General features: G+C 41.8%; 5 protein-coding genes and 1 long non-coding RNA gene across 17 annotated transcripts in view; 5 read left to right on the top strand and 1 right to left on the bottom strand.

Moving 5' to 3' along the window:
- The window catches only part of LOC122879432 (P2Y purinoceptor 14), an 8,724-nt gene extending 1,491 nt beyond the window's left edge, over positions 1-7,233 (top strand). Inside the window, exons 2-3 of one of the 3 annotated variants that reach the window (XM_044203512.1) lie at positions 2,074-2,194; positions 6,075-7,233. In XM_044203512.1, the coding sequence (XP_044059447.1) occupies positions 2,164-2,194; positions 6,075-7,120 (1,077 nt within the window). In that variant the 5' untranslated portion in view covers positions 2,074-2,163 and the 3' untranslated portion in view covers positions 7,121-7,233. Of the gene's footprint in view, positions 1-1,989; positions 2,195-6,074 lie in introns of all 3 variants that reach the window. The other 2 variants (XM_044203511.1, XM_044203513.1) reach the window with 2 other exon arrangements.
- A 4,468-nt stretch (positions 7,234-11,701) lies between these two features.
- LOC122879298 (P2Y purinoceptor 14-like) lies at positions 11,702-19,100 on the top strand. Of its 2 annotated transcripts, none has more exons than XM_044203261.1 (4): positions 11,702-11,773; positions 13,198-13,365; positions 13,536-13,792; positions 15,677-19,100. In XM_044203261.1, the coding sequence occupies exons 2-4, from the start codon at positions 13,216-13,218 to the stop codon at positions 16,386-16,388; spliced, it is 1,119 nt and encodes a 372-aa protein (XP_044059196.1). In that variant the 5' UTR covers positions 11,702-11,773; positions 13,198-13,215; the 3' UTR covers positions 16,389-19,100. The 2 variants fall into 2 exon arrangements, with proteins under 2 accessions (XP_044059196.1, XP_044059195.1); XM_044203260.1 differs by having other exon boundaries at positions 11,710-11,760.
- A 1,885-nt stretch (positions 19,101-20,985) lies between these two features.
- LOC122879297 (P2Y purinoceptor 14-like) lies at positions 20,986-37,216 on the top strand. Of its 4 annotated transcripts, none has more exons than XM_044203259.1 (5): positions 20,986-21,133; positions 23,602-23,769; positions 23,940-24,154; positions 25,057-26,598; positions 35,989-37,216. In XM_044203259.1, the coding sequence occupies exons 2-4, from the start codon at positions 23,620-23,622 to the stop codon at positions 25,766-25,768; spliced, it is 1,077 nt and encodes a 358-aa protein (XP_044059194.1). In that variant the 5' UTR covers positions 20,986-21,133; positions 23,602-23,619; the 3' UTR covers positions 25,769-26,598; positions 35,989-37,216. The 4 variants fall into 4 exon arrangements, with proteins under 4 accessions (XP_044059194.1, XP_044059191.1, XP_044059193.1 ...); XM_044203256.1 differs by having other exon boundaries at positions 23,940-24,196; XM_044203258.1 differs by lacking the exon at positions 20,986-21,133 and adding an exon at positions 22,817-22,878 and having other exon boundaries at positions 23,940-24,196.
- Positions 29,099-37,216, top strand: LOC122879295 (P2Y purinoceptor 14-like). Of its 4 annotated transcripts, none has more exons than XM_044203254.1 (4): positions 29,099-29,160; positions 33,227-33,394; positions 33,565-33,821; positions 34,501-37,216. In XM_044203254.1, exons 2-4 carry the CDS (start codon positions 33,245-33,247, stop codon positions 35,210-35,212), a joined length of 1,119 nt encoding a protein of 372 aa, XP_044059189.1. In that variant the 5' UTR covers positions 29,099-29,160; positions 33,227-33,244; the 3' UTR covers positions 35,213-37,216. The 4 variants fall into 4 exon arrangements, with proteins under 4 accessions (XP_044059189.1, XP_044059190.1, XP_044059187.1 ...); XM_044203255.1 differs by lacking the exon at positions 29,099-29,160 and adding an exon at positions 30,369-30,516 and having other exon boundaries at positions 33,565-33,779; XM_044203252.1 differs by lacking the exon at positions 29,099-29,160 and adding an exon at positions 30,369-30,516.
- Positions 37,217-40,530: 3,314 nt separating this feature from the next.
- On the bottom strand, positions 40,531-41,439 carry LOC122879037. Its single transcript, XR_006378619.1, has 2 exons — positions 41,119-41,439; positions 40,531-40,645 (listed from the first exon to the last, which is right to left on the bottom strand). It is a non-coding gene; the product is annotated as an uncharacterized LOC122879037 (long non-coding RNA).
- Positions 41,440-42,115: 676 nt separating this feature from the next.
- gpr171 (G protein-coupled receptor 171) lies at positions 42,116-50,622 on the top strand. Of its 3 annotated transcripts, none has more exons than XM_044203300.1 (6): positions 42,116-42,299; positions 47,976-48,093; positions 48,227-48,422; positions 48,716-48,922; positions 49,063-49,191; positions 49,569-50,622. In XM_044203300.1, exons 3-6 carry the CDS (start codon positions 48,252-48,254, stop codon positions 50,172-50,174), a joined length of 1,113 nt encoding a protein of 370 aa, XP_044059235.1. In that variant the 5' UTR covers positions 42,116-42,299; positions 47,976-48,093; positions 48,227-48,251; the 3' UTR covers positions 50,175-50,622. The 3 variants fall into 3 exon arrangements, with proteins under 3 accessions (XP_044059235.1, XP_044059234.1, XP_044059233.1); XM_044203299.1 differs by having other exon boundaries at positions 48,713-48,922; XM_044203298.1 differs by having other exon boundaries at positions 42,117-42,299; positions 48,002-48,093; positions 48,713-48,922.
- Positions 50,623-70,402: the final 19,780 nt, after the last annotated feature.

Raw genomic sequence — 70,402 nt, 5'->3', positions numbered from 1 at the left:
TTTTATCTAACCCAAACTCCCGAACCCAAAGATGTTCAATCAACTATCATATAAAACAAAGGAAAGTTTCAAATCCTCACATCTGAGAAGCTGGAACCTGCAATGTTTACTGAAACGATTAATCGATTATCAAAATGCTGATTAATTACATGCATTTGGATGACATCTTTGTCAAAAGCAACTTACGGTGAGTGCATTCATAATTTAACGTTTAAATTAATACATAAAATGTAAAAAATAAAAAGAACATCTGACAGACTGCGAAGAAGCAAAAGAAGCGTCCGGCAGAGAAGAGCCGTAAGACGAAGGAAGAAGTGTTTCTGATGGTGACAGCCCATCAAACAGCCTGACATCCTGATGTGGGTTATTCATTTTTCCAAAGAAAATCATGTTTGTGTTTCAGCTTTCCATATATCCAGTAACGCAGGGATGGAAATGACTTGTGTTTTGACTACAACGTCATTTCCCCATGACGTGTACCCTTCGAGCTCTGATCTGTGATTCCTACTTATTTCACCTCCTATTCTCGTAACATTATGACGTGTTCTCCAACTATTACACATTTCTCCTGTGAAATGACGACATTATCCCATAATGTTATCATGTTTTTATACTCTGTCATACAAAATAGATGAAAAAACAAGGCAAGAGCCAAAATGATCTTATCAATGAGCTGTTCAGATTGAACCATTTAGATACACAACAAAGCAAGTTGAGGCACGTGCTGCTTATGTTAAAATGCTCACAGAAAGAAGTTACAGAAGATGTAAATGCGGCAAAGGACAAAAGAAGAAAAGAAATAGTAAGCACAAAGATGTGAAGAAACCACAGAATAAACGTAGATACACACAATCAAAGGTAAGATCAGAGAACTAACTCTGTCCAGGATGTGATATCATCACTACAGCCAGCCCAGCACCCCAGGTATTACATCCATAAAGGGGATTTCTGCACGTCTGAACTGAACTACGAACAGCGTTTAACGTGTTGGTCGAGAAGGAGCTAATTTTAACAACTTTATATACTTTTGGATGGTTTGATCTTTAACAACGTTTCATATAAACGGATCAAAGGTTTTGCGTGTAAAAACGTAATCTGTAAATAAAGCTGTCAAATAAAGTGCGGTAAAAAGTTCAACATTTCCCTCTGAGAGGTCGCGGAGCAGAAGTATAAAGCAGCATAAAATTGAAATACTCAAATAAAGTACAAGTAGCTCAAAACTGTAGTTCAGTACTTCAGTAAATGTACTTTTTAATTTGATAACTTTAGTTACTGATTCTTAGCAGATTCAGATTAATAATACAAAAATATAATCAACAAATCAATTATGATGTATTATTATTGGTTAAGACTTTATTGATCCCCGGGGGGAGAGTCACACCCAGTAGTAGCTATGTAAAGTAATTAAAAATAAAGTAATTAAAATAAGCCCCACCTTCACCTGCTGCAACATTAAAGTGATGAACACATTAATGCATCAATAATTATAATCCTATAATATAATATATATTACTCTGAAATGGACCATTCTGCATAATGAGTACTTTTACTTTACTAAGTGTATTTTGATGCTTTGTACTTTTACTTAAGTTTCCAGGCTTTATGCTAAGCTAACTAGCTGCTGGCTGTAGCTCTACATTTACCGTACAGATATGAGAGTGGTGTCAGATAATAATCAATACGAGTATTTCCCAAAAAATTCAAACTCTTGCTATAAAAATAATTACTGTCCCCAACCTTAACCATAGCGTCGTTACCATGCGTGCGTATTGTAGAAAGCAAACGTTGCATTGGACTTAGTTTGCAGAACCGTCCAATATGGACGTTCTTGTGCGTTGGCGTTAGGGTTGGAGAGAACTGTACCGCTGTGTGTCATCCACATATAAATGACAGGATTTACAGTATTATGTTTTGCTCATAATGTGTTTAAATCAAAAAGCAGTGGTTTGATCCTTATGGCGCCCCTGATGAAATCTTTGTCCCCAACAGGTTTAAAACTACTGAGAGAAACACCGAAGCTCCTGTTTTCCTACACATTTACACTTGCTGATGATTGCGTTTGTTTAACTGCAGTACCAACGCCCTGATCTCACTAATCCACAAAGCTGACTTCCAATAACTGAAGTGAATACTGAATACGTTTCCACTGAATTCCACCTCATCATGATTCAGGTTGATTGCTTCACAAACTCAGGTATGACATAACGAGCTGGACAGAGGAAGTTTTGGTTAACAAATGACTCTTAGAAATGTTCTAATCTTGCACACAATCTTTACGTTTCCTCAGAACATTAACTACCTCTGACTCATTGCATCACCGTATCTGCCAGGTCATCTGTAGAAAGCCGAAAGCAGAAGTTGTTGCTTTTCTGCTGATCAGCATCTCCTATATCTGTTTCTGCCAAAATGCCAACCAAAAACATAAGTCATCTTCAAAACATGCCAAAACACAAGTCTGTGCAGGAGAGACTCAGCAGAAAAATTACATTTAGTCTCTAGATGCATCAGCTGTAGGAGAAAATGAAATGCCCTGATGTCATTCCTGCTTCCCAGAGAATGAAACCTTTAGATTTGAATGACCCCCGTGACCTTTCCTCTACCTCTGTCCAACACTTTACCACTGTGGCTGTAATGAACACTGCAGCCTCTAGGGGACGCCAACAGGACTTTAGACTAAGCTTTAAAGGGACAGTGCACCCCAAAGTGAAAAATACATATTTTTCCTCTTATCTGTAGTGGTATTTATCCATCGACAGACCAGCAGTTTCATGTAGGAACTATCGGTAGAAAGAAAATAGTTCCTACATGAAACTGCTCTCAACAAATCTGTGGATTATCTTGAGTAACCGAGTTATGATTTCTGGAAAGAGACGCTGCTGTTGAGTTTTTCAAATGTATATTTTTGGTGCTTTGAGCTCCACAAGCCGAGTGCCATACAGTCCCATTATATAAAAAAATGCAGATATCTCCAAAACTCATCAGCTCACACCAAAACAATCTAGATGGATAAACAGCGCTACAGGTGAGAGGAGAGATATGTATTTTTGATTTTGGGGTGAACTGTCCCTTTAAGCCTCTGAGTGGACGCTTCCCATGGCAGCGTTGGGAGGAGATGTGCTACTGACTCACTGAACGTTTGTGGAAGCTAGTTAGCATAGCTTGCTAACATTAGCAGTGATTACCACCAGACCAGTGGTCCCCAAACTTTTTTAAACCAAGGCACCCCTTTATAGTATTTTCTTTTACATGGCAACCCCACCCCGCCCCACGGCTGAAATAATATAGGCCTATTCTCAATCACTCCAAAAACAGAAGTTAGCAGTTTTAGGCTATTTGCAATTAAATATTGAAGTTAAACTAAACAATGAATAAAAATGAAGTAGGTTAATTTGAACTTATTTGGCACCACGTGCTGGATTCAGGTGTGGGACAGTCAACATCCCCTGTCCACCAAAAGCTGTAAGCCAAGTAGTTTTAACTATACAGTCTGATTGTACTTATTATAGTCTCCACTCTAACAGTCATTGTTTTCGACTGCTGTGCATCGTGTTGCGTTACTATGACAACTGTGAGATACCCTTACTAGCTGACACATAAATGTATATTAAACAGGGTTTTTAGTACAGCGATTTAAATGTTTATTCCTCCGGTTTGATACATTTGAAAGCATAATATGAAAAATGTAGTTCATGTAAATGACGCCTTGTACAGTAAAATAACAACAAAGGCACTGCACTAGACTTTACGTTTGGTTCATGTTATCAAATAAATATGTTGATTTAAGAGTTGTTATTTATGTAAGTCAACCTGTACATCTGTGTCCAACTCCTCCGTGCTTGTTGAGATTTTTGTGGACATTTTACTGTCTTCTGTGTTTTTGTGGCTCTGGCACAGGAAGTTGATGTCCCTATTCTTAAGTTTTTGGGTATTTATAGATTTATAGATAGTCGACAGTAGAGAGATGACAGGGAATGAGGTGAGAGAGAGACGGAGAATCAAAGATCCCCAACCTGACTCATACCGTGGACGTTGCAGTTCATGGTGGGCGCCTTAACCCCTCGGCCACCAGGGAATCCAAAGAGGAGTCTGCTCTTTAGCTGCATGCGTGTGTGTTAGAAACTGGTTGTATACTGGTTTATATACTACAGCTGTAGCTTTCTATCCGCAGCTGTTTCATGTCAAATAATGTGGTCAACATAAACACAGGAAGTCAGAGTACTTTTTTTTTTTTATGAAGACCCTGAAGTCCTGAAACATGACATTATTATTTTAATTAGCTTAACTGTAGTTTGCATAAACTAGAGTCAGATCAGCACAGGTGAAGACCGTACAATACAGAAGCCTCAAGATCCCTTTAACGTTTAAAAGAGTTTCAGCTTGTTTGGGTTTTACTGCTGTAATGATCAACTGGTGACATAGCACTTGGGATTTGGAGTAATCGTGACAGGACTGGCAACAGCAGAAGTCACAAGTTCGAGACTGAGTCAGGTCGGGATGAGGACTAAAAATAAATGAATCAAGACAGGAAAACAAAAGGCAGCCTGGTGTCGTCCTGCTATGTCATCCCTGACCGACTGTTTTTATAAGCGTGGATGAAGGAGGGCCGTGAGTGGGTGTTGGACTGGGATGAATCAGTGGTAGGAGGGAAGTGTGTGTGAAGTTCAAGACACTTTGTATTTGTGCACGTGTCCCAGTGTAAACAGATCGCTGTGTGTTCAGTTCATGAACATAAAAGGCTTCTGTGGGAGTCAACAGGGAGTTTCAGCAGAGAAGCACAGACGGAAACTGCTGTAGTGACTCCTTTGTTGCTATTTAAATACAAGGGGAGTTATTGTGAGAACAAGACTAAGAATCTACAGCTCTGTGAGGCTGTAATGGTCATTATAAAGAAAACCAAACCTGTTAGATAGATAAGTGTTTGACAAATTGCATGGCTCTACATCCAGACTGATATAACTCTGCAACGACTGGATGGATTGTGATGAAATGTGGTTCAGACATTTGACATGTGTCCAAAACTTTAATTTATGACCAAATACCTGCAAAGCTAATGACATTCCCATCAGCGTATTTGTGTTTGGTGCTAATTAGCAAATGTTAGCATGCTAACACGCTTGTAACAAAGATGGTGAACGTGGTAAACATTATACCTGTTAGCATTGTCATTGTGAGCATGTTAGCATGCTGATGTTAGCATGACTGTAGACTCTTAGTCTGGTTCATTTTCAAACAGCTCTGGTTATCCTGAAAAAGAAACTGTGCAAGACATCTACTGTATAGATCTGAGACTTTCAGAGGAAGAAAGAAATAGTACAAAAAACAATTGATTGATAGAGTTAAAAAACACGTTAGTGGCTAATTGTTATTCCCAGAAAATAAAAGTTCAGCATCTTCTTCCATTACGCCGATGACACTTCTTTCTCTTTTAAAGAATAAACCAAAATAGATTAAGAAATTTCAGTGACCTTCATGGCATCAAATGTTGTAGGGGGAAGAAATCCTTAAGCAGTTCATAGATCTGACTTAAAGTCAACAGAATTTATTCCCAAAAAAATCTAAAATCACAATCCCAAAGTTTCATAAATGTGATCCAAACCCCTCCAGGGTTAAAAAGCTTCATGCTAACCTGATTGAAAGGTGTCTAGAAAGGTCAATAAATGACAAATTCATTCACTTAAACTAACATTTGATATTTTATAGTCTGAGTATTTAATATCTAATGGAGTTAATTGTGATAAATGATGTTGATTAATTTATTTCGCCTACAGGAGGCGCTGGTTGTCATTTGTAGAGCAGCTCTGATAATTACTGAACGGCTCCCGCTGGTGAGAATCTGCAGCTTATTGAACACATTTGTGAGTTTGTGAAGTCGTTGTAAGCTGGTTCTCTGAGGAGCTTCACATCACAAATTTGTATCGTCACAGAAAATAGGGCTGACACTTTTCATTGATATGTATTTTTTTATCGGATATGTGCGACATTGACTTAACAACCACGAGAAAAAACGGAACAAGGATATACAAAGTACTGTTCATTATCGTTGTGTTCAAACTGTGTCGTTTCTGTGTTTCCAGGGATGGATCCCCTCAACTCCACCCGCCTCACCACCAACCAATCAGACTTCAGCAGCAGCTTCACCCACCACATCCTCCCGCCGCTCTATTTAGTGATCTGCATTTTGGGGGTGTCCCTGAACGGTGTGGCCGCCTGTATCTTCTTCAGAGTGCCCAGTGACTCAGGGCTGGTCGTCTACCTGAAGAACATGGTGGTGGCCGACCTCCTCATGCTGGTCACCTTCCCCTTCAAGGTGGCGGCTGAGCTGGGCCTGGGCAGCTGGCACCTTCATGTGGTCGTCTGCCGCTACACCGCCGTGCTCTTTTACTCGTCCATGTACGTGGGGATCCTTTTCATGGGCCTCATCAGCCTCGAGCGCTACGTCAAGATCGTCCGACACACCTCTCCCTCCCCCTCCCCCTCCACCTGCAGGTCCAGGTTGGGCGGGGTGTCCTTGCTACACCTCCTGCAGAGCGTCAGCTTCGCCCAAGTGCTGGCGCTCCTCATCTGGAGCCTCTTCCTCCTCCTCTGCGTCCTGCCCAACGCCCTGCTGACCAGCCTGCCGCCTAATGAGGGGAACGCGCGGCACTGCATTCAGCTGAAGACGTCGCTGGGCGTGCAGTGGCACAAGGTGTCCACCTTCTTCAGTATTAGCCTGTTCTGGGTGACCCTGCTGGTCCTCGCTTTCTGCTATACCTCCATCGCCTGCCGGGTCTACCAGTCATACCGCCGCGTGCGTGGCAACAGCGGCAACGTCTGCCGCAAGTCGAACCGCAGCATCTTCAGCATCCTGGTGGTATTCGTCGTTTGCTTCGTGCCGTACCACGTCTGCCGTGTGCCGTACACTCTGTGCCAGACGCTGGACTTGGGCTTCAGCCAGGGTACACACTTCCTGCTGTTCCAGATGAAGGAGGGGACGCTCTTCCTGTCGGCGCTCAACGTCTGCCTCGACCCCATCATCTACTTCCTGATGTGCCGAACCTTCAGAGAGTCGCTGCTAAAGAAACTGTCAGGAAGAGACGGGAGGAGATCCCCGACCACCGGCCAGAGTCAGAGCAACATTTAGGAGAGGAGACAAGGACAGGAGACAAGGAGAGGAGACGAGGAGAGGAAACAAGGAGAGAAGACAAGGACAGGAGACAAGAGAGGAGATGAGGAAATGAGACGAGGAGAGGAATCAAGGAGAGGAGACAAGGACAGGAGACAAGGAGATGAGACGAGATGAGGAGAGGAGACAAGGAGAGGAGACAAGGAGAGGAGACGAGGAGAGGAAACAAGGAGAGGAGACAAGGACAGGAGACAAGAGAGGAGACGAGAAGAGGAAACAAGGAGAGGAGACAAGGACAGGAGACAAGGACAGGAGACAAGGAGACGAGAAGAGATGAGGAGCGGAGACAAGGAGAGGAGACGAGGAGAGGAAACAAGGAGAGGAGACAAGGACAGGAGACAAGGAGACGAGAAGAGATGAGGAGCGGAGACAAGGAGAGGAGACGAGGAGAGGAGACGAGGAGAGGAGACATGGGGGAGAAAACACCTGGCCTTAACCAGACTGTAGTGTCGTGAGAATATTGTAGGAATAATAAAAGAAAGAAAGAAATTTTGTCACCTTTATATATTTTTCTAGAAGTAAAACTCATTTAATGTATATTTTGACTTACAGATCCCAAAGTTAATTTAAGGAGGGCTGGTGCCTCAGTAATGCAGCAATTTACAGCTTTTCTAATTCTTTTGTGATCATGTCATCATCTTGTCATAGTGTGATATTCTCAAGACTGACAGAAATGTATATAAATGCAGAATTATGTATGTGTAATTGTGAATACGTAACAGTATATATGTTATTAAATATATATGTATATAATATGTAGGATTTACATAGTTTCAGTATTGTTAATTTATTGTTGAAGAACCAAAGGAAAAGAAAGACTGACATGGAAGTGAAACTGGACTCTGATGACTGGGCATCAAACCTGCGAGACCAGACTCTGCTGTTGTGTTCAGTTCTCCTCCAAAGTTATCACGTTACTGTTGTGACTGTCTAACTTTTCAGTAAATTCAGCGGGTTTGGTTTTGTGGCTCTGAAGTCACATGAGTGACTCTTCTCTCTGTGCCGTTGGACTCCGGAGCTTCAAATAATCTTAATATTTGCACATTTGAATTTTACAGTGGTGTAAAACCTGGAAGAATAATCTGAACTGAGGACAGATTTTGTGACTGTGTCGAGGGCACAGATCAGGTTGATCACAATGATCTTACAGCGTGACATCATGCAATATGTCTAAATAACGCAGCCTGTAAAGAACTGTCGAACGTTTTGCTTCTGCACAGGTCAGGATTCATCAAATGAAATGACACATTAACGTTTGTGCAGGGAGACCACAGAAGTGTTTTTTACAGCTGGTACACTTTATAGTAGGTGTTGATGTTAGGAGACAACACTGTGTGTTGTTTTGTGTTTCATTTCTATTTCTATTATTGGACATTTATTCACCTTTTGGTTTGGAATAAAATTATATGTGTACACTACCCTCTGGTGGTCAGAGTGTGTGACTGCACCAATGTCGGAGCCGGATACAGCGTCGGAGGCGGGGCTCCGTTCATTCCTATGAAAGCTGCTCAGTGGCGCATGAAGCCAGAAGGGTTCGACTTTTCCTACAGCTTCCTCATTGTGCGGCCCCACAGGAGCAAACGCACTAGCGTTTCCTTTAACCCCTCGTCCCTTGGCCAGCTCGGGGGCTAACTTCCGGTTTAGCCCTCCGCTAACTCGAAAGGGGATAGAATGATTTAATGGTGCGGCTCTTCTAGACTTTCCAAATGTTATTGGACCAAATAGATCAAATTCGGATAGTGAAACAAGTCATTTCGCGGGGGTTGTGACGCTCAAATAAAAAATGTATCCACCGTTTTACAGCTGCTTCTTTCAGAATGTAAGTCCATGGGAAAAAGTCTTGTGCATCAAAGTTGTAAGTTCCACGGTTTGGCTGCTATGTCAAATTAGCTTCAAAGCCTGGCGCACTTCCTGGGGGCTTACCACAGACTGTAAATAAAGATGGACGACGTGTCGGCTCCCCAAAAGTGAAGCCAGAACATCTGGATCGCCCCCTGGTGGCTGGCTGCAGTACAGGTCATAAACCCCGCCCCCACCATGTTAGCGAAATGAGCCAAACTAAAAACACAGTTGTTTGTCATGACAGCCTTTATAATAATGTGTCTGCAGTGCCCTCCGGTGGTCAGTGTGTAATTAGACCCCTGTCTATTTTGAAACTTTTATTTTGAAAGTGTTTACAGGAACTGTTGGTACAGATGATTACCATTAGAGCATTTATAATCATGTGTGTACACTGACATCTAGTGGCCACAGTGTGTAACTACAAAGAAACAGAGATGTAATTACTTACTGTGACCACCAGAGGGCAGCGAAACACCTTTAGCTGCTAAAAGCTCCACTATGTTTACCAGCTGTCTGTCTGCTGTGTGCTGGGTATTTGGAAGAGGTGCATACAAATTAAAACCCCTCCCCCCTACTGCTCCTCTACACATGCATACACAATCACACCTACACACACACACACAATAATTCTACACAACAGACAGCCTTGCACCTTCTCTCATACACACTTCCCACATCATAAGTCCTAACCTTTGTTTTGCCATATGGACTCAGTTCACCCAATGCCCTGTCTTGTCTTGTCTCACCTGTTACGTCTCGTCTCACAAAATTAACTCGTGCGTATCGACGCTCTCATCGCAATGAACTCTACTAAGTGTGAAGGCAGACACAACAGCACACTAGCAGCATACTAACTTTCAAAATAAAGAGTTTTAAACTGCAGCCTTCTCTACTGCAGCAGCGTAGTATAGGGGTTACACTACACAGCAGTGTAGTTGCGCACTGTGACCACTGGAGGACAGTGTAAACACAAGGTTATAACCGCTCTCATGGTAATCAGCTGTATCAGGTTTAAAGGCAGACACAACAGCGCACTAACAGTTCTTGTTCTCACAAACTTTTACAATAGACAGGAGTGTAGTTATGGCATGTGACCACTGGAAGGCAGTGTGCAGACATATAAGTATGACTTTTTATTACTGCAATTATTATTTTACTATCATTACTACAACTACTGCTACTGCTATAACTACTACTGATAGTACTAAATGCGCTACACCTCCATGCCTCTGTACTACTGCTGCTGCTCGCATCCTGCTCCTCACAGCTCAGCTGGGGGGAATCCCTCGAGCTAAACTTCCTCCGTCACATGCAAACAGGAATAATGTTCCTGAAACTCATGCTGACACAGAGATACGTCATCCTGCTGCAGCTTTAATAGCCTTCTTTTTGACAACTAACATTTACACAGAAAATTAAAACATGAACAGGATGTGGCATTCTGTGACCTTCTTATGATTTTCATGCACAGTTGCTTTGAGGAGCTGCAGTAGAAAAAATATTTCAAACATTTGTATTGTCTGCAATTGCAATAACCACAAAGATATAATGTTTGCATGATTATCACTATTTCCCTAACTTTAACCAGTTGTTTTAGTTGCCTAACCCGAACCTTAACCGCAGTTTATCTGTCATAACCATGATCTGAACTAATACTTTATTGCCAGATGAGAATGTTGGGCAACAGTTTACTTTAAGACCCCCTATTTAAACATTTGTAAGCAGAATACATAATTTAATAAATGGTTTATAACACACTATAATGTAGTTTTAAGTAGATATAAGGACAAGTGTTTATTAATGTGTATAACGTCTCCTATGAAGACATATTTTATGTTTTATTGTGTTTATGTTTTAACACTTAACTGCTTACAGCTACATTACAGTCAGTTAAATATATATATATATATATATATATATATATATATATATATATATATATATATATGTATGTTTTAAATGGTTATTTTACATGATATAAATGATAAAAGGGGGACTTAAAGTGTTGCCGAACGTTAATATTGGATGGTTCTGCAACACGTTTTTAATCATCTAATTTAAGCAAGTTTATTTAAGTTGCATCTTTGAAGAGCAGCCTTCTGCTGCTTCACAATAAACTAATCAACTAAAATAAATAGAACTTAATTAATACATTAAATTAAATCTAAACAAAGGCCCGTCTAAACATGTTAAAGGAATAGTTTGACATTTTGTCATATATGCTCATTTTGCTTTCTTGCAGAGAGTTAGATGTTCAGACTGATACCGCACTCATGTCTGTACGGTAAATATGAAGCTACAGCCAGCAGGTGGTTAGCTTAGCTTAGCATAAAGACTGGAAACAGAGGGAAACAGCTAGCCTGGCTCTGTCCAAAGGTAACAAAATCCACCTGCCAGCACTTATAAAGAGTTATTTGCAGTAACTTCTTGGAGTCTTTGCTGGTTGCCTGGCAACTGCAGCTTTTTAGCCTCTTTTAGCTCCTAGTTTTGGTTTTGCATCTTTTTAGACATTAAAGAAAAAGAGTGCAGACATCATCAACGTGGCCTGTTTATCACAACTAGTTTGTGTGTGTGTATCTGTTATTGACTTGTAAATTAACAGCAGCGTCACACACAAACACAGTTATACCACATCAGCGTTTCTCTGCAGCTCTTCTTCCTCCCCCTCCCTCTCTGTGTCTCTTCAGTCCTTCCTGATGTGAACGCTGTGTAGAAGGAAGTCAATAGATTCTCCCATCAGCGTTTCTCACAGACAGGTGAGTGCTACAGGTAACTCAGTTCTTTGTACTTCTACTGCACTAAAATGACATATTTGTTATATGTATGTACGCACATACATAAGAATTAATCTAGATGGAAAATTAGCATTTTTGTGTTTATTAGCTGATCTGAATTGAACGTCTGTTTACCTGCTGTGGTTACAAACATTAGCAGTGGTAGAAGAAGTATTTAGATCCTTTAGCCGTCCAATATAGTCATGTAAAATACAATGTAAAATACTCCATTACAAGTAAATGTCAAAGCATTCAAAATCCTACTTAAGTAAAAGTACAGAAGTATTTGCTATAAAATGTAGTTAAAAAAGTAGTAAAAATACAGAAAACTAGATGAGGCTGATAATACTTGTACTTGTATTGTACTTTAACTACTGATACTTTAACTACATGACATGTTGGGTTGCTTGTGCCTATGAGATATGATTTTTTTCCCTTTATTATTATTTTAAACAAGAATATAAATGTGATTTTATGTGTTGAGCTGTGTAATGATCATGTGACTGCTGCTGCAGAGTCTGACATTAAACATTTGTTGTAAAAACATAGTTTTTACAACAGATTTATAATTAGATTAATTAGGCTCCCTAATAATGTGAACCTAAAACCGCCCCTGGAGATGAGTAGGCCTATTACAAATTAGAAAATCAAATCATCAAGTCATCATCATGCACTGGTATTAATCCTAGCTCTTATTTATTGAACATTAATTGGTTTAAGGCTTAATTTAGCTGCCATGGTGTCAGACAATGAACTGCCTTTGTAGTCTAATCAGTAAGTATGCTGCTGCTGCTGTGGTGATCTTTCACTTCCCTTTCAGCTTTAGCCAGTTCCTGTATGCAGACTGATGATGTTTAAACGATGATGAAAAATGATGTTCATTTTATTCAATTCAGTTAAATTCAATTTTATTCATATAGTGCCAATTTATAACAGAAATGATCTCATTGCACTTTTCCTATAGAGCAGGTCTAGACCCAACAAATCCCACCATGAGCAAGCATTTGGCGACAGTGGCAAGAAAAAACTTCCTTTTAGAGGCAGAAACCTCGAGCAGAATCAGACTCAGGGAGGGCGGCCATCCGCCGCTGTGTTAGGTTTAGAGAGAGAGAGAGAGAGAGAGAGAGGGAGAGAGAGAGAGGTTTTAGGGGAGAGGGAAGCACAATGCAAATACCACGTAGAATTTTTAAAATAGTAATAATGGTAGTAGTAACATTAATATTAATAAATTAGTAATAATAGGAATGACAGCTATAGCAATAATAATGACAGTATTAGTAACAGATTAATAACAGGGTATCATCTGCATAACAATGAAAGTTTATGGAGTTTTTCTTAATAATATTGCCTAGAGGAAGCAAATATAAAGTGAATAGAATCAACATTACAACATCATTTGTTTGGGTTCAACTCTCTTAGAAACAGAAATCCAGAAACATGAGTGACTTTGGAGGAGTGGGAGTGACCACATCCTTCAACCAGTCTTCAGTGGTCAACCAGATGAATGTCAGTAATTCAACTCATTGCGATCAGGTTGACACCTCGGCCCACCTTTTCTTCATGCTGGTTTACAGTCTGGTGTTTCTGGTGAGTCTCAGATATTCTCATATGAATCTCAGATTCCCTGTTTCTCTGTCTGAGGAAACACTGTGAATTGTTGGCACAATTTCTTGAAGACTTGACCCCAACTGTCAACCCAAATCCTGACTGTAAATGTTATAAATCCAGTTCCTGTCTTCTCCCTGTTTCCTCTGCAGGTGGGTTTGCTCCTCAACGGCTTCACCCTGAAGGTTTACTTCTGCCGAGCTCAGCAGGCATCCAGCAGTGTGACCATCTACCTGAAGAACCTGGCGGCCGCCGACTTCCTGATGAGCCTCTGTCTCCCCATCAGAATCACCAACTACGCCAGCAGCTCCGTCTATGTCCGCCAGGTCTACTGCAACTTTGGTGCCTCCGCCTTCTATCTGAACATGTACGCCAGCATCCTGTTCATGGGTTACATCGCAGCTAACCGGTAGGACTGTGCTGGACAGCGGCGTGGCATTGTGTGCTTGTTATTGGCTGGTATCAGGAGGATCAGTGATCCACATGGAGCACCAAAAATTTTAAAATGAAAAGCTCAACGTTTGGCTTACTCTCTTTCTTGCTGAGACTTTAATTTATTGGTGACCAACATGAAGGAGATAACAGGATAAGATCAAAAGAGAAACTTTTGGAGACACTGAGAAACTAAACTCAGTACTACAGTTTTGAATTATGACTATAATATGTGGTCTCTGCTGCTGCTATTGTTATTTTGAGACTCTTACAGTCATGTATGCTTAAAAACCATAAGGATGTGGTTTGCTAACAGCTTCAACTAAGCAGCCTGTAGTTTTAGTTCTGTCAAAGATATTTTAGAGACGCTACGCTGCTCTGTAGGTAAAAATCTTTAATGTTTGAGTTCAGAGGACCACAGGGCCAGCAAATGCACAACTGAACTCATGCTGCAGTTTTTTAGAAAATAAATATTAAAATTTTTAAACATTTAAGCGTGACAAACATGCAAAAAAAAAAAGAAATCAGGAAGGGGGCAAACACTTTTGCACACCACTGTAACTGTTGCAGAGTCTTATTTGGTTGCTGGTCCATTATGAGCTTTACTGTCTAACAGAGTGGTTTCCTATATTAGTCAAAGATGTTAACAAGGCCAGAAGAGTTTTTGGCCTGATCCATAAAGTGGTCAACCCGAGTAATTAGACATACTGACACACAGATGCAGGAGGCTATACAACAAGACCTTATTCTGAATCTAATCAGCCCGACTTGAGTCCAAGATGGGGTTTTGTTACTACGAACTGAGTGGACCTGTAAAGCCTTCTACTCTGTCTAATGTACAGTATAGCTGCCAGATTGAGCTTTTGGTGTGAATTTGGGCTGATCTGGGCTGAGAAGCAGGTCCAGTTAGAATCATGATCAAGCCAGCATTGGGCCAGTGTCAGAATCAGACCAATGTACTTAATTCATCGTTCATCACAAGTCTGAAATGAACTCAATAGCTGTTCCAGGATGTGAAGCTGTAACCACTGCTGGTAAATCAGACAGTGTGCACTGCAGAGCTGCCGGCTTGTATGTCTGTAGGTCTAAGATTCCAACAGATAGTGGTAACTATTTCGAAACATGTCTGGTTTCAGAGCTGTGGACATCCTGACTTTGCTCTTCAGCTAGACTTTATGTTGCATAAAAAAGGCTTCTGTAATTAAGTAGAAACAGGATTCTCAGCTCATCTTCCAGCAAAATGCAGCTGAATCAGGTGCTTCTCAGCTCAAGGACAACAAATTTTCAGACGACAAAAGGGACACAACTGACAGTAGTTTCAAAACGTTAATCTGTTTCCTATATTAAAAGCTGTTAATATTTAATCAGTCTCATTTGTTAAAATGCAGAAAACACAAAACCATTCAGTGTTTCAAAGAGAGAGCCAGGCTGTTTCCATTTTTGTCCTTGGTTGCTGCGCAAAAGTGATCTCATGAGCACTTGAACGTCAACCAGATCATGTACTCAATGTCCCATGTCAAAAACACAAATAAAAAATTTGGATCTTACAACAACAGTAGGTGAACGCTAAACAGAAAAACATGTTGATTCTATCCATACGTTATCAGTAGCCCAGTATTGAATCTATTTTTGGATGATTTACGTCCAATGCCAACATTTAATGTCAGTACAGGAAGTGGTGTGGAGGTCTGGGTGGTCTTTCCCCAACTTTTGTAGCTGCAATGCACAGATATTGTAGAAGCAAGGATTTTTAAAGACGTTGGCACTGGAAAAAAATTGTCATTGAACATAATCCAGGGTTTTGTCTGGAGACATTGTTGGTTATGATTCATCTTTTGATGCCTGCCTCTGCTCTCTCCAGGTACCTGAAGATCGTCCATCCTTTAGGAACTCACATCCTGCAGACGGTGCGAGCTGCTCACATTATCTCCACGGTAACCTGGGCTTTCCTCTTGGCCACAACGAGCGCCTATGTCATCCTGTCGCTCGTCACCCAGAAACCATTAGACTGTGTCCCCAAAACAGTGAGCTGTGACGTCCTGCACAGTAAACAGCTCAGCCTGTTCTACAAACTCATCCACACCTGCTCTGCTGCCATTTTCCTGCTCATCCTTGTCTCCCTGGTCTTCTTCTACTACAGAGTTTCCCGCAGGCTGTCGCTGGCACAGCAGAGGCAGCCGGTATCCTCTAGCTCCAAGAAGCTTGCCAAGTCACGCAGGAACATGTTGGTGCTGGTCAGCGTCTTCTGTGTTTGCTTTGTCCCTTACCACCTGATTCGCTTACCCTACGCTTTCCTGAGGGGGAATTACTTACAGAACCAGGTGTTCTTCTACCTGAAGGAGCTGACCATCATGGTGTCGGTTCTCAACGTCTGCCTGGACCCGCTCATCTATTTCATCTTCTGCAAGGCTTTCCGGTCCCAGCTGAGATTGGGGAGGGTATTCAGCACCATCCAGGACGCAACGCATGGAGCTAATCTTGAGAGGAGGAGCAGCAGCGGGCGGATGAGCGGCATCAAAATCAACAGGAAGACGTCGCTCAGCACGTCGGCAAAGCAGACCACTGTGCTGTAGCTTAAAAATCACAGACATCAACACCTATGACTGTTGCTAAAACATGACAATTACAACACAACTGCAAATATGTTCCAAAACTGACATCTGCCGGTAAAAAGACCAGCCAATAGGAGATGGCCATTTCAGCACCCTGCTTTTTTAACAGAAGATGTCAGGCTTCAGGCTTGACCACAACAGACTTGTGGTTGGATTTGTTTTACTCGTGCACTTTCGCGGACCCATGTGGCAGCAGGTGATTCTGTTTAAGTGACTGAAAGTTTGAAGGACCTCATTACACAGAAATAATGTAAAGTGATATCAGTAATCTAAAGCTGTGTTTCAAGCCAGTGATGTGAGTACCATCCAATGATTGTATTTCAAGATGAGAAATAGAGAACTCGGCCTTTGTAAACAAGATTTGTGTTATCAGATATGTAAAGTTACCTAAAATTGAGTGAAAGGTTGAATGTTCACTCTTGACCTTGGAAAGTTTGATTTTGTCTTGACAATTTTTTTGTCAATCTAAAAATTCAGTAGTTGCATTTGAAGGGTATTAAATGAGTGCTGCAGATTTAAATGGCTGACTGTACTGAGCATGCAGTGCATTACAAAATTGCGCATCATTGTACAAATGTACAGTCATAAAACTGAACCCTGAGGAACATCCCTATCTACATTGCAGGAACTTAACATCAGACTGAAAAGAAGTGTTTCTCTGCTCTCTCTGGTTGAACGTTGAAAAGTCTGTTTCAGTCTGACGGTCAGACGTGTGCTCTGTTGCACTTGTAACCACACCCAACAGTGATGTCACAAGGTCCTGGAGTACATCTGCACATCACTGCAACAAGGTTAAACCAATGGAGTTCAGCAAAAACAAGATTTTCAGGGGGCATCCCAACCTGAACTTTTATGAACCTCTGAGGCACTGGTGCGAAGGTCTGCCTCGCGTTTTCAGTGCAAACCAGGACATTTTGGATGCACGTCATTAAAAAGGCAACAGACTACGGCAACGCTGTTACGTGCTGTTTGGTAGGCGAGTGCTGTCTTGAGACACACTGGCAGTGGATGAATATTGATAATGATTCATATGTAATGACTTTTAAACATCAGTACCATTAAATTAGAGTGTATGTGCATGATGTGATGTGGATCTTTTAGAATATGAGGAACTAGTCCCCAAAGCCAAGAACAGGGTAAAAAAGACAGAACCTGTGACAATCTAAACATGTTATGTTATGGGTAGTTGATATGTTGTTTTAGTGAAATAGTGTAGTTTGATCATCAGCTGTTTGTGTACATTGCATTATTCACTCTGACATGGTGTTTGTGTTAGTCAATTTCTGCTTGGAAGGTTGTTATTTCCATAACTTTACTTACAACAACCTGTACAGCTGCATCTATCGCATCCTAACTTGCCACCATTTTTATCGCAGTTTTTCTGTTAGTGTACAGCCTTCAGTGAGCAAAACACCAAACCTTTGATGTGGGCAGCGATTCAGAGGTCTGGAACTAGGCTAGAAATTATGCCATGTCTAGAGCTAAATCCAGACTGGTTGGGGCTGAGCACAGAGAACATTTAAAGGAGGGTCGACAGTTATTTGTGTCTAATTTGTTGTTACCCTTATGTAAAGGATAGGTTGTTTTGAAAGATATGGGCATTTTTCCTGTCGCTTTGATAAGTTATTAGTACCTGTAGATGTGCTGGATGAGAACATTATTAGGCCCATTATGTATGTGTGCAATATATACAATATACTCAATACTTAAAAGGCATATGGTACAATGCATTTAGGCTACATGTATTTTGTATATTACATCAGAATACTGTTTACTAACTGGTTCTTCTTCTTATTGTTGTTGTTATAATTAGTAGTAATATTAAAGTATTATAAATGTGGGGGAATCCCTCTCTGGGGGAGAGTTTGGTGCCTTTTCTCACTGATGGGAAGTGACTTAACATCAATTCATCTTGTCTACACTTCCATCAGACAGTTTTCTCACAGAGTCACATCAGGCTGAATGTTGCCGCAGCTGAAAACATTAATAATGGGGAAGTTTGGTTTAGTTGTGCCACTTAACTGACAATAACAGCGACTGTTATCCAAACTCATTCACTTCATTCATTAACTCCTAAGGCTGCCAGCAGAAATAATTGTGTTGTAACAGATACAAATGTACAGTTTAATCTTTGTTTTTAAGGATTTTCTTTTCACCACAGCCCTACCTAAGTCCAAGGAGATATGTTGTTTATGTGACATCATTATCATGTGGTGCTAAATAGATCGTTCTTCTGATGGACATGTATACCCCACCTGGTACTAACATGTATTAACATCTGTATCTGGATCAGAAAAACTCTTTCAACATGCATATGGCATGTGAGTATTATATTAAAATAAAGGGTCCTATTTTCCTGCCTGGGTCCGCCAGGAAATGGTTCATGTTTGTGTGTTGATTTAACAGTTCAGAAGAAATGTTACCTCTTAGTTTATATAATATATTTTCCATATGTTGAAATCAAATGATTATGAATAATTTCTATCCATTTTGACAGTTGTGGGCATGTTTTTGCAGCCACTTCTTAGCTATTTATTTCAAAGCAACCTCAGTCCTTATGCAATTTTTCCCAGACATTGTCTGTTTTTTTTCTTGTGCTAAGGTGGGAGAAGTGTTTAGTGTTGGTGCTCATTGGACTTGCATTTGTCCACTCCAAATAAATGCTAATCTTGCTTCATGTCTCCTTGATGAGTAAAATATGCAACTGTTTGCTGAGAATTCAATTCAATTCAATTACATTTTATTTATGTAGCGCCAATTCACAACAGAAGTTATGTCATTGCACTTTTCCTATAGAGCAGGCCTAGACTGTACTCTTTATAATATTATTTACAGAGACCCAACAAATCCCACCACGAGCAAGCATTTGGCGACAGTGGCAAGAAAAAACTTCTTTTAAGAGGCAGAAACCTCGAGCAGAACCAGACTCAATGGTGGGCGGCCACAGATCCAGACTCTGCAGCTCCGGAGGCAGAAAAACTTGCTGAAAACGACAGAAGGAGAGAGGAGAGAAACGAGAAAGCATAGAACTACAGGAGAGAGAAGATGTTGAAATTAGTAACATGCAGTAATGGGATAAAAATACATACAGATGGAGAGGGAGAGGAGGAAAGAGGTGCATCATGGGAAGTCTCCCGGCAGTCTAGGCAGCCCTAACTATAAGCTTTATCAAAGAGGAAAGTCTTAAGCCTACTCTTAAATGTGGAGATGGTGTCTGCCTCTCGAACCCAAACTGGGATCTGATTCCACAGGAAAGGAGCTTGATAGCTGAAGGCTTTGGTTCCCATTCTACTTTTGGAGACTCTAGGAACAACAAGTAACTTTAAATCCTGGGAGCGCAGTGTTCTAGTCTGGTAATAAGGCATTATGAGATCTTTAAGATATGATGGTACCTGACCATTAAAAGCTTTGTAGGTTAGGAGAAGGATTTTAAATTCTATTCTGGATTTTACAGGGAGTCAGCGCAGAGACGCTAATATTGGAGAAATATGATCTCTTTTCCTAGTTCTTGTCAGGACACGTGCCGTAACAGTCTGGATCAACTGGAGACTCTTAAGTGACATTTTCGGGCAGCCTGATAATAAGGAATTGTAATAGTCCAACCTAGAAGTAACAAATGCATGCACTAGTTTTTTGGCAAGTTCCCTACATCAACTTTATAAGTTGATAATGTGTCAGATTGTGTTTACAGCTTGTTACACTGCCCTCAAGTGGCAAAATCCATTAATGCAGATTTAAGGACTTTTAATTTCCCTGAAATAACCTGAACCTTAACTGCACATAGACTCATGAATGTTTATTGGACTTTAAAGATATAATTGAGGCTTTTCAGATATGCAGAGGAGAAGCAGAACCGCATAGTTTAAATGTATTAATTAGGCTATATCAGTAATTTGCACAACTATAACTGGCAGCCCTGGTATGCCAGCAGCTGCAGCACCAATATACATACATATGCCTGTTTATTGTACCATTGACAGCATATTTAGGGTGATGTATATTAATATTTGGAGCGTTGTTAGCCTGACTCCACCTGCTTATTCTGTATTACTATTAAGGTATTCTCTCTTCCAAATGCACTTTGTTTGCGCACCAGCCTGTGGTCACCAAAACTGCTAACAATATATTAAGAAGTTATAGTTTAGAAGACGTTATATTTATTTATATTGGCGTTATTATAATGTTATTTATATATTTTAATGAAAAACAACACATTAAACAGATTTTTTCTTGTGTAGTACAAAACCATGAAGATTATAAGTAATTTTCAGCTACCTGGACAGGAAACAGAAAGTTGTAACTTGGAAAAATAATTTAAAAAATGTATTTTTTAGTGTTGTACCTGCTGTCTGTAGCTTAAAATAAGTGAACTATAGTCATTTTGAAAGTAACCTTATTTATCACTCAATTGCTGGAATGCCCTTTAACAGCTGACTGTGTGTGTGTACGTGTTTGTGTGTTGCAGGGAGGCATGGCCTGTGGTCAGACTGACGACAGCAACGTGCTGCTAACTGGCAGGAAAACACCTTCCATCTTTCTGCAGCTTCCACAGCTCCGAGCACATGATCTGCACCAATACACAGAATCAAACATACCCCGAGGACCTGAGGAGAACCTGGAGGCCCGGCCAATCCTCAGGGATCCAACACGTGGACTGAGGACCTGTGAGAGGATTACATAAGTTCCCAGAGAGGGCGACACAAGAGGTAAGGGCTCATTCAGGTTTCTTTTTTAACTTTTACAGACTGATGATAAAACTATACTGTGTGTCAAATATCAGATATCATTCACCTCATGATGCAAGTTCCTCCTTCCTTCTGATGATGATTATCTTCACAGTAACTGAAATAACAAGTAATTTGAATCAAAAACAAATACAGGTCAGAGCTTGACTGACAGTTTGAAGGACTTTTTACACAAACTTGAACCTCCGATTTGTTATCAAAGTACCAGACATTTTCTAACACAGTCGTTCAATTTTCTACTGATGATTCAAGCAGGACAGTTTCATGCCGATGAAAGCTGTAGAAGAGCTCCAACTGTTTCCTCACATTGTTTTTGGGAAAAATGAATAGGACTTTTACTTCCCGAACCACAGGCTCCTGAAATAACTCACATTAGAGCAGAGTTAATTTTGTCAACGAAAACCATGATTAAAAATATTAGACTGAAACTAAATAAAATGTACCCTTTGAAACACACTGTAGCTCCTGATTAGTAAAACAGTTTCCTTCAGCAGCCAGTCGTTAATAATTACATTCATTAACATTATGTCTCTGTCAGTAATGTTATCAGATGTTTGTGGTTCTTTTCAAAGCCAAACACATTAACAAACAGCATATGACCAATAAATGACAGTACAAAGACAACAAACAAATCTAAATTAAAATCAAATAGACGCCGTCCGCACTGACAACAAAATAATGTAACTAAAAAACACATTGAGAGACCATCTCTGCACGTCTCCCCATCCAGATTTATTCCCAGGTCTACTATTTGAAAATCAAATCATCATCATGCACTGGTATTAATCCTAGTTCTTATTTAGTAAACATTAATTGGTTTAAGGCTTAATTTAGCTGCCAAGATGTCAGAGGATAAACTTCCTATGTAGTCTTATCAGTTAAGTATACTGCTGCTGCTGTGGTGATCTGTCACTTCCCTTTCAGCTTTAACCAGTTCCTGTATGCAGACTGATGATGTTTAAACCATTTACTGACACTTAATTTAATTCAGTTCAGTTCAATTCAATTTTATTTATATAGCGCCAATTCATAACAGAAGTTATCTTATTGCACTTTTCCTATAGAGCAGGTCTAGACCCAACAAATCCCACCATGAGCAAGCATTTGGCGACAGTGGCAAGAAAAAACTTCCATCTGCCGCTGCCATGTTAGGTTTTGAGAGAAAGAGAGAGAGAGAGAGAGAGAGAGAGAGAGAGGTTTAGAGAGAGAGAGATTTTGGGAAAGGGGATTAGGGTGGGAGAGAGGGAGGCACAATGCAAATACCACCTAAAATTATTAAAATAGTAATTGTAGTGTTAATATGAATATATTAATAATAATAATGATAGACAGCTTTAGGAAAAATAATGTCAGTATCAGTAACAGAGCCAATAACAACAACTGTAGTAGCAGTTGTCGAGCAGGAACACGGGGGCAGCAGGTGGCCCACAACCACAGATCCAGACTCTGCAGCTCTGGAGGCAGAAATACCTGCTGAAAGTGACAGAAGGAGAGAGGAGAGAGACGAGAAAGCACAGAACTACTTTATCAAAGAGGAAAGTCTTAAGCCTACTCTTAAATGTGGTGTCTTCCTCCCGAACCCAAACCGGGACCTGATTCCACAGGAGAGGAGCTTGATAACTGAAGGTTCTGGCTCCCATTCTACTTTTGGAGACTCTAGGAACCACAAGTAACCCTGCATCCTGGGAGCGCAGTGTTCTAGTCAGGTAATAAGGTATTATGAAATCTTTAAGATATGATTGTGCCTGACCATTAAGAGGTCTGTATGTGAGGAGAAGGATTTTAAATAATTCTATTTTGGATTTTACAGGGAACCAGTGCAGACAAGCTAATACTGGAGAAATATGATCTCTTTTCCTAGTTCTTGTCAGGACACGTGCTGCAACATTCAGGATCAAGTGGAGAGTCTTAAGGGACTTATTCGGGCAGCCGGATAATAAGGAATTGTAATAGTCCAACCCAGAAGTAACAAATGCATGCACTTGTTTTTCAGCATCATTTTGAGACAGGAAGTGCCTGATTTTTGCCATGTTGCGTAGGTGAAAAAAGGCATTCCTTGAAGTTTGTTTCATGTGGAAGTTAAAGTATAAATCCGAGGTTCCTTACGGTGGTGCTGGAGGCCAGGGCAATGCCATCTAGAGTAACTATATCTTTAGATAAATTGTCTCGGAGGTGTTTGGGGCCAAGTACAATAACTTCAGTTTTGTCTGAGTTTAACATCAGAAAGTTTCAGGTCATCCAGGTCTTTATGTCCTTAAGGCATGCTTGAAGTTTAGCTAACTGGTTAGTTTCATCTGGTTTGATCGATAGATATAATTGGGTATCATCCGCATAACAATGAAAGTTTATGGAGTGTTTCCAAATAATATTGCCTAGAGGTGAATAAAATCAACATTACAACATCATTTGTTTGGGTTCAACTCTCTTAGAAACAGAAATCCAGAAACATGAGTGACTTTGGAGGAGTGGGAGTGACCACGTCCTTCAACCAGTCTTCAGTGGTCAACCAGATGAACGTCAGTAATTCAACTCATTGCGATCAGGTTGACACCTTGGCCCACCTTTTCTTCATGCTGGTTTACAGTCTGGTGTTTCTGGTGAGTCTCAGATATTCTCATATGAATCTCAGATTCCCTGTTTCTCTGTCTGAGGAAACACTGTGAATTGTTGGTACAATTTCTTGAAGACTTGACCCCAACTGTCAACCCAAATCCTGACTGTAAATGTTATAAATCCAGTTCCTGTCTTCTCCCTGTTTCCTCTGCAGGTGGGTTTGCTCCTCAACGGCTTCACCCTGAAGGTTTACTTCTGCCGAGTTCAGCAGGCATCCAGTAGTATGACCATCTACCTGAAGAACCTGGCGGCCGCCGACTTCCTGATGAGCCTCTGTCTCCCCATCAGAATCACCAACTACGCCAGCAGCTCCGTCCCCGTCCTCCAGGTCTACTGCAACTTTGGTTCCTCCGCCTTCTATCTGAACATGTACGCCAGCATCCTGTTCATGGGTTACATCGCAGCTAACCGGTAGGACTGTGCTGAACAGCGGCGTGGCAAACTTACCCAAATCTACAAACCACCACCTCTAAAGCTCACTAATACCACTGCGTCAGTGTGTAAATTAGTCAGTAAATGGGACTTGGTTTCAGAACAAAAGTCTATTGGTGGCCAGTATGTATTTAACGCTTCATCCAAACAGATCACAGGAGAGACCGAAAACTGTGAGATTGTCTGAGAGAGTCTGTCAAGAACAACAGCAGAGTTGGATTTAGTTAATGACAGTGATGAATTATAACACCTCAGACGCTCAGTTCTGTTTGGTGACCAACATAAAGGAGTGAAACAGGATAAGATCAAAAGACAAAGTTTACTGAGAAACTGATCTCGACAGTTTTGAATTATGACTATAACATGTGGTATCAGCTGGTGCTATTTTTATCTTCATTATAAGGATTCATGAATCATGTATGCTTAAAAACCATTAGGATGTGGTTTGCAAACAACTTCAACTGAGGAGGCCAGCAAATGCACAAATCTGAACTCATGCTGCAGTTTTTAAAATTTTTCTTTATTTATTCTATGTATTTTTCCAATGCATGTTTAGAAAATAAATATTAAAATTAAACATAAATTAAATATTGTTACAACTATTTTCAAGAAGACCACTTCTGAAAAAATGAGGGGTGGAAATTAAATGATAAAATTGAATTAATACATTTGCTCTTAAAATGTAAAGGTGTATTATTGGATTTTATGGCCACTAGGGGGCAGAAGCATTTTTAAAGACGTTGGCACTGGAAAAATTGTCATTGAACATAATCCAGGGTTTTGTCTCGAGACATTGTTGGTCATGCTTATCTACTGACGCCTGCCTCTTCTCTCTCCAGGTACCTGAAGATCGTCCATCCTTTAGGAACTCACATCCTGCAGACGGTGCGAGCTGCTCACATTATCTCCACGGTAACCTGGGTTTTCCTCTTGGCCACGACGAGCACCTATGTCATCCTGTTGCTCCTCACCCAGGAACCATTAGACTGTGTCCCCAAAACAGTGAGCTGTGACGTCCTGCACAGTAAACAGCTCAACCTGTTCTACAAACTCATCCACACCTGCTCTGCTGCCATTTTCCTGCTTGTCCTTGTCTTCCTGGTCTTCTTCTACTACAGAGTTTCCCGCAGGCTGTCGCTGGCACAGCAGAGGCAGCCGGTATCCTCTAGCTGCAAGAAGCTTGCCAAGTCTCGCAGGAACATGTTGGTGCTGGTCAGCGTCTTCTGTGTTTGCTTTGTCCCTTACCACCTGATTCGCTTACCCTATGCTTTCCTGAAGGGACATTACTTACGGAACCAGGTGTTCTTTTACCTGAAGGAGCTGACTGTCATGGCGTCAGTTCTCAACGTCTGCCTGGACCCGCTCATCTATTTCATCTTCTGCAAGGCTTTCCGGTCCCAGCTGAGTCTGAGGAGGGTGTTCAGCACCACCCAGGACGCAACGCATGGAGCTAATCCTGAAAGGAGGCGCAACAGCGGGCAGATGAGCGGCATCAAAATCAACAGGAAGACGTCACTCAGCACGTCGACAAAGCAGACCACTGTGCTGTAGCTTAAAACTCACAGACATCAACACCTATGACTGTTGCTAAAACATGACAATTACAACACAACTGCAAATATGTTCCAAAACTGACATCTGCCAGTAAAAAGACCAGCTAATAGGAGATGGCCATTTCAGCACCCTGCTTTTTTAACAGAAGATGTCAGGCTTCAGGCTTGACCACAACAGACTTGTGGTTGGATTTGTTTTACTCGTGCACTTTCGCGGACCCATGTGGCAGCAGGTGATTCTGTTTAAGTGACTGAAAGTTTGAAGGACCTCATTACACAGAAATAATGTAAAGTGATATCAGTAATCTAAAGCTGTGTTTCAAGCCAGTGATGTGAGTACCATCCAATGATTATATTTCAAGATGAGAAATAGAGAACTCGGCCTTTGTAAACAAGATTTGTTTTATCAGATATGTAAAGTTACCTAAAATTGAGTGAAAGGTTGAATGTTCACTCTTGACCTTGGAAAGTTTGATTTTGTCTTGACAATTTTTTTGTCAATCTAAAAATTCAGTAGTTGCATTTGAAGGGTATTAAATGAGTGCTGCAGATTTAAATGGCTGACTGTACTGAGCATGCAGTTAATTACAAAATTGCACATCATTGTACAAATGTACAGTCACAAAACTGAACCCTGAGGAACATCCCTATATACATTGCAGGAACTTAACATCAGATTGAAAAGAAGTGTTTCTCTGCTCTCTCTGGTTGAACGTTGAAAAGTCTGTTTCAGTCTGACGGTCAGACGTGTGCTCTGTTGCACTTGTAACCACACCCAACAGTGATGTCACAAGGTCCTGGAGTACATCTGCACATCACTGCAACAAGGTTAAACCAATGCAAAAACAAGATTTTCAGGGGGTATCCCAACCTGAACTTTTATGAACCTCTGAGGCACTGGTGCGAAGGTCTGCCTCGCGTTTTCAGTGCAAACCAGGACATTTTGGATGCATGTCATTAAAAAGGCAACAGACTACGGCAACGCTGTTACGTGCTGTTTGGTAGGCGAGTGCTGTCTTGAGACACACTGGCAGTGGATGAATATTGATAATGATTAATATGTAATGACTTTTAAACATCAGTACCATTAAATTAGAGTGTATGTGCATGATGTGATGTGGATCTTTTAGAATATGAGGAACTAGTCCCCAAAGCCAAGAACAGGGTAAAAAAGACAGAACCTGTGACAATCTAAACATGTTATGTTATGGGTAGTTGATATGTTGTTTTAGTGAAATAGTGTAGTTTGATCATCAGCTGTTCGTGTACATTGCATTATTCACTCTGACATGGTGTTTGTGTTAGTCAATTTCTGCTTGGAAGGTTGTTATTTCCATAACTTTACTTACAACAACCTGTACAGCTGCATCTATCGCATCCTAACTTGCCACCATTTTTATCGCAGTTTTTCTGTTAGTGTACAGCCTTCAGTGAGCAAAACACCAAACCTTTGATGTGGGCAGCGATTCAGAGGTCTGGAACTAGGCTAGAAATTATGCCATGTCTAGAGCTAAATCCAGACTGGTTGGGGCTGAGCACAGAGAACATTTAAAGGAGGGTCGACAGTTATTTGTGTCTAATTTGTTGTTACCCTTATGTAAAGGATAGGTTGTTTTGAAAGATATGGGCATTTTTCCTGTACTGATAGTCGCTTTGATAAGTTATTAGTACCTGTAGATGTGCTGGATGAGAACATTATTAGGCCCATTATGTATGTGTGCAATATATACAATATACTCAATACTTAAAAGGCATATGGTACAATGCATTTAGGCTACATGTATTTTGTATATTACATCAGAATACTGTTTACTAACTGGTTCTTCTTCTTATTGTTGTTGTTATAATTAGTAGTAATATTAAAGTAGTATTATAAATGTGGGGAATCCCTCTCTGGGGAGAGTTTGGTGCCTTTTCTCACTGATGGGAAGTGACTTAACATCAATTCATCTTGTCTACACTTCCATCAGACAGTTTTCTCACAGAGTCACATCAGGCTGAATGTTGCGCAGCTGAAAACATTAATAATGGGGAAGTTTGGTTTAGTTGTGCCACTTAACTGACAATAACAGCGACTGTTGTCCAAACTCATTCACTTCATTCATTAACTCCTAAGGCTGCCAGCAGAAATAATTGTGTTGTAACAGATACAAATGTACAGTTTAATCTTTGTTTTTAAGGATTTTCTTTTCACCACAGCCCTACCTAAGTCCAAGGAGATATGTTGTTTATGTGACATCATTATCATGTGGTGCTAAATAGATCGTTCTTCTGATGGACATGTATACCCCACCTGTTACTAACATGTATTAACATCTGTATCTGGATCAGGAAAACTCTTTCAACATGCATATGTCATGTGAGTATTATATTAAAATAAAGGGTCCTATTTTCCTGCCTGGGTCCGCCAGGAAATGGTTCATGATTGTGTGTTGATTTAACAGTTCAGAAGAAATGTTACCTCTTAGTTTATATAATATATTTTCCATATGTTGAAATCAAATGATTATGAATAATTTCTATCCATTTTGACAGTTGTGGGCATGTTTTTGCAGCCCCTTCTTAGCTATTTATTTCAAAGCAACCTCAGTCCTTATGCAATTTTTCCCAGACATTGTCTGTTTTTTTTCTTGTGCTAAGGTGGGAGAAGTGTTTAGTGTTGGTGCTCATTGGACTTGCATTTGTCCACTCCAAATAAATGCTAATCTTGCTTCATGTCTCCTTGATGAGTAAAATATGCAACTGTTTGCTGAGAATTCAATTCAATTCAATTACATTTTATTTATGTAGCGCCAATTCATAACAGAAGTTATGTCATTGCACTTTTCCTATAGAGCAGGCCTAGACCGTACTCTTTATAATATTATTTACAGAGACCCAACAAATCCCACCACGAGCAAGCATTTGGCGACAGTGGCAAGAAAAAACTTCTTTTAAGAGGCAGAAACCTCGAGCAGAACCAGACTCAATGGTGGGCGGCCACAGATCCAGACTCTGCAGCTCCGGAGGCAGAAAAACTTGCTGAAAGCGACAGAAGGAGAGAGGAGAGAAACGAGAAAGCACAGAACTACGGGAGAGAGAAGATGTCGAGTTAGTAACATGCAGTAATGGGATAAAAATACATACAGATGAAGAGGGAGAAGAGGAAAGAGGTGCATCATGGGAAGTCTCCCGGCAGTCTAGGCAGCCCTAACTATAAGCTTTATCAAAGAGGAAAGTCTTAAGCCTACTCTTAAATGTGGAGATGGTGTCTGCCTCCCGAACGCAAACTGGGATCTGATTCCACAGGAAAGGAGCTTGATAGCTGAAGGCTCTGGTTCCCAGTCTACTTTTGGAGACTCTAGGAACCACAAGTAACCCTGCATCCTGGGAGCGCAGTGTTCTAGTCAGGTAATAAGGTATTATGAGATCTTTAAGATATGATGGTACCTGACCATTAAAAGCTTTGTAGGTGAGGAGAAGGATTTTAAATTCTATTCTGGATTTTACAGGGAGTCAGTGCAGAGAAGCTAATATTGGAGAAATATGATCTCTTTTCCTAGTTCTTGTCAGGACCCGTGCCGCAACAGTCTGGATCAACTGGAGACTCTTAAGTGACATTTTCGGGCAGCCTGATAATAAGGAATTGTAATAGTCCAACCTAGAAGTAACAAATGCATGCACTAGTTTTTTGGCAAGTTCCCTACATCAACTTTATAAGTTGATAATGTGTCAGATTGTGTTTACAGCTTGTTACACTGCCCTCAAGTGGCAAAATCCATTAATGCAGATTTAAGGACTTTTAATTTCCTGAAATAACCTGAACCTTAACTGCACATAGACTCATGAATGTTTATTGGACTTTAAAGATATAATTGAGGCTTTTCAGATATGCAGAGGAGAAGCAGAACCGCATAGTTTAAATGTATTAATTAGGCTATATCAGTAATTTGCACAACTATAACTGGCAGCCCTGGTATATGCCAGCAGCAGCTGCAACACCAATATACATACATATGCCTGTTTATTGTACCATTGACAGCATATTTAGGGTGATGTATATTAATATTTGGAGCGTTGTTAGCCTGACTCCACCTGCTTATTCTGTATTACTATTAAGGTATTCTCTCTTCCAAATGCACTTTGTTTGCGCACCAGCCTGTGGTCACCAAAACTGCTAACAATATATTAAGAAGTTATAGTTTAGAAGACGTTATATTTATTTATATTGGCGTTATTATAATGTTATTTATATATTTTAATGAAAACAACACATTAAACAGATTTTTTCTTGTGTAGTACAAAACCATGAAGATTATAAGTAATTTTCAGCTACCTGGACAGGAAACAGAAAGTTGTAACTTGGAAAAATAATTTAAAAAATGTATTTTTTAGTGTTGTACCTCCTGTCTGTAGCTTAAAATAAGTGAACTATAGTCATTTTGAAAGTAACCTTATTCATCACTCAATTGCTGGAATGCCCTTTAACAGCTGACTGTGTGTGTGTACGTGTTTGTGTGTTGCAGGGAGGCATGGCCTGTGGTCAGACTGACGACAGCAATGTGCTGCTAACTGGCAGGAAAACACCTTTCATCTTTCTGCAGCTTCCACAGCCCCGAGCACATGATCTGCACCAATACACAGAATCAAACATACCCCGAGGACCTGAGGAGAACCTGGAGGCCCGGCCAGTCCTCAGGGATCCAACACGTGGACTGAGGACCTGTGAGAGGATTACATAAGTTCCCAGAGAGGGCGACACAAGAGGTAAGGGCTCATTCAGGTTTCTTTTTTAACTTTTACAGACTGATGATGAAACTATACTGTGTGTCAAATATCAGATATCATTCACCTCATGATGCAAGTTCCTCCTTCCTTCTGATGAAGATTATCTTCACAGTATCTGAAATAACAAGTAATTTGAATCAAAAACAAATACAGGTCAAAGCTTGACTGACAGTTTGAAGGACTTTTTACACAAACTTGAACCTCCGATTTGTTATCAAAGTACCAGACATTTTCTAACACAGTCGTTCAATTTTCTACTGATGATTCAAGCAGGACAGTTTCATGCCGATGAAAGCTGTAGAAGAGCTCCAACAGTTTCCTTACATTGTTTATGGGAAAAATGAATAGGACTTTTACTTTCCGAACCACAGGCTCCTGAAATAACTCACATTAGAGCAGAGTTAATTTGTCAACGAAAACCATGATTAAAAATATTAGACTGAAACTAAATAAAAAGTACCCTTTGAAATCGGGAGCTATGATGAAATGTGTTACATTTTTCGACAATGTATAAAACTAAAAGTGAATAAAGTGAAAGACGGACAAATGGACAAGTGAACTAATTACTGTGCAATGCAAAGTCTTCTTCAATGACCTGCGGAATCACACACTGTAGCTCCTGATTAGTAAAACCTTCAGCAGCCAGTCGTTAATAATTACATTCATTAACATTATGTCTGTGTCAGTAATGTTATCAGATGTTTGTGGTTCTTTTCAAAGCCAAACACATTAACAAACAGCATATGACCAATAAATGACAGTACAAAGACAACAAACAAATCTAAATTAAAATCAAATAGACGCCATCCGCACTGACAACAAAATAATGTAACTAAAAAACACATTGAGAGACCATCTCTGCACGTCTCCCCATCCAGATTTATTCCCAGGTCTACTATTTGAAAATCAAATCATCATCATGCACTGGTATTAATCCTAGCTCTTATTTAGTAAACATTAATTGGTTTAAGGCTTAATTTAGCTGCCAAGATTTCAGAGGATAAACTTCCTATGTAGTCTTATCAGTTAAGTATACTGCTGCTGCTGTGGTGATCTGTCACTTCCCTTTCAGCTTTAACCAGTTCCTGTATGCAGACTGATGATGTTTAAACCATTTACTGACACTTAATTTAATTCAGTTCAGTTCAATTCAATTTTATTTCATAACAGAAGTTATCTTATTGCACTTTTCCTATAGAGCAGGTCTAGACCCAACAAATCCCACCATGAGCAAGCATTTGGCGACAGTGGCAAGAAAAAACTTCCATCTGCCGCTGCCATGTTAGGTTTTGAGAGAAAGAGAGAGAGAGAGAGAGAGAGAGAGAGAGAGAGAGAGAGAGAGAGAGAGAGAGAGGTTTAGAGAGAGAGAGATTTTGGGAAAGGGGATTAGGGTGGGAGAGAGGGAGGCACAATGCAAATACCACCTAAAATTATTAAAATAGTAATTGTAGTGTTAATATGAATATATTAATAATAATAATGATAGACAGCTTTAGGAAAAATAATGTCAGTATCAGTAACAGAGCCAATAACAACAACTGTAGTAGCAGTTGTCGAGCAGGAACACGGGGGCAGCAGGTGGCCCACAACCACAGATCCAGACTCTGCAGCTCTGGAGGCAGAAATACCTGCTGAAAGTGACAAAAGGAGAGAGGAGAGAGACGAGAAAGCACAGAACTACGGGAGAGAGAAGATGTCGAGTTAGTAACATGCAGCATAACTAAGGGATGTTTCAGGACTCACCTGAGCCAGCCCTAACTATAAGCTTTATCAAAGAGGAAAGTCTTAAGGCTACTCTTAAATGTGGTGTCTTCCTCCCAAACCCAAACCGGGACCTGATTCCACAGGAGAGGAGCTTGATAACTGAAGGTTCTGGCTCCCATTCTACTTTTGGAGACTCTAGGAACCACAAGTAACCCTGCATCCTGGGAGCGCAGTGTTCTAGTCAGGTAATAAGGTATTATGAAATCTTTAAGATATGATTGTGCCTGACCATTAAGAGGTTTGTATGTGAGGAGAAGGATTTTAAATAATTCTATTTTGGATTTTACAGGGAACCAGTGCAGACAAGCTAATACTGGAGAAATATGATCTCTTTTCCTAGTTCTTGTCAGGACACGTGCTGCAACATTCAGGATCAAGTGGAGAGTCTTAAGGGACTTATTCGGGCAGCCGGATGATAAGGAATTGTAATAGTCCAACCCAGAAGTAACAAATGCATGCACTTGTTTTTCAGCATCATTTTGAGACAGGAAGTGCCTGATTTTTGCCATGTTGCGTAGGTGAAAAAAGGCATTCCTTGAAGTTTGTTTCATGTGGAAGTTAAAGTATAAATCCTGATCAAAAATAACTCAGAGGTTCCTTACGGTGGTGCTGGAGGCCAGGGCAATGCCATCTAGAGTAACTATATCTTTAGATAATGTGTCTCGGAGGTGTTTGGGGCCAAGTACAATAACTTCAGTTTTGTCTGAGTTTAACATCAGAAAGTTTCAGGTCATCCAGGTCTTTATGTCCTTAAGGCATGCTTGAAGTTTAGCTAACTGGTTAGTTTCATCTGGTTTGATCGATAGATATAATTGGGTATCATCCGCATAACAATGAAAGTTTATGGAGTGTTTCCAAATAATATTGCCTAGAGGTGAATAAAATCAACATTACAACATCATTTGTTTGGGTTCAACTCTCTTAGAAACAGAAATCCAGAAACATGAGTGACTTTGGAGGAGTGGGAGTGACCACGTCCTTCAACCAGTCTTCAGTGGTCAACCAGATGAACGTCAGTAATTCAACTCATTGCGATCAGGTTGACACCTTGGCCCACCTTTTCTTTATGCTGGTTTACAGTCTGGTGTTTCTGGTGAGTCTCAGATATTTTCATATGAATCTCAGATTCCCTGTTTCTCTGTCTGAGGAAACACTGTGAATTGTTGGTACAATTTCTTGAAGACTTGACCCCAACTGTCAACCCAAATCCTGACTGTAAATGTTATAAATCCAGTTCCTGTCTTCTCCCTGTTTCCTCTGCAGGTGGGTTTGCTCCTCAACGGCTTCACCCTGAAGGTTTACTTCTGCCGAGTTCAGCAGGCATCCAGCAGTATGACCATCTACTTGAAGAACCTGGCGGCCGCCGACTTCCTGATGAGCCTCTGTCTCCCCATCAGAATCACCAACTACGCCAGCAGCTCTGTCCCCGTCCTCCAGGTCTACTGCAACTTTGGTGCCTCCGCCTTCTATCTGAACATGTACGCCAGCATCCTGTTCATGGGTTACATCGCAGCTAACCGGTAGGACTGCGCTGGACAGCGGCGTGGCAAACTTACCCAAATCTACAAACCACCACCTCTAAAGCTCACTAATACCACTGCGTCAGTGTGTAAATTAGTCAGTAAATGGGACTTGGTTTCAGAACAAAAGTCTATTGGTGGCCGGTATGTATTTAACGCTTCATCCAAACAGATCACAGGAGAGACCGAAAACTGTGAGATTGTCTGAGAGAGTCTGTCAAGAACAACAGCAGAGTTGGATTTAGTTAATGACAGTGATGAATTATAACACCTCAGACACTCAGTTCTGTTTGGTGACCAACATAAAGGAGTGAAACAGGATAAGATCAAAAGACAAAGTTTACTGAGAAAATGTTTCTTTATTTATTCTATGTATTTTTCCAATGCATGTTTAGAAAATAAATATTAAAATTAAACATACATTAAATATTGTTACAACTATTTTCAAGAAGACCACTTCTGAAAAAACGAGGGGTGGAAATTAAATGATAAAATTGAATTAATACATTTGCTCTTAAAATTTAAAGGTGTATTATTGGATTTTATGGCCACTAGGAGGCAGAAGCATTTTTAAAGACGTTGGCACCGGAAAAATTGTCATTGAACATAATCCAGGGTTTTGTCTGGAGACATTGTTGGTTATGATTCATCTTTTGACGCCTGCCTCTGCTCTCTCCAGGTATCTGAAGATCATCCATCCTTTAGGAACTCACATCCTGCAGACGGTGCGAGCTGCTCACATTATCTCCACCGTAACCTGGGTTTTCCTCTTGGCCACGACGAGCGCCTATGTCATCCTGTCGCTCGTCACCCAGAAACCATTAGACTGTGTCCCCAAAACAGTGAGCTGTGACGTCCTGCACAGTAAACAGCTCAGCCTGTTCTACAAACTCATCCACACCTGCTCTGCTGCCATTTTCCTGCTCGTCCTTGTCTCCCTGGTCTTCTTCTACTACAGAGTTTCCCGCAGGCTGTCGCTAGTACAGCAGAGGCAGCCGGTATCCTCTAGCTGCAAGAAGCTTGCCAAGTCTCGCAGGAACATGTTGGTGCTGGTCAGCGTCTTCTGTGTTTGCTTTGTCCCTTACCACCTGATTCGCTTACCCTACGCTTTCCTGAAGGGACATTGCTTACGGAACCAGGCGTTCTTCTACCTGAAGGAGCTGACTGTCATGGCGTCAGTTCTCAACGTCTGCCTGGACCCGCTCATCTATTTCATCTTCTGCAAGGCTTTCCGCTCCCAGCTGAGTCTGAGAAGGGTGTTCAGCACCACCCAGGACGCAACGCATAGAGCTAATCCTGAAAGGAGGCGCAACAGCGGGCAGATGAGCGGCATCAAAATCAACAGGAAGACGTCACTCAGCACGTCGACAAAGCAGACCACTGTGCTGTAGCTTAAAACTCACAGACATCAACACCTATGACTGTTGCTAAAACATGACAATTACAACACAACTGCAAATATGTTCCAAAACTGACATCTGCCGGTAAAAAGACCAGCCAATAGGAGATGGCCATTTCAGCACCCTGCTTTTTTAACAGAAGATGTCAGGCTTCAGGCTTGACCACAACAGACTTGTGGTTGGATTTGTTTTACTCGTGCACTTTCGCGGACCCATGTGGCAGCAGGTGATTCTGTTTAAGTGACTGAAAGTTTGAAGGACCTCATTACACAGAAATAATGTAAAGTGATATCAGTAATCTAAAGCTGTGTTTCAAGCCAGTGATGTGAGTACCATCCAATGATTGTACTTCAAGATGAGAAATAGAGAACTCGGCCTTCGTAAACAAGATTTGTTTTATCAGATATGTAAAGTTACCTAAAATTGAGTGAAAGGTTGAATGTTCACTCTTGACCTTGGAAAGTTTGATTTTGTCTTGACAATTTTTTTGTCAATCTAAAAATTCAGTAGTTGCATTTGAAGGGTATTAAATGAGTGCTGCAGATTTAAATGGCTGACTGTACTGAGCATGCAGTGCATTACAAAATTGTACAAATGTACAGTCACAAACATCAGACTGAAAAGAAGTGTTTCTCTGCTCTCTCTGGTTGAACGTTGAAAAGTCTGTTTCAGTCTGACAGTCAGACGTGTGCTCTGTTGCACTTGTAACCACACCCAACAGTGATGTCACAAGGTCCTGGAGTACATCTGCACATCACTGCAACAAGGTTAAACCAATGGAGTTCAGCAAAAACAAGATTTTCAGGGGGCATCCCAACCTGAACTTTTATGAACCTCTGAGGCACTGGTGCGAAGGTCTGCTTCGCGTTTTCAGTGCAAACCAGGACATTTTGGATGTACGTCATTAAAAAGGCAACAGACTACGGCAACGCTGTTACGTGCTGTTTGGTAGGCGAGTGCTGTCTTGAGACACACTGGCAGTGGATGAATATTGATAATGATTCATATGTAATGACTTTTAAACATCAGTACCATTAAATTAGAGTGTATGTGCACGATGTGATGTTGATCTTTCAGCATATGAGGAACTAGTCCCCAAAGCGAAGAACAGGGTAAAAAAGGCAGAACCTGTGACAATCTAAACATGTTATGTTATGGGTAGTTGATATGTTGTTTTAGTGAAATAGTGTAGTTTGATCATCAGCTGTTCGTGTACATTGCATTATTCACTCTGACATGGTGTTTGTGTTAGTCAATTTCTGCTTGGAAGGTTGTTATTTCCATAACTTTACTTACAACAACCTGTACAGCTGCATCTATCGCATCCAAGCTTGCCACCATTTTTATCGCAGTTTTTCTGTTACTGTTTTTCTTAAGATGATGTCCCATTCTTAATTCTGACAATAAAGCCCTGATTGGGTTGTTTGTGTCTTCAACCAGGGAAACTATGGCATTACTTTTGTGCCTTTATTATGCAATCAAAAAATAGGTTCCAAAAGTTTTGCGAATGCAAAATGTTGACAAAGAAAGATTTATAGTTCACCAATCATTTCTCACATTTTACACAAAGATGCGTCTTTTGTAGTTCCCACCCATGAGATTTCAGCTCAACGTTTTGGATTTAAACAAAACTTTTGGATGAATTTTTTAATTACAAAATAGTGAGTGTGGATGGTTTTCTCAAACCTATTTTTTTGCATAATAAAGACACAAAAGTCTTTATTATGAGAGTTTGGTGACTTTTCTCACTGATGGGAAGTGACTTAACATCAATTCATCTTGTATACACTTCCATCAGTCAGTTTTCTCACAGAGTCACATCAGGCTGAATGTTGCCGCAGCTGAAAACATTAATAATGGGGAAGTTTGGTTTAGTTGTGCCACTTAACTGACAATAACAGCGACTGTTGTCCAAACTCATTCACTTCATTCATTAACTCCTAAGGCTGCCAGCAGAAATAAATGTGTCGTAACAGATACAAATGTACAGTTTAATCTTTGTTTTTAAGGATTTTCTTTTCACCACAGCCCTACCTAAGTCCAAGGAGATATGTTGTTTATGTGACATCATTATCATGTGGTGCTAAATAGATCGTTCATCTGATGGACATGTATACCCCACCTAACATGTATTAACATCTGTATCTGGATCAGGAAAACTCTTTCAACATGCATATGGCATGTGAGTATTATATTAAAATAAAGGGTCCTATTTTCCTGCCATCGCAAAGCTGGCAAGTTTTAAATACTCTTTATTCATGCTATTCATACAAGCAGTTCATGAGAAATTGCATAATTACAGCATGACAAAATAGATTTTTTCCAGTTACTGAAAGTACTACACCCAATGAGTAAAACTATCTCAGTTTAACTCATATAACAGGAAATGGTTCATGATTGTGTGTTGATTTAACAGTTCAGAAGAAATGTTACCTCTTAGTTTATATAATATATTTTCCATATGTTGAAATCAAATGATTATGAATAATTTCTATCCATTTTGACAGTTGTGGGCATGTTTTTGCAGCCACTTCTTAGCTATTTATTTCAAAGCAACCTCAGTCCTTATGCAATTTTTCCCAGACATTGTTTTTTTTCTTGTGCTAAGGTGGGAGAAGTGTTTAGGCTGATTAGGCGGAAAGATTTTGGTGCTCATTGGACTTGCATTTGTCCACTCCAAATAAATGCTAATCTTGCTTCATGTCTCCTTGATGTGTAAAATATGCAACTGTTTGCTGAGAATTCCATTCAATTCAATTACATTTTATTTATGTAGCGCCAATTCACAGCAGAAGTTATGTCATTGCACTTTTCCTATAGAGCAGGCCTAGACTGTACTCTTTATAATATTATTTACAGAGACCCAACAAATCCCACCATGAGCAAACATTTGGCGACAGTGGCAAGAAAAAACTTCTTTTAAGATGCAGAAACCTCGAGCAGAACCAGACTCAATGGTGGGCGGCCACAGATCCAGACTCTGCAGCTCCGGAGGCAGAAAAACTTGCTGAAAGTGACAGAAGGAGAGAGGAGAGAAACGAGAAAGCACAGAACTACGGGAGAGAGAAGATGTCGAGTTAGTAACATGCAGTAATGGGATAAAAATACATACAGATGGAGAGGGAGAGAAGGAGAGAGGAAAGAGGTGCATCATGGGAAGTCTCCCGGCAGTCTAGGCAGCCCTAACTATGAGCTTCATCAACGAGGAAAGTCTTAAGCCTACTCTTAAATGTGGAGATGGTGTCTGCCTCCCGAACCTAAACTGGGATCTGATTCCACAGGAGTGGAGCTTGATAACTGAAGGCTCTGGCTCCCATTCTACTTTTGGAGACTCTAGGAACCACAAGTAACCCTGCATCCTGGGAGCGCAGTGTTCTAGTCTGGTAATAAGGTTTTATGAGATCTTTAAGATCTCATAAAACGATTGTGATGAGATATGATCGTGCCTGACCATTAAGTGCTTTGTAGGTGAGGAGAAGGATTTTAAATTCTATTCTGGATTTTACAGGGAACCAGTGCAGACAAGCTAATATTGGAGAAATATGATCTCTTTTCCTAGTTCTTGTCAGGACACGTGCCGCAACATTCAGGATCAAGTGAAGAGTCTTATGGGACTTATTCGGCAGCCGGATAATAAGGAATTGTAATAGTCCAACCCAGAAGTAACAAATGCATGCACTAGTTTTTCGGCATCATTTTGAGACAGGAAGTACCTGATTTTTGCAATGTTGCGTAGGTGAAAGAAGGCATTCCTTGAAGTTTGTTTCATGTGGGAGTCAAAGTATAAATCCTGATCAAAGAGAACTCCGAGGTTCCTTACGGTGGTGCTGGAGGCCAGGGCAATGCCATCTAGAGTAACTATATCTTTAGATAATGTGTCTCGGAGGTGTTTGGAGCCAAGTACAATAACTTCAGTTTTGTCTGAGTTTAACATCAGAAAGTTTCAGGTCATCCAGGTCTTTATGTCTTTAAGGCATGCTTGAAGTTTAGTTAACTGGTTAGTTTCATCTGGCTTGATCAATAGATATAATTGGGTTTCATCTGCATAACAATGAAAGTTTATGGTTTGTTTCCTAATGATATCGCCTAGAGGAAGCATATATAATGTGAATAGAATCGGTCCAAGCACAGAACCTTGTTGAACTCCTTGACTAACTTTGGCGTGCACGGAGAATGTAATAGGATGTGATGGTCAATGGTGTCGAATGCAGCACTAAGATCTAACAAGACAAGTACATTGTCTGATGCAATTAAAAGGTCACTTGTAATTTTCACCAGTGCTGTCTCTGTGCTATGATGCACTCTAAATCCTGACTGAAAATCCTCAAATAAACTATTGTCATTTAGAAAGTCACACAATTGATTGGCGACTGCTTTCTCAAGGATATTAGAGACAAAGGGAAGGTTAGATATAGGTCTATAGCTGGCTGAAATCCCTGGATCAAGAGTTGTTTTTTTTAGAAGAGGTTTAATTACAGCTACTTTAAAGGACTGTGGTACATAGCCTGTTAATAAAGACAGACTGATCATATCCAGGAAAAAAATGCTAACTAAGGGTAAAACGTCTTTAATGAGCCCAATACTTTGGTTTATGACCAAATACCTGCAGAACTAATAACATTCCCATCAGCCTCAGCTGTACTTATTTGCTATTTAGCAAATTTCAGCATGCTAACACGCTAAACTAAGATTGTGAACATGGTAAACATTATACCTGCTAAACATCAACATGTTAACATCTAACTCAATGCACATTCGTGCCTAAGAGCAGCTTCACAGAGCTGCCAGCATGGCTGTAGACTCTAAGGGTGGGTTTTGCTTGAACAGAACTAGACTGTAGGGAAGGGTGGGGCATCTTGTCACACTCTTTGCTTCACTTCAATTTCTTTGTCCCAGTACATCACAGTCACTCATTTTCCATATTGAATTAAATAATAAATGCTTGTGCACAAATGTATAATCTTTAGATCTTTGCTTCTCACTTTAATATAGAGTTCTAAGTAGTTAAGTACAGAATGTGCATTTGTGACAAGTTGCCCCATCTCTGGGTAAGTTGTCACACTATATTTTTCAACAAATAAGAACACGTATAAAACACTCATATTTGGTTTAGGCAAGGCCGTTCGGTTGTTTAACGTTTATGGTTGAAAAATATGAAAATTATTCTCACCTCAGATTGCAGTGACATATACTGAATGTCAAGAGCTGAAAAGATGAGTTAGCTGTTGGTAGCACACTCCCATTAAGTATATTGCTGGTTAGGTTTGAAACCCGCCACAGGGTGTCCGGTAAGAGACAGGCAAAGATGGTTGAAATATGGGAGTAACCCGTTTATTTGTCACCACAACAACTCAGTTATGAGTAGAAAGTTGAAAAGTTTACTTAGTTGGGTGTTTTCAGTATGTGTGTGTGTGTGTGGTCTTTCTATAAAACAAAAATACAGAGTAAAAATAAATATACATAATATTAACATTGACTGTTAAACAAAGATACACAATGTATATTTAGCAAAATACAAATTTAAAGGGATTAATAGTTGTAAGAAAACAAATTAGGTATGTCATGCACGTTAAGTTAAGCAATAAAACAGCTTAATCTGTTCTATATAGCGGTGCTTGGTCTGGACATGTTTTGAGCACGTGCGCATCAAGTTGTTTACTACTTAGAATCCCTCGAAAACGAGCACTTAGACGAGTAAACTGCACCGCAATACAAACATAATATACAAACACGACATCAGTGTAAGCGAGTATGAATAAAAGTAACATATATACAGCGTAGCATCGTGCTAAAGACAATAATCTCTTATCATTAGCCATAGTGACGCACTGTATACAAGCAAAAAGAACATCATAACACACAAGCGATCCTACAAAGATCACATATAATGCACTTACTTTCAATAGACGCACAACACCCGAACGATGAATAAACTATAGAAGATATAAAACTGAAAAGTTCAGCATCTGTGTCAACGCTCCGCTGGACTCGCTTTCATCTTTGCACTGAGCGCTATGGGCGGGATGATCGCCTGCACGTCGATCCGTGAACGCTGATTGGCTGCTGTGCTGGATGCTGTGCGTCAATCATTCAATCTCGGCAACAGAGAGAGAGAAGTATATCAGAAGGCATATTATTCTGATGAATATAATGGCCTTTTTAACAAGAGCAAAATGACTTCAGAACAGTGAGTTGCACATGCAACTGTTAGACTATTAGATAAATACAACTGTGTTGTTTTTATCTTTTATAATCATACTGGGCGGCTGTGGCTTGGTGGTAGAGCGGGTCGTCCACCAATCGGGTGGTTCGATCCTGGCTTCCCCCAGCCCACATGTCGAAGTGTCCTTGGGCAAGACACTGAACCCCAAATTGCTCCCGAGGGCTGTGCCTTCTGTGTGTAAGTGTCTGTGAATGATTAGTTAATTTGCTTAAACTGATGAGCAGTTAGCATCTGCCATCAGTGTATCTGGGGTGTGAATGGGGTGAATGTGATATGTAGTGTGTGAAGCGCTTTGAGTGATCGGAAGACTAGAAAGGCGCTATACAAGTGCAGTCCATTTACACTCACACTTGCAGTCATCACCATCCACACTGCATTTCACTAATTTTCTCTTCTCACTCCCACTCCCACACAAGTAACTGGTATTAAAGTGTAATGAAGTTAGATAAACCAAAAGTCCTTATTTAGTTACCCAAATGTCTCAGTTTCCCCTTTATCTGTCTGTCACCTTAAAATAAGTGAACTATAGTCATTTTGAAACTAACCTTATTCATCACTCAATTGCTGGAAAGCCCTTTAACAACTGCTTGTGTGTGTGCGTGGGCGTGTTTGTGTGTTGCAGGGAGGCGTGGTCTGTGGTCAGACTGACGACAGCAATGTGCTGCTAACTGGCAGGAAAACACCTTCCATCTTTCTGCAGCTTCCACAGCTCCGAGCACATGATCTGCACTAATACACAGAATCAAACATACCCCGAGGAGAACCTGGAGGCCCGGCCAGTCCTCAGGGATCCAACACGTGGACTGAGGACCTGTGAGAGGACTACATAAGTTCCCAGAGAGGGCGACACAAGAGGTAAGGGCTCATTCAGGTTTCTTTTTTAACTTAACAGACTGATGATGAAACTATACTGTGTGTCAAATATCAGATATCATTCACCTCATGATGCAAGTTCCACCTTCTTCCTTCTGATGAAGATTATCTTCACAGTAACTGAAATAACAAGTCATTTGAATCAAAAACAAACCTTCGATTTGTTATCAAAGTACCAGACATTTTCTAACACAGTTGTTCAGTTTTCTACTGATGATTCAAGCAGGACAGTTTCATGCCGATGAAAGCTGTAGAAGAGCTCCAACTGTTTCCTCACATTGTTTTTGGGAAGTTAATTTTGTCAACGAAAACTATGATGGAAAATATTAGACTGAAACTAAATAAAAAGTACCCGTTGAAATCGAGAACTATGATGAAATGTGTTACATTTTTCGACAACGTATAAAAAACTAAAAGTGAATAAAGTGAAAGACGGACAAATGGACGAGTGAACTAACTACTGTGCAATGCAAAGTCTTCTTCAATGACCTGCGGAATCACACACTGTAGCTCCTGATTAGTTAAGCAGTTTCCGTCAGCAGCCAGTCATTAATAATTACATTCATTAACATTATGTCTCTGTCAGTAATGTTATCAGATGTTAGCGGTTCTTTTCAAAGCCAAACACATTAACAAACAGGATATAACCAATAAATGACAGTACAAAGACAACAAACAAATCAAAATTAAAATCAAATAGACGCCGTCCGCACTGACAACAAAATAATGTAACAAACATTGAGAGACACAGGGCAACATCTCACCTCAAGGATCATTTGGTCAAGCACATCCTCAATACAGGAAGACTGCAGAGGCACAGTCAGTCTGGTGCCATCGGAGGTTTTCCATATAAACCACAAAGGGTTGCCATATCTTGTAAAATGTTTTACTCTTATTCCTCAACCAGTAAGTTTTCTCTCGGGGAATACAGCTATTAATTTCAGAGAGCCACATTCCAAGTGGGAGGGGGATTTCTTTTTGCAATGGTCAGAAAAATTTCTGTGAGCCTTATAGTGTGGCTATTTTTAAGGTTGGAGTTAATAAAGTTACCCAGTAAACAAATCTCCAGGTCCAAAGGAAAGACAGCACCATGAATAGTGGATAGGGTGTCACACACCCCCTGCCAAAACCCCTGAGAAGTATAGGGCACTGCTAAGTAGGATGCAGGAATGTTCCCTCATCTAAGCCACATCTAAAACAAAGAGTTATATTTGTGCAGCTTATATGGGGTGATATCTGATGCAGAAATTTTAATTGTATCAAACAATATCTAGAGTTAAAAGTAGAGGTAACACCATCTCTGAACGTCTCCCCATCCAGATTTATTCCCAGGTATTAATAAACTTGGTATAAGAGCTTCACACACTCTAGAGATAGTTTTATACAATGGTTGGTCAGCATGACATAATTGTTCAGGTGTCATAGGCCTTTGAGGTCGACTAATAAAGTCACGCAATTGCAGATAGCTGAAGAAATCTTTATTCGTCAAGCAGTATTTCTGTTTAAACTGTTCAAACGACATAAAGACTGACTAACGCCTTTTTCGGACCATAATCTGAAGTTACTATTCTGAAAGATCTTTGGTAGCAGTCTATTTCCCCATAAGGGGGTTTTTGGGGAGAGGAATCCTTCTTGTTTGAAGTAGTGATGGAGTTTGCACCAAATTTGAACTGACTGGATGATTAAAGGGTTATATGTTGTAGTTGTATTTGACTTTTAATCCCATTTATACAGCAAATCTGTTGGTGTCTTGATATTCATCTCTATCCTTTCAATGTTGAGCCATGAAGGGGGAGGGCCATTATCAAACATCTGTGCCAGAAATCTAGATTGGGCGGCATAGAAATACATTCGAATGTTTGGGAGTTTAATTTGTCTATGCTGACTCTTGGAGTCTTACCATGTTAAATAAACTGAGGGAGGAAAAGAATGTACTTAGATCGGAAGTGACTGAAACGTATATAGAGGAATCAAGGCAGGGTATACATTTTTTATAACATTGCCCAGGGGAGCTTATTCCAATCTTTAATGGCTGTACAAGAAAATATAGAAATATAAAAAATATAGTCATCGGCGAAAAGTGATATTGTGTGCGTAACGGGACCAGCCTCAAAGACACCTGTATTAGGGTTGCCTCTAATGGCCTCAGCCAATGGTTAAATTAATCTACAACACAGAAACAAAACAGCTGAGACAAACTATGAAAACATGCACGGCAACATTTATAAAAAGGTAAGCTAACGTAGCTTTATTAAGTTCTGTGGATGTAACGTTAACGTTACTTTCAGGCGGCCATCTTTCATGTTGCTGTCAGAAGGAATGAGTCAGTTCCAGGATTAATGTAGACAGTCAAACATCTAAACCTTCCTCTAGATGTTCGCTAAAGTAATATCACTAGGGCCAAAGTGTCAGACAGAACAGCTGGTGTTTACAAAAAGCAGCAATGAACAGGCTGTCCTCCGCTTTAGACAAGTTTAGACTTTTTGAACTCACAGACCATTTTTATCAAGCTATAATTATGGAGTCACAGCTGGATTAGAGAAATTAGTAACGGCAATGCCTTAAAGTCAGGGTGCACATCAATGAGCTGCACTGTTGCACTGGCTGACATGTTCCTTCATCACCATGAACACACACACTGTAGTTTATTCTGACTCAGCCCCACACACACCGTCCTGCTGCCCCAAACACTCACTACAGCACCACATGTGGATTCATCCGCCGCTGGAAATAGTCCCCAACGAATGCACTGTTTCCTCCTGTTTGTTTGATAAAAAACTTTGTTTTAATGAAACTATATATTTGTGAGGTGTTTTTAAAGATTTACATCTTCAGTGGGAACCAGTGAGCTCTGAGCTGAGAGCCGCAGACAGGAAGTCAGACGGTACTGAGAGACAAACTGACACATGGTTGGTTTGGCTCTGCACATGAGATTTGTTGACAACAAGTGACAACCTTATCATTTAAGTGAAACAACGATTAATTTGTCAGTAAAACAGCAAAAACAGCTCTGGTGACGTGAGTGTATGTTATTGTAACTTCTCGCTTCTTGCTTATCCATGATATCCTCCTGCGCTCTCTTCTAATGTCATCTTTCCAGCTTTTACACTGCGATCCTTGTGTAAAACATATCTACACTGTTCAGCCCCCCCCGTCCATTGTCACAGCTTTCTGCGTCACTGGCCTCAGTCTGTCAAGCTGGTGACATTTAACCCACGACCGTCTGTGGGCTTGTGAGAAATGTTTGTTAAATGTCACTAAAAAGAGAAATACTAAATAAACAACATTATGTTATTAAAAAGTACCATCCCTGCCTGGACATATGGAGAGAAGCACACGGCATACTGCTGAGGAAGGTTATGTTGTAGGTCTGATTTTTAGTAATTTGCATTATTGCATATTGTTATTTTGAATGAGGTTTACTTCTGTTACACAGACTGCAAGTTCCACTGTCACTGTTGATAAGATCTGTGTCACACTGGTAATCTGAGAGGAGAGGCAAACTTTACCTGTTGATACATTTGTATTTTATTATCAGCTGACTGCCTGAAAAGCAGATCTGTACCTGTGACTTATTTTTGTACAGAACTTGAATAGTAGCTGCTTTGTGTCAGGGTGAAATGTGTGAAAGTTTCCTGATTTACAACTTCCTGCTGCAGACAGGTTTGTATATGACCGCAGAGTCTGCTTCACATCCTGCACTGTAGCTTCGCAGGAGCTCCTGCGCATCCAACAAGACAAATCCAGCACACTTCAGTTCTCCTCATGTTTACAGCCAAAGTGTTTAAAAACCAGCAACAAAACCAGATGGACAGTAGTGAGAAAAGATTCATGTACACGAAGGACACAATGTGTACAGCCACTGGCCATCCTTGATCACATACTTGTTAAATCATACATTTCAGTTTCAGTCAGTAATTTTAGTTCATTTTTTGTAGTTTTATTTCTGTTCTACAGGGTTTTGAATTGTAACACCCTCCTGTAGTGTGTACTTTGGTTTTTATCTGTTGTGGTTCTGCCTGTGATGGTGGTGTAGATCACCTACTCAGTCAGAGATAGTGACAACAGGTTTGCGTCATTAGGCCCTCTCAGCAGAGAGGGACCGGACACCGTGCAGCTGATGGAGGAAGGGTAACATTGTTCTGCAGTAAATGACGTTCTTTTCAATTTCATGCAGTTTGTTTAGTATTAAACTTTGACTGTTGTTTATTTAGTTACATTTAATGTTATACGTTCTTCTGTTATAAGGCTTTAGTGTAAGATCAGGTGACGCAAATAGAGTCCAAGGGACGTTGAGTTATCTGTAAAAAAGAAATCCCTCACAGCAATTGACAACAACATAGAGATGCACACAAAGTCACTAAGTACATTTACTCAAGTACAGTACTTGAGTACAAATCTGAGGTAGTAGCACTCTACTTGAGTGAAGTAAATGCCACTTTCTACTTTCTACTTCTACTCCACTACATTTCAGAGCGAAATATTGTACTTTTTTACTGCACTACAGTTATTTGACAGCTGTACAGAAAACCTATGAGTTTGTACAATTATACACTTTTAAACGATAGATAAATAATAAAAACCTGCATACAGCATACCAGTCTCCTGTCCCTGTCTGCTTTAACTTAAGGATGGTATTTACAGGTAGCGTAGCATTAGCAGCCAGCATCTCCATCCTTGATCGCAGCACCTGTTGCACTGTTTTCTCACTGCGCTGCTTTGTTCGTTAGCCGTAGCTGTTAATGTTATTCATCTGTTTTTATCATTTTCGGAGGGCCAAAAAAGTCCTGTATTAGTATATTGTATCAGTTACCCCCACTGTCATAGCAATACTACATTCTGATTGGCTGTTGTACATGTTGAGTACCAGTCGGTAGGGCTAATTAAAAAACGTTTACATAAAGTTAGTAATGTGTGGGTTGGATGGTTAAAACATCAGATTATAATGAACCGTTCATGACTGCACACAGTAACTCTGATGTGCTGTGTTTTAACACAGTATATTTATGCAAATGACTTTGATGTTGGAAATCTTTCGGGGGATTCTGGACAACAACAGCTCCTGCTCTGATGATGATATTATGATAGTGGAAAAAAGCAAACGAATAACTTAAACACTGACTGTGATGACGGATTATCTCTCCGCAGCAGGTTTGAAGTTTCTGCAAATTGATTTTCATAAAAATGAACTGAAACCAATAGCTGTCTGGAAGGAAGGAAATCAGTCTAAAAACTAATGGAGGATTTGAAAATTGATCAACAGGTATCTCTCTCTCTCTCTCTCTCTCTCTATGACACTGAATACTAGAAAACCGTCCTTAGATATTAGTGATTACGTTTACCAGTGAAATCTCGGCTGCAGACTGTGGGTGTGCTTTGATCGGATTGTAATGGCAGCGGCCTGGAAACATCAGCAAACATCTGACCCAAAACATCATCGTCATCGCATGTTGATTCAAATGTCCCACAGTCCTGATTGGTGCACAGACATGCATGACAACGCTGAGTCCCGCCCACTTAACACCAGCGAGACGAGCTCAGACAAAAACACAAATAGAGAGAATCTTGTGTTCTTCTAGGAACCCGTCGCTCAGGCTGCATTAGAAAAAAGGTTTTCAGCGTCTTTAAAGTTTTTAAAAGTTGGTTTCCTTCCCACAGGCCTCTGCTCTTCCTGTTTCCATCAGATTGTGAACCAGACTGTGACTGTGAACACTAGACGTCAAAACCACAATCACAGCAGCTGCTGAACATTCAGACTTCCTCAAAACACTCCACAGTAAGCACAATATCAAACCTGCAACGCTTTACGTTTGTGTTTCCTGAAGCACAGTGTTGAAGCTTTCTTTGCTGAATTTTCAGAAAGTATTTACCTCAAACGAAAGCGAACAGATTGTGTTTTTGTTTTTCAGCTCCAGGTGAGCGCTGAAGCTCTTGATGATGCCTCCTTCCTCCAACTCCAGCGCTGGAGGATTTGAGGTGGGGAAGCAGTGCATCGTCAACGACCAGATGGGACCTTTCACTGTCCTCTACATCCTCATCTTCATCATCAGTCTACCTGGAAACCTGCTGTCTGTGTGGGCCTTCATCCGCAGTCCCCGAGCCAAGGTAGGGCCGCTGACTGAGACCGGATGTCGGAGAGGTGAGGTGAGGTCAGATCAGTTCAGATGAGACGACCTGAAATAAAAGGAGATCAGACAAGAGAAGATGAAGTGATGCGAGCTGAGACGATTTGTGGATGAATGAAAGCTGAAATGAACTGAAATAACTGACACCAGATGAAACACAGTTAGATAAACTGAGATGAAAGAGGAATGTTATTTAGAAATATATTTGTCATTATGTGAATGTGAAATATTGTGCAGTTTTCAAAGACCTTTCTGGTTGTGGTTCTGCAGCAGCAGAGCACCAGCGTCTACCTGGTCAACCTGCTGGTGGCCGACCTGCTGCTGCTGCTCGCGCTGCCCTTTAAGATCCTGAAGGACCTCGGGGTGGCGCCGTGGAGCCTCATGGTGTTTCATTGCCAGGCCAGCGCCGTCACCATCTACATCAGCCTCTACGCATCCGTCGCCTTCCTCGCCTTCATCATTACTGACCGCTACCTGCAGGTAGGGCTACATAGGAACACAGCTTCGTCACAGGGGCAGGTGATGAAGATCTATCAGCTTTCTGAATGTGGGATTACGTTTCTGGGGTCATGTTGATGCTGTCGGTGGTCGCGGTGGCTGATGGGTCTCTTCTCCTGCAGGACTGCAACACTCTGCGATCTCTGCGGCTGCAGGAGGCCGGCTTCGCCCGGCTGCTGACGCTGGTCGTCTGGCTGCTGCTGCTGCTCATCATGGTGCCCAACATGGCTCTGCCCATACAGGAAGTACAGGTACTGTAATACTACTGACTGGAAAACTGCTACAACTACTGCTATTACTGCCACGACTACTACTTGTACTTCTACTGCTGCTTAACGTCGGTTCCTGACTAAAACCCGACCCTGGAAAAGAGGCGGGTCAGGTCCAAATCATATCCAGTCTCATCAGGTCTGCTAGGGTCCTGTTGTATTGCTGCAGGTCTAGGGTCTGTGTATCAATATGTCTTATAACTGGGGGGATCCAAGCTGGCTCTCTAGCTGTACCGGTATACTGCTACTAATTCTACTACTACTGCTGCAGCTTCGGCTGCTTCTCTTCATGGCGTCCATTTCTAAAAAACTGGCGTTTGTAACGAATTGCCAACTCCCCTGTTTGTTTGTCTCTGCAGCAGCAGCAGTACCTCAGCTGTTCATCTCTGAAGAAGGACGTCAGCCTCCACTGGCACGCCCTGACCGTCTTCCTCTGCACAGCTTTGTTCCTCAACGCCTCCGCCACCGTGCTCATCTCCAGCGGTCTGGCTCTCAAAAGACTCCTGGGCAGTCACAACGACCCCAAACTCTGGGTCGACGCCAGGCGGGCTGCAGGGAATGTGACAGCCATGGCGATGGCCTACATACTCAGCTTCGTGCCCTACCATGTTGTCCGGACGCCGTACACGTTGGCCCAGACCAGAGTCATCACAGACTGCCAGACCAAGAGGCAGCTGTTCCTGGGGAAGGAGTCGACGCTGCTGCTGAGCGTGCTGCACCTCTGCTTCGACCCCCTGCTCTTCTTCTACCTCTACACACCTTTCAGACAGACCATGGGCAAGATGTTACCCTGCAGCAGAAAGCAGACAGTCAGCTGTGCAGAGGAAGAGGCTGCCGAGGAAACCATGCAACGTACAACATGTGTGCAGCAGGAGGATGCGGTCCAACCACAGATACAGTATCGTGTTTGTGAAGAAGGGATTCGCACGCATTTTCATATCAAAGACCACCAAACTTCAAACTAGCCTAGCTTAGCACAAAGACTGGAAGCATATGGTTGAACTGAAAATGAAATGTTCTTTTATGCACCAAATCAAATCATGACATCTGAGAAGGAACCTGAAATAAACCTGATTTAAATCAATATGACTTTGACTGTGAATTCACTGTTTATACATTCTGTAAACGATGTAACTGATCCTTGTTTTGAGTCTGATGGTTTGGTGTTAGTTTCTGACAATCTTTATAGGTATAATCTTTAATTTACATTGATTGACAGGTCTGTTAATACAGGGGCTAACAAGAGACAACATCTAAATCTAAAGTTATTCATGTTTTCTGCTGCTGTTAAAAGTTCTTTACATCATTAATATCTGTAAAAAATACGGCATATTCTGAATTCTGATAAACTGTGATGTAAAAAACCAAACAACCTCCAAATGAATAAATAAAAAGAGAAATAAATGAACAGTGGAAGGAGTTCAGCATTTCATTCTGTGTTTGGACCAGCAGATGGAAGCAGTGATCAGTGATCAGATCCGGGTTCACTGTGTTCTCCAGCAGTCACCTTGATATCGTCTTTTTTAACATGTGGACAAACAGCAGACAGCTTCAGATTGTCCTTTGGTCCTTTGCTGAGGTGGGAGAGTATAACAAGGCATGATACATACGACGTAGCCATGACAACAAAACACAAAAGCTTTGATTGGGCATGATTTCAAAAATATAATGATAATATTTTTCACAATTTTCACAAACTTGTTGTCTTTTTCTTTGTGACATCTCTGTTTGGGCTTCAGCCTCCCCCAGCTAATGACCGTCCTGTAAGTATTTAACCGGAATCAAAGTTAGAGTCTTTCTAGCCAATGCATACATGGACGTTTCTTATTATTAATACACATCAACTTTTTTATAGCGAGAAATTGTTCTTGATTTCATGAGATAAAGTGATACAGTATGTTCTTATAACAGGAAAACTTCTTTGTTAAAATTGAATAATTTAGCATGTGTTAATAATGAAAAAACTGAGTAAATGTATTTCACGCCACGGTGGCATGCTGCTTTAGATTTCTACTCTACATTTATAAACCTTTCACAACAAAGACCCAATAATGAACAAGCTAGGTGTATTGCTTCTCTTTTGATGGAGCTAGGCTAACAGATAACAGAAACTGAACTGAAGACGATGAGGAAGAGTTAACAAGTTCCCAAAATGTCAGACTGTTCCTTTAACCAGCCGCTGGATCGATGGACACTGATTCATCTTTCGATCCAAACGCGGCCGTCGGCCGTGGACTCCATGATCTAATGGAGTGAATACTGAGCCAGCGCCTGGCCTTCTGACGCTAGATTACACATATAAAATTATCCACAGCAGCTTATAATAATGGTTAATTATGTCGGCGGTCCAACACAAATTCCAGTCTGAAAGTCGGACTGTAAAAAATAAACTCAGCTTTTATCTGTGAAATCTATTCTGCATTTTTGGTCGGAGACGTAGTGTAGAAAAGTAACTGAATCAGATAATCAGATTATGTTATTTAAAACTGATTTAGTGGATTATGCTGAAAAAACCCCACAAACCGCAGAAATACACAGGATACAGAAAATATGTGTAACACACGGAGAAACATGAACTGAGCTGCTGCCAGGAGGAGGACACAGGCCGACCTCACAAAATGTCATGAAATGCAGTCTGACATGTAGATGATGCATCAGCGAATCAAACAGCATAGACGGAGGAAACAAATGTCCACTGTGCTTCCAAACGAATCCTCCAAACTAAACAGAAAAATACATCGCCTTCCAAAACTATTACAAATGAGCCAGAGGTGGCACGAGGTCACACGTCTGAAATCGTGGCTCTGAGCCCAACTCGACACTCAGCTGGCCACACGATGGATTTGTGACTAGCTTGTTGGCTAACAAGGTACAACAAGCAAATCAGACAGGTTTGGAGTTATTGGCAGATGTATTTTCTTATTTTTTGATGAAATAAAAATGAGATATGTGGTGAAATACTGTAAGTATTTGACTGTGGAATCGAGGTTTGTTAAAGGCAGGGAACCCACTTAAAGGAGCTTTAGGCCCCGTTCACACTGCAGGCAAAAGTGGCCCAAATCAAATTTTTTTTGGGGTCAAGTGACCAGGTCAGACCTCTTCAGAGGTAGTGTGAACACTCAAATCTTGCCCAGATCTGACTTTTTTCAATGCGGCCGCAGTGTGAACAACCAAGGCGGATTTGATGCGACTTTTACGTCAATCTGCGTCGACATTTGTCACAACTATGCGCCGGCGAGTCAGCCCCAGACACAACAGATGCAGACAGTAACATTAAAAACTTGACTAGATGTGGAGAACAGCGATGGAGCGAGTCAGTGGAGGGAGAGTGAGGTGTTAGACCTAATTAGTACATGGGGAGAAACTTCAATTCAAGCTAAACTAGAAGGATCCTGCCGTAACTGCTCCGTTTTTGAAAAAATAGCACACGACATTTTGAAATAAAAGTGCAAAACTTTAGTGCAACAGCGTGCTGCGTCTGATGTCATTGTTATTGTTCTTTTGCGCATGCGGGTTAGTTTGAAACCTCAAACAGTTCACACTGGAATCAGATACAGGTCACATTTTAAAAGGTAATGTGAACAGCCAAACAAAAAAATCAGATCTGAGCAAAAAATCTGAATTGAGCATTAAGACTTGCGGTGTGAACGGGGCCTTAAAGTGATTCCTACTGAGACTCCAGACGATTCCTGCTGCGCTCCTCCCAGCCACAAGATTTCAAAAATCCAATGCGGGGAGTTGGGGCTAGATGGGGGAAAACAGCTGTATTACAGTTGTTATTGCCCCCCCGCTCTGGCAATACTGAGCTGGAAGATCACGGAGATCCTGGGCTTTACCAGTTTGAACCTTCTGGCTGGAGGTGGTGCTGTAGAGTCCATGGAGGTCCAGAAGAGGACAGGAGATGTCAGGGAATAGTACAAAGCTAGCGGTGGTTCTCCTCAGCTTAGGTGATAGAGTAATCAGTCACATATGGCCATTTTCAATTCAAGCCCCTTCCAAAAATATCTTGGTGTTAGCTGCCCTAACGACTGTCAGGCAGTGTTCAGCTTTTTACACTCGGTGCTGCAGCAGCTGCCACTTTAGGGAAGGTCAGCAAATACAACATACCTCAGAGTCACTGTTGAGGACACGGCTTAACTGAACTTTCAATTTCAAAGAGACTCGTACGAGCCAGTTTTGAGCAGCCAGAGCATTTTTTGCACACACACATATGTGAATTGTTGGCAAAATCATCTGAATTAGCTTTTTGTTAGGGAATATATTTTTGTTCATGACTAACCAATATAACATATAAAACATGATCTCCTTTCTGCTGTAATAATGCTTTATGGTCATTTCTGCATTTTGTCACCTTCATCAAATGTGCGAGTACAGTTTGTGGCAAAAACAGGGTTAGCAACTCAATCATTTTCTACATACTGGGTTTCAATAAGGACAGAAAAATATCTATTTGGATGGAGCTAGGCTAGCATTTCCCCCCTGCTTCCAGTCTTTATGCTAAGCTAGACTAAACACATCTTGGGCCTATCTCTGTACTGGAAACACACACAGGTGAAACTGATATCCAAAGAGAAAACAAGACAAGAAGATTTCCCCAAAAAATGTCAGATGGTTCCTTTAACTAATTCTGCACCGTCCCGCCGTGTTGCAGACGCAGCTGGTTGGTGAAGCAGCTTCAACACAAATCTTCTGTAAGCAGTTGGACGCGTCAGCCTGAGGATCTTCTCTGCTGTGGCTCCTCCATGTTTTCCTGACAGTTTCTTGGTGTCGCAGCTTCGGCCTCGGCCTCCCTGGACCCATTCAAGAGGAAACATCTGGACTGTGTGTGTGTGTGTGTGTGTGTGTGTGTGTGTGTGTGTGAGTGAGACTGTGTGCACTCACTCTGTCCTTGGTGTTGCAATAAAACACACAACTCTAAAATTAGACCCCGAAGACTCTGATATTAGCTCACTTCCCAGATATGGAGCTAAACACACACACAAACACACAGTAGTGAGTCAGCTGTGGGTTTTTTTTTTTTGTCCTGAATCAGAGAGTCATCCTTCCATCACTGACATCATCTGAGCAACAGGGAGGACAGAAGAGGAGAAATGTAGTACTAAGCTATATAACTCGAAGAAACAGTACAATTATTAAAGTTTTACATGCCTGTCCAAAAACTTTTTGTCTTGGTGTGATTTTCCTAGTTTGGTCTCGGCCCCTCAGTTCCAGTGAAGCCTAACCCTTAATGATATTTTAGACAACACGGCCCAAATGTTCTTCCGGCTTTGTGGAAACAGTTGCGTTTGTCCCCTTCCTGTTTCGACATGACAATGCCCCCGTGCACAAAGCCAGCCTCCATGAAGAAATGGTGTTCCCAGTCTTTCCAAGAAAAACGACAACCTCAGTTGCTTCAGCAAATGCCCAACAAAGACATCTGTTTACGTTTAAATGACAAAGGCCTCTACGGGCCGTAGGAATGATGACGTCTGTCCATCGGGAGCAAAGAAGGAATTAGTGTGACGTTCTTATAGAGCCACGAAGTCCGCAAAGGGAGGAGGTCGGGGTCAACAAAACGCCGGACTGAGACACAGGCGGCCGCCTTTCGCCTCCCGCTTCCTACAAACAATCAACATTAATTTAAAGAAAACAAAACATGATCATGTTCTTGTTTTTGTGGCTAAACCTACCAAACCGTACCCACACAGGCGTCAGATCAGAAACCTTTTTGTTACGGTGATTTGTAATAGTTCTGGAAGACGCAGACAAATGCTGTCGTCCTGCTGATGGGGGGGTGTTGTTCCGAGGGTAAATTACAAACGATGCATTTTGTCATTTTATTGGGAAGACCTGTTGATATTATTATATAACTGCTAGACAGTTTATCAGTATTTGTATTAGCACCACTCAGCAGTACTAGTGTCATTCTTCCATCAGGTTTTCCATTGTCATTATTCTTACTATTAGACATAGCTCTTGCATTAGTTGACTAATGTGACACTGTGTGTGAGAGAGAGCTGGTCATCTGGTTTCTATTCTGGCTGATGCTTATTTAGAGTGTATCACCTCCTCTCCTCCCCTTTCCGGGTCTCCTGGATTACCAACCTGGAAAAGGCACCTGGGGCTCAACAACACATTTTTACCGTAACATGTGAATCCGGCCATGAGTAAAAAAAAAAAAACAAAATCGCTTTAGGTGTGTTTGTTTCTGTTGCACTTCAGTTTGGTTGGAGAGTTGTAGTTATTGCATTTAAGACTTGTTTAAAAATGGAAAATCCAGCCTGTATTTGTTGGTGAACACAGGTTTTGGTTTCTGTACAGGCTCAATGGTGGAAGCTGCGAACAGTCACTGCACCGACTGTAGTTAAACTCCGCCTAAAACCACAAAGCGTGGATTAAACAAATGAGACACAACGTGTTCATCAGTGAACTTGTTGGTAGGTGGATTTTTGAACTTCGGACAGAGCCAAGCTAGCTGTCCCCCCCCCCGTTTCCAGACTTTATGCTAAGCTAAGCTAGCCATGTCCAGGCCTCAGCTGTGTACTGGACACACAGACATGAGATTAATATCCATCTGAGCATCTCACTCTCAGAAAGAAAGAGAAGCAGCTTATTTCCCAAAATGCAGATCTACTTCTTTAATCTTGTCCAAACGGGGCTTTTCTCCTCCTCTCTCTCATATCTAAATATATTTTATCTTGCCTTTCTTGTCACTTTTCCCTCCGTCTCTCTCTTTCTCTCTCTTTCTGTCCTTTTTAAGTCTGACTGGTCACCAAAATGCCACCAGACGAGCCATTTATAGAGAGAGAGAGGGGAAGAGCGAGAGCGATGGAGGTCATTTGGTGTCGTGGGAACAGCTCTAAAAAAAATACAACCCATACCACACACACACACACATACATACACAAAGAAACACACAAAGAAACACACTGCTCCACAACTGCTTTCAATTTCTGACTCGAGGTCAGTCAGTCCCCCCTCCTCCAACACACATATTCACATCCTTTCTTTCTCTCTCTCTTTTCCTCTCACAGTGTTTTTCCGTTTCAGGACTCTTGGAACCAGGGTGCTATTTAGCGGACCGGCCCCGCGTTTCCACCATTTTTGAGCAGAGCCATTGTGATCAAGCGTGTGTCACCAGAGGGCGTTGCTCAGTGCAAGGTTCGCAAGGAAAACCTGCTGTTCTTTGGTTCCAGCTGAGAACCAACTTTTCGGGTTACGAACCAATTTCTATTTGGTCGAAATGCTCCAAACGGTTTAAAGTTAGGTGCGCGAACCAGAACGGAGTGTCCCTCGCCCTCTCCTCCTCCATATTACTGACTGTTTTGTAAAACAATATAGTGTATTTTGTGTCGGACTGCAACTAATAATTATTTTCATTCTGGATTCATCTGCTGATTATTTTCTCCATTAATCGATTGATTGTTTGGTTTGTAAAAATTCTGAAAATAGTGAAAATGCCGTCACGTGTGAAGCTGGAACCATGAAATGTTTTTACATGAAAAATGACTTAAATGATTATTAAAATAGTTGCCAATTAATTTTCTTGATTAATTGATTAATGGACTAAACTGTTGGGGAGTTTAATTTATAACAAAACAGTTTCCAAAGATCTTCATATGTTTTGTGCACAAAAATCTGAATCTGTAAAGTAACTAGAGCTGTCAGATAAATGTAGTGAAGTAGAAAGTATTTCCCTCTGAGACGTAGCGGAGCAGAAGTAGAAAGTCGCATAAAATGGATTCTATCTAGGACTAGGTGAATCAACGGCTTATTTGTCTGCACATACCTTGAGCCCTTGCTGTTGTGAGCGGAAACGATGACAGCGCCTCAGGGTATTCACTTGGGCGCCCTCCTTCCTGAGCCTTTCACTGATGAGCCCACTACACCTCCAGAGGGCTCAGCGTTGAGGCCTGGCGTCCAAGGCTCACTCCCCTTGACTTCATTTCATTCTTGATGTTATTTCGGCCACTGGCTGGCACTTTCAGCCTCCCTGGAGAGGGCTTTGATGGCTTGCCGTTGGGCCTGGCCTTGGATTCCCACGTCCTCAAGCAGCCTGGTAGTTTACATGCCTGCAAAGCCTCTGGAGCCAACGTCCACTGGGCAAACCTTAGCTCTCCAGCCACTTGTTCAGCGTCGGCTGCCAGCTCAGCGCACTTAAGCCTGTACGTTTGCAGGCCTCTCCCACAGCATCCACAGTGCCCTCACTGTAAGCTCTATGATGTAGGCGGTGCGAAGTGAGGTGGACCAAAGCACGAGGTCCGGTCTGAGGTCGGTCATGGCGATCTCAGACGGGAAGCAGAGCCTCTGCTCCAGGTCCGCCAGCAGCTTCCAGTCCCGTGCCGCTCCCAGCTGCCCGGCCTCTGGTTTGTGCAGGCCTTGGGTTGCTTCGCACCTTCACGGACAAACTCTTGCAGATGCAGGAGGCGTAGATGGCCGCCCGTCTGCTCTCCCTGCTGCTCGGCACTTCAGGACCGGATCGCGCTGCCAGCTGCACCAGCCTTGTGTAAGGCTTGTCTTGCAGCCGACAAGAATACTAGAAACACTCAAGTAAAGTACCTCAAATTTGTGCTTAAGTACACTACTTCCATTCCACCACTGCAGAGCGACATGACAGACTACACGATGGACTCTGACCAATCAGACTTCGCCTTCTTTCATCAGCTGTCTGACCCACAGAGATGATGGGTTAGGTGTCAGGAAGCAACTTCCCTGTTTCACCTGACAGCACCAACAAACCTCAGCAAAGGAAGCCAAAAAGTTTGTCTGGACACATTGAGGCGTCCCAGATGCTGCGTTGGTTGTCTTCCACTCTCCTAAAAAAATATGTTTATATGTCTGATTTGCGGTTTTAATAAAACACGAGGAAATGTTTTAATAAATATATCTGCTCAGTTCCAAATGTTCATACTGAACACATCTGAAAAATGTTTCATGCATTAATGGTTTTGTTTTTCGCTCCGTCCATTGATCAGTCCACCACTTCGGTCCAGACTGAAAGATCTCAGCAGCTCTGTTATTCTGATCTGGAAGTTTGTTGGACTGAATGTGTACAGGCTCAGCAGATAACCGGGTTTTAATCCAGGCAGAACCGCTAAGGCGTGAGCACAAACAATCCGGCCGTTGTATTTACTACAGGGCTGATGAGGGACAGTGGGAACAGGTGTGCGGGGGTGGTCAGGTGATGAGGAAAGGCGGGAAAGGGGTTCCTGCAGGGCAGGAGGGAGTGGCTGGACCTGGAATGACACGAGAGTTAGTTTGTGGCAGGACACAGAGCAGACGAGAGAGTGAATGACTAGGAGTCGGCTGGAGTTGTGACAGAATGTTATTGCATCCATCAGGTCCTTCTTCACTTGTCACACAAGTCAAACTCTGAAAGTCAGACACACAAGTTTAAAAAATGTAAAACGTCTCCAGATGGGACTTTATTAAAATCACCCCACCTACATGACAGAACTAAATCCAACAGAGCTATAAAGAAAGAGAGAGAAGGAGTGAAAGCAATGGAAAGAGAGATAACTGAAAGACGTGGAAAGATGGAGGATGAAGGAATGGAGAGAGAGAGAGAGAGAGAGGTCCACAGTGAATCAGAGGTTGTTTACTATAAAGAGCCTGAGAAATATTAACTCCTGAGATGGAAAATACTTTAGACTGTGTGTGTGTGTGTGTGTTTGTCGTCTGACCTCTTTAACCGTCTGACTAAACCACAGAGAAAATAGCAGACAGATAGCTGATGTTCTCCGTCATCAGTCTGATTCAACAGATCTGAGATGTGGGATTCAAACCGCCGCTTGTTTCGGCTCATTTATATTATTTCTCAGCAGGATTGTTTGTACTATTCTTCCCTGCAATGTTTAAAACCGATCCACCGAGCGAAATATGTCCGTATCTTGTTGTGAACATTTTTAACGATGAACAGCAACGCTAACCGAGTTCCACCAAAGCGGCTTCACAATAAAAGCCTCTGGCTGTTTGCCGCTGGGAAACATTTACTGTGAAGGCTGAACGTGATCGGTAAACAGTAAAATATAAAATGAAACACAAAAATCGTTGCATTTACGCCTGATATTAATAAGTTATGTTCATTCTGCCTGCATTGTGATCTCCAGATGCAAATTACAGGTAGGCGGAGCCGACAGACTTGTCAGCAAACATGTCTCAGGTGAAGGGAAGTGATGTCGCTGTTTGGATTCTGCTTGTTTTTCCTTTGCAGAGGACGAGCTCGTCCGTAGCTTTCATTCAGAAAGGCAGCTGCAGAGAACGGGAAGATACATATGTGTTGATACCCGGTGGAAACTGGGACATACACACATACTGTTCATATATTTCCTGGACAGGTTTCCATCCAAATGTAGTGCACATTCATGCGTGTTTCTGTCCCCTCCTGTTCTGAGAACGCAAGCTCATTGGCTGATGGAGGTGAACAGCTGGCGGAGCTGATCCTCCAGCCGCTGCCGTTAAAGCATCGCAGAAGAAGAAGAGGACGCAGCGAGACGACGTCATTAAAAGCTCAGGCGATGGGAAACCACGTGGAAACATGACGTTTCTGTTAGTTTCATGTGAGGAAGGTTACAGCCTCCTCATCGCTCCACACACATCTGATGCTTTCAGCTCTTTAAGTCACATGCTTCATGTACGTCAGCATTTATTCACTAAGTCTGTTTGCATATCGATAAACCAACTTCTCTACCTCAGCTAAGAGTAAAATCTTCTTAGCGACATTTCAAGATTTTTAAATGGGCAAACTGAACAGCGCCACGCGCACAAAACAGGTGGATGGAAACGCACCTGTTGACTGCAAAACTGTCTTTTTAAACCTGAAAGTGTCACCGTCACAGAATCAGTCAGCGACGCTTCCACATGTCAGATGGCTCTGTGGAGCTACGTTACCAAGAGGAGGGTTTCAAAGGTTGTGGGTTTGAGTCCCACCAGAGTTGATCGTCACAGGATGTAGAGGAAAATCTGGCAGTACCTGAAAAATACACGCAGTTACATACACATGCCATGATTGTTGTGTGAGCTTTGTGATCATCCGACAGTATAAACTCGACTGTGAAACATCAACACACACACTAAGCCTTGTGTAAAAGTAGGATTAGATGATACAACATTCATCCGTATAATATTGTAAAAGAAAAAAGATGACACAAAAATGCATTTAATAAAAAAGACATATTGGCTGTGAAGTACAAGGTCTGTCTAATCAGGGGCTTATGTAGTCCACAAGAGCCCCATCTGCATAACATTCATAGATCTACTGCAGCGTGAGGGCGTCACACACCAACATACAATCAAGATTGGTTCATTATGGAAAGAGCGTAACGTGCGAGGGAGAAAGAGCTCTGAATAAAATCTGCAGGTCTGACTTTCAGGCTGATATTACAGCACTAATAATAACTGTGTGGCAATAGGACAAACATTTGGACAGTCGAACAAGAGAAACTGGGAACTGGACCCAAATGGAGACTAGGAGGCAGAGCTGGTGCAGACAGATGATTTAATAAAGTTCACGATTGCTTAAAGGGAATTAAGGCAGGCAGAGATGAACCCACCAGGAGAGCAGTCCGAACAGGCAGCAGAGTCCAAAAGGTCAAAGACAAAATCCACAAGACGCGAAAAAAGGTCCAAGAAAGCAGGCGGAGCGAAGGCCAGGCCGCTTAACACCAGGTTCAGAGACGATCTGACAGAGCAGAGGACACAGGTGAAAACTCTCAAAGCAATCACAGACAGGAAGCAAAGCTAACAGACACACGAGGGAAGGAGACTGTTTCACAATGAAACAGGAAATGCCTGAACACAAACCCCGACGCATTCAGCTGTGCTCGGTCTGCAGTGTTCAGGTCACGCAGTAACGTCAGTGTTTCTTTCACTGGCCCGTCAGGTCGGCGGCAGAAACGTCATCATAGGCTACACCTGTGGCGGACCTCGATCAGTTTCCGGGTCGCGGCTCGGAGGAAGCAGAATGGAAAGCTCCCGCTGATTGCTGGTTCCGGTCCGTAAAGTTCTGCTCCGGTGGGACTCAAACCCACAACCTTTGAATCCCCGCTCCTGTGCTTATCGGGGCGTTCAACACGCCATCCACTGCGCCACCGTGCCACATGCTGAAAGGACGTCTTTCATACAGGACTGTAGGTGGATTATCTGTCGGAGCTTCGCTTTGACGCTCTGCTCGCACTAAAGAAAAGTCCCTTTTTTATAACCTTATAATGGTAAAGTTGTAGTTTCAGCACCTGCAGCACATTGTAACATTGTTCTCGTCACTGTCGTCGCATGCGATTGGCTGAAAAGTGCGGAGGCTGTGACAGATGACCGATTCGATCATTTCCTCGCTGTTCTGGTTCATTTACATATTTTACACAATGTCTTCACGTGATTATTTATTTCATAATGTCAAAAAAGCTCCAGAAATGCTTAAAAAATGCTGAGGGTGTGGATTGCCCTTCAGTTTCCCACACAGTAAGAACAATGACTGTGTGTGTGTGTGTGTGTGTGTGTGTGTGTGTGCTCTCTATGTTGTGTTGAATCACGTGTGGTTACTGATGGCACTGCCGCAGGGGTCAGACTGTGTGTGTGTAACTGGTTGCAAAATGTGTGGGCTTATTAATTTGTGTGTGAGTGTGTTGTGTGATGATGTCAGTGTGTGTGTGTGTGTGTGTGTGTGTGTGTGTGTGTGTGTGTGTGCGTGTGTGTGTGTGCGTGTGTGTATGTTGCCCCCAGTCTGAAACAGTAGACATGAATAAAGACATAGTGAACACACACAGGACGATCATAAACCGTCTGCTTGGCTTTCTTAGACTCAACACACACACACACACACACACACACACACACACACACACACACACACACACACAGCAGTTAACATGCCTGTGCTCATCGTGTGTCCATTACCAGGAAGCTGACATGTCTGTTAGGAATGTTAGCTCAACACACCCACGTGTGTTAGTCTGTTATTGATCTTGTATCGGTCTGTGATCAGTATGCGGCCATCACGGACTAGTAGTTAGTAAAGTGATGTGTGGTTTTGTTCAGCCTGTTTATCAGTAATGTGAGATGAACACAAACATCACAAATATTTTCTAACACACTGTGAAACACGACGTTTCGGTAAGATTACTACGCGCTTTTATGTTTATGGTGTTTTTGTCTAAATAGCGTGAAGATTCTGCCATCGCAGCTCGGAGGTCTGCGTCTGTGGGTCAGACCTCCTCCAGCTGCAGAGATGCATTCCTCCTGTTCATGGTCATCCATAATGAGTCACACCCCTCACCTCTCTCGCACTTCAGGCGTTTGATTGGTCTAACTGTAAACCACATAATAATAATAAAAAAAACTTTATTAATAGAGCGCTTATCAAAACAAAGTACAAAGTGCTTCACAACAAGAGAAATAAAACACCACAGTGAAAGATGAAATATAAAGAAATAAAGTAAACAGCCAGTTCAGGTAAAATCAGGATCTGCTTTCAGATAAAAATGTGTTTTGATGCGAGACTTAAACGAAGACTCTGACTCAGACAACCTGATGTCTTCGGGCAGGTTGTTCCAGAGCCTCGGGGCCCTGATGGCCAAAGCTCTGTCCCCCTTAGTTTCCATCCTGGACTCAGGAACAGACAGGAGACCCCTGCCCGAAGATCTCAGACTACGTGAAGGTTCATAAGGGATTACAAGGTCTAAAGTATAGTCTGGAGCCATGAAGAGCCTTAAAAGTAATCAACAAGATCTTAAAGTCAGTCCTGAAACCAACAGGGAGCCGATGTAAAGAGGCTGAACCAGGTGTGAGGCGGTCGCACCTCTGGGTCCTGGTTTACAGCCGAGCAGCTGAGTCCTGTACAGTCTGCAGTCTGTCAGAGTTTTTAGATGAAGACGAGTGAACAGGCTGTTACAGTGATCGAGGCGTGAGGAGATAAAAGCATGAACAACAGTTTCTGCGTCAGTAAGATTTAAAATAGATCGGGTTTTTGTTTCTGAGGATGACCATATTCTTACAGTAAATATTATGGACGTAACCTCAATCCAATCCGAAACAACGCTGGGATAATTCACTCTGGACGTCAAGGACATTTCCACGAGTCTGTTTGGAAATCACGGAGAAAAGGTGCTCTTTATAACTTCAGATTGTCTCATAACATCAGATTCAGACGTTTTTCTTTGCATGAAAAGGGTTTGTTGTCTGTACGGTGTGAACAGGAACTGCTAGCATCCAAAGTGGCATGGCTTTACATGATGCACGTGTAAGTTCAACACTCAGACATTCAGCAGGTTCAGTAACTGATAACAGTGCAGGATAAAGACGGACTGATGCTCACAGGTGTTATTTTCTACCTCAGATCAGATATTGAAGCCAGGTACTTTGAGTGACTGGAAACTGATAAGCTGAAGTTAGGGACCGTCGTAAAAGTGCAAGCAGGATGGTTAAGAGCTTTTCATCAGACTTCTGTCAATAGCTTTCTCATTTTTTAAATAAACGCTTCAAACCAACTTTATTTTCATCTCCTCCCACTGCAGGAGCAACCTCGTATTTAAAGATGGGGCTCAAATACAAACTCGTGCTTTATTTTTTGATTAATTTAGGGGAAAGGTTGAAATATTATGTAATGTGTATAGCTTGCGAGCAGCTAGATCGTTACATAAACGCACGAGGAGTAGAAATGTAAGATATGAGTAGAAAGCTTCCGGTGTATAGTCCCTGGCCAATTCTGGCATAAATCAGAATACAGATATGTTTGTGAAATAATCAGGCACATATCCAGATAGTAGCTTTGCATCACACCCTTAATGTAGATTATTATTATTATTATTGTTATTATTATTATTTTTAATACCTGATAATGGCCCCAGGCTGAAAGATGTCAGTCTGACAGTGAAGCTCTGTTTGTAATAAAGTTGTTTTAACACTAAAAGAAGCAGAAAGCATCGTGTTTCTCAGCCACACAGGTCGAGGTCACTTCCTGTTGTCTTGCTGGTCATCGACACGTCAGAGTGAAGGTCAGAGATCAGGGGTGGACGCACTTTGTGCTGTGGAAAAAGAGAGGAAATGGAGGAAAGACGGGGTCGAGGGAAGAGAAAGAGGTAGGAGACGCAAAAGACGGACGAAGAAGATTTCAGCCGCTCAGCAGCTCGTAAACTCCGTTGCAGGACCAAAGCTGAAAGGCAGTCTTCTCAGCGGCTTTTAGGTCGGGAAGAAACGATGTCAGACAGGTGAAAAGTGTCAAAAAAGTCGGAGTAAATTCTGTTTCTGTGACTGTGTTATTCTTCCTTTAACTATATCTGTTCTTAAGCCGTTACGTGGTTGAAATGGTTCCATGGTTCTGGATTGGGGCTAGCTGTTGTGTGCACAGGGTCCACAACAGTCAGCACCGCTGCAGCTGCATCGTCCGTGCAGGAGTTTCTGCTGCGGACAGATCTACAGCAACATGTCAGGAGAAGTCATTAAGAGGCTGTGGGTTCGAATCCCATCGTTCACGTGCCTCCTGAGATCACAGAATAGCAGAGGTTTGTGGGTACTTGCATGTTGCACGAGACCAGAAAGACCTCCTGCCACCTGCTGGGCTCGGAGCGTTTGCATGAATGAAGGGAAGGAGAAGTTGGCTTCACATTCAACCTGAGCGCTGCTCGATCACTTTGTTTGCTTCTCAACGGCAGGAAACTGTATTTATCTTCAAATTTTAGAAATAAAATCCTCAGCTGTTCTCATGGATGCCACAATGTGAACCCAAGGACCCACACACACACACACACACACACACACACACACACACACACACACACACATAATTACAGTCTGAAATTCGTGCTGATTCACAGCTGATTGGTGTTAAACAGACCAACATGGCTGCCAGAAACCACACTGCAATGCTTCTCCTCCTCCTCTGTTTTCCCTCCTTCGTTTCAAGTTTTGTTTTCCCTTTCTCCTCTCTTTGTCTCTTCTCCAAGCTTCGTATCCACTCTTTACACCTCTGTCATCCTTTTCTCCTTTAGTTCTTTAAACTTGAATTCCTTTAGTTTCGCTGTTAACCAAAGAAATAGTGTGTGTGTGTGTGTGTGTGTGTGCTTTTGTATGCAATAAAAACCTCCTCATCACCCCCCACTGACTCTGCCTCTTCATCAGGGATCAGTGGCAGTGAATGAGCAGCTTCCAAGTCTCTGGTTTATGGTGTGAAAGCAAAGCGGACCAACAACAGGTTTTCTGATGTCGATATGTGATTTTAGCAGAAATTCAAAATCTAAACTACAGCTAAGTGTTCAGGAAACGGCTTCCTAAAGCTGGGCCGAGACTGCACTATTTTATGAATCTTGTATTTTGCTTTAACTAACGCTACATGTTTTAATCACCCGTTCTGTGTGATGAATGTAAACACAGAACCAGGACTTTCGCTGATACAGCAGACAGTGAAAAGGAGTTAGCACAGATGTTTGTCGTGCTTGTGTTCTGCTCGCAGTGTTTTAGCAGTTTCTTAATAAAAAGTGAGAGATGGGCTAGCTGTTTCCCCTGCTTCCAGTCTTTGTGCTAAGCTAGGCTAACAACATCCTGACTCCAGCTCTTTTGTCATCGCTCTCTCAGGAAGAAAGCAAATAAGCTTATTGGCCTCAAATGTTAAACCAAATAAAACCAGACTGAATATCAGCGTTCAAATGTGTTGCACCGCTGACCACACCCAGATTTTTTTCGCTCGTCCGCTTGAGGTCCAGAGATCACCACACAAGCAACATCTAGGTCACGCACACACACACACACACACACACACAACATACCACAGCTGTAAGTGCTTCTTGGCAAAGATGCGGAGAGATTAGGACAAAATGGCCCAGACAAACCCACATACACACACTCTCCCTCTCAAACACACACACACAAACACACACACACACACACACACACACACACACACACTCACACACACACACACACACACACACACACGTGCGAACGCACACACTGTAAGTCTGTAATCAGCAGCAGGGTTGGAAAGCTTCTCCTCTCTTCTGCTAATTAAAGGCCATAAAAGGATCTGAGCAGAATTCTGATTTAATGAACAAAATCTGCTGCTTCACAAAGTACGAGACTGAAACGCTCCAAAAGCCATCGACTGGAGTTCATTAGACGCCGCGGAGAGAAAACGCGAGGCTGTTAACAATCCAACAGGCAACAGGTGTGCAGCGGGCCCTTATGAAAACAAGGTGCGCTCTCACCTGATTTTTCTCCTCACACATGTTCTCCAAGGAGCTTTTTCAAACAAACAAACAAACAATTTAATTTGAGAGAAAGGGATGACATGTGAGAAATGTCCTCAACAAGAATGTCTCAGGTGCAGATCTCTGGACACACCTGTCTCCGAGCTGTGACTGGAGTAGATGCTGCAGTTGGACAAGCCAGTAGGAGCTTCGGACTGTGGAGAGTAAATACATCACTGGATTACAACGTGCCGCCTGAAGTGAGGAGCCTCCGCTGAAGTCAGAAGAAATGATTACATTCTTACAGAGCTGTCGAGTCTTTTAGGTCAAGTCCAAGTCATTTCGCAAGTCCTCATTTTCCCGACTTTAGTGCGACTTGAGTTGCAAAGTCTGAAATCTGTATTTTTACCAATGTTATGCTTCTTAATCATCAGGGAAAACCAGCGGTGGCACTACATCACACAGGCCGCATTTAAAGGGACAGAGTGTAAGAACTGAGATTACTCTCCGCCTGTCTAACTCACACTCCAAATCAACAGGGGGCAGCATATCACATATCAGGTCATAACTGCTGCTAACTGCCGTTAGTTAGTTAGCTCAGTTAGCCGTGCAGCTAACTTAGCGGTCCTATTCAGCACCAGAATCAGAGCCGAGGGAGCGGGCAGCGGTAAGTTTTACTTTGTTGAGTCTGAATGAAGTGTTTTACTTTTTGAAAGTGAATTCAGGAGGTGTACGGTTGTATTTTTCTGTCTGATTAGGAAAACAGGTGTAAGAATATTTCCTTCCTTCACATTTTCTGAGTTTATTTTGTTTATTTATTAGACTAAAAAAGCTAAGAGAGCTTATGTAACGCAGCGAACTCGCCGCTCGCTGGAACTACCGGAGCTATACTATCGGAATATCGCCTCTCGAGGCACAAGACGCAGGACGGGCTAGCAGGTTAGCATGCTAATTTCAGTAGATATCTCTGCAGCATAATACATAGATGTCTTTGACATGATGTCAGAACTGTTACTTCCCCACTTTCTGTTGAGAAGGTTAGTTACTTTTTTTAATGTTTTAAACTTTACTAGAATATAATTTCATGTAGAACAGTTTCTCGCTTCCTAACGCAGCTTGACGGTGCCCAGTCACTCACTGCTTCAGCTGCAGTCAAACCAAAATCTGAAAGGTGAAACTTACTCGCATCCAAAAGCAGGAGGAGACAGGAAGTAGTGTGGGTGGGGTTGTAAATATAAACTGTGGGAGCTAGCATGGCTAGCAGGCTAACAGCGGTCCACAAAGTTGTAAATAAAACAGCTTCTTGTTGAACAGTTTACTGTCACTGTCCTCAGACTCACTGCAGCCGTCAGTGTCCTTCTCTGCTGTTTGGATTCTCTCACCTGCAGGTCTAAAACAAGAAGAGAAACAGTCAGTATTTCCTGTATGAGAGGTCAGTAGCACCCCCTCTCTCAAACCGGCTGGACATCGGAGAGCCTCGCGGTTTCGCCTGTCAAAGTTCAGTCAGATTGAACTCTGCGTGAAGCGAAGGAGGCGGGTTCATCTGCGTCCCGTCCCTCACAGAAATGAATGGGAAGCGAATTTCGACCTGACTGCAGCTTTAGAAGACCGAATGATGTGCACCTGTTTTCACTTTCCCTGATTAAACAGATTGTTTGAGCATCACAAGCAAATAAATCTGCACAACCTAAACAAACTGGTGTTCTGTTATTTGTATAACATAACTGATAATCTAACACACACACACACACACACAGACCTGTTAGTGTTGAGAATCAGGGCCTAGTAAAAAGGGATGGATGTAAATATGCTCGCTGAAGCAGCTTTCTCAAATATAAATGCTTTTTCCGGAGAGTCTATTTACTGTAGTTCTCCCTCTCTGCCTCGCTCTCCGCCCCTCAACACGTCTGTCCAGCTTTTAAAAGCCACCTGCAGACTTTAACACTTTGTCTTCTTCCTGCTTTAAAAACCACACGCACATTCTGCCTAACACAAAAACACACACACTCACATTTTCCTACAGCTGATGACCTCTGACCTCTGGCTTCCCCCCCGATGTGTTTGTTCTTCTCTCACACAGATACACACACTTACACATAAACACCAGCACATGCACACTGAGGCAGACACACACACACACACACACACACACACACAGGTCTGGAGGTTTGGGCGCGTCGTGCCGCCACGCTGCCGTCAGTTTCTCAGATAGCCTGTAATGAGACGGCAAACAGGGCCAAGATGGCCGCCACTGTGTCATTAGCAGTGGAAATGTGGTCGGTTATTAGAGATGGAATATCAATACGAGCTCTGGTGACTTCATGCGAGGCTGTTAGCTGATCCAGCACACAGGAAGCAGCCGAGACGACGGTTCACTCTGAATTCACCAGGATCTAAAAAGAGGAAGAAAGACTCCTGACGGGTGAATCTGTTGTTGAGACAAAGTCATCACTGCTAGCTGGTGTTTTCAGTCATTCACAGGCTGCAGGCAAAGACGTTCCTGCAAACTAGTGTCACTTTCATCTGTGGTCGTAACCTTGTTCATAACCTTATTTGCAACCTTGCACATCAGCCGTGTTTAATGAATGAATTATGTCTTTATTTTTGTGTCATAGCATTAAAATGGTCCATTCCACATGGGATCACATGACACAGTAACACCACATACAAACAGCAACTTGCACAGTGTGTAACTGTACATTTCAGATTTTATATATATTCTGGGTTCTGGGATTCTGTGTTACATATAAACACTCAGTTTATTAGGCACACCTGGATAAAATGAACCCAGTCCTGTAATAAATCCATCCTCTGGGAAGGCTATAATATTCAGGTTTTGTTGAAACAGTTTCAGAGAGGTGTTGATTCAACTGTGCGGCCGTAATGGAGGCTGCAGTAAGTTGAACTGCACTGCTTTACTGAGAAGTGTCTCTAATATTCTGTCCATGTTTATATCAGCAAGGGTAAACAAAATGATAGAAACATCCCGAATGTGTGCTGTGAGCACGTAAACACAACCATAAAGAGTTTCTTCAAAATAAGACGGTGTAGTCCCTCATTCGTCCAGGAGTGTTCTATCGTAGAAAAGGTTTCAGTCGTAGTCGTCTGGACGCTGTTTCCAGAATCAAGACGTTTCGGCTCCCATCCGGAAGTCATTCTCAATTGTGAAAAAATGGAACTTCACACTTCACAAAAGATTTTATCAGCACAGACGACATGCTAACTCGGGATTGCAGAGCGCCGTGCATTTGCATCTAAAAGCTACAAACCGCACATTTGAAGACAGCGAGGTGAAGAGTCTAAGTAGAGAGAAGAGTTGGTTTGAAAAGAGTCAAGGAAGCCATTTTTGTGAAGAAAGAAAACCCCTCTTTGAACAGAAATGGTGGTCTGAGATTCAATCTGCCCAACGTTTACCACAGTGTATTAGCACCTTGGTCACACCAATCACATGCTAATCAGGTACTTAACAGTGATGAGGGAGGTGCAGCCAGAGAACAATAGGCCTGATTACTGATTACTGGGCCATCATGGAAACTATAAGGTCAGTTTCAGGTGAAACTAGCTATTAACAGATACTCAGGTAGACTCCTTCCTGAGGGCAGGGCTTATGTAACACAGAGTAGCTAAAAATTCTGAGTTCCCGTCCCATTTTTTCACAATTGAGAATGACTTCCGGATGGGAGCCGAAACGTCTTGATTCTGAAAACAGCGTCCAGACGACTACGACTGAAACCTTTTCTACATAAAGAGTTTCATAATGCTTCAGCTACCAGTGGATATTATTGCAAGATCAGATATTTTGAAATCCGTTGTTAGTGAACATTTTACCGATACGTACATTAACAACATTTCTTCGTTACGTTGATAGAAAACGGGATCTGGTCGGCATTGCGATTCCTTCAAAACGTGTTCGCTGTTGCATATTAGTTGGATGTATACGTCATTTCTGGGAGACGCACCAGAAATCCGTCCGATCGTCCGACGAGCCCCCGTACAGTGTCCGGTCCGCAGATAACAAACCGTGGTACATTAGATCCGCT

This window comes from Siniperca chuatsi, linkage group LG7, assembly GCF_020085105.1.
Source record: "Siniperca chuatsi isolate FFG_IHB_CAS linkage group LG7, ASM2008510v1, whole genome shotgun sequence".
Taxonomy (NCBI): Eukaryota; Metazoa; Chordata; class Actinopteri; order Centrarchiformes; family Sinipercidae; genus Siniperca; species Siniperca chuatsi.
This window is presented reverse-complemented; position numbering and strand designations above follow the sequence as displayed.

Coding starts and splice junctions, on each gene's coding strand:
- LOC122879298 (XM_044203261.1), top strand. CDS start 13,216: ATGAGTGACTTTGGAGGAGTGGGAGTGACCACATCCTTCAACCAGTCT. Junction 13,366..13,535: donor TTTACAGTCTGGTGTTTCTG/GTGAGTCTCAGA, acceptor TTTCCTCTGCAG/GTGGGTTTGCTCCTCAACGG. Junction 13,793..15,676: donor GGTTACATCGCAGCTAACCG/GTAGGACTGTGC, acceptor TGCTCTCTCCAG/GTACCTGAAGATCGTCCATC.
- LOC122879297 (XM_044203256.1), top strand. CDS start 23,620: ATGAGTGACTTTGGAGGAGTGGGAGTGACCACGTCCTTCAACCAGTCT. Junction 23,770..23,939: donor TTTACAGTCTGGTGTTTCTG/GTGAGTCTCAGA, acceptor TTTCCTCTGCAG/GTGGGTTTGCTCCTCAACGG. Junction 24,197..25,056: donor GGTTACATCGCAGCTAACCG/GTAGGACTGTGC, acceptor TTCTCTCTCCAG/GTACCTGAAGATCGTCCATC.
- gpr171 (XM_044203299.1), top strand. CDS start 48,252: ATGATGCCTCCTTCCTCCAACTCCAGCGCTGGAGGATTTGAGGTGGGG. Junction 48,423..48,712: donor TCCGCAGTCCCCGAGCCAAG/GTAGGGCCGCTG, acceptor GTGGTTCTGCAG/CAGCAGAGCACCAGCGTCTA. Junction 49,192..49,568: donor TGCCCATACAGGAAGTACAG/GTACTGTAATAC, acceptor TTGTCTCTGCAG/CAGCAGCAGTACCTCAGCTG.
- LOC122879295 (XM_044203254.1), top strand. CDS start 33,245: ATGAGTGACTTTGGAGGAGTGGGAGTGACCACGTCCTTCAACCAGTCT. Junction 33,395..33,564: donor TTTACAGTCTGGTGTTTCTG/GTGAGTCTCAGA, acceptor TTTCCTCTGCAG/GTGGGTTTGCTCCTCAACGG. Junction 33,822..34,500: donor GGTTACATCGCAGCTAACCG/GTAGGACTGCGC, acceptor TGCTCTCTCCAG/GTATCTGAAGATCATCCATC.